The sequence below is a fragment of the Psittacula echo genome (assembly GCF_963264785.1).
Source record: "Psittacula echo genome assembly, chromosome: 4".
NCBI lineage: Eukaryota > Metazoa > Chordata > Aves > Psittaciformes > Psittacidae > Psittacula > Psittacula echo.
This window is the reverse complement of record NC_137738.1, coordinates 73,580,092-73,652,180: the sequence shown is the minus strand read 5'-3', so window position 1 is coordinate 73,652,180 and position 72,089 is coordinate 73,580,092. Positions and strand designations below refer to the sequence as shown.

The window sequence follows — 72,089 nt, the reverse complement described above, 5'->3', positions numbered from 1 at the left end:
CTTTCCTACTCAACTGGCATGTCACCTGGTTTGGGTGTTGGGAAGATCAAGCAATGGAGCAAGTGACTCCTTTCCCACTGGCCAACTCCTTTCATAAAGTGTTTTATAAATGATAGAAATAGAAATACAAATAGTCTTGTTCACCCACGCTTGGGAAGTGAAACGTCACTGCCTGCTTTTTCTTGCTCCACTTTTTTCCAAAGGAAGCCCAGGTTTCTCCTGTATTTTCTTCTACCCTTTCATTGGCTGTCCTGGTAACAGTGTCCTGTTCTCAGCTTCTCGTACCTGCTTGTCTTCAATTCACAGCCAGTGGCTGAGAAGGTAACTGGGTAGCTGCAGGCACAAGAGGTATCACCCTACTAACATTACTACAATAAATGATTTATCACCTTAGAGGAAAATAACTGCAAATAGAAAGTATCTTTCTCAGATACTTACAAAGGAAGATTGCATTAGCCCCGTCAGTTGTTAACTAATGTGACGAAGTGATGATCAGATGGCTGGAGCATCTCTGCTGTGGAGACAGGCTGAGAGAGTTGGGCTCGTTCAGCCTGGAGAAGAGGAGGCTCAGGGGAAACTTTAGAGAAGCTTCCACTGCCTAAAGGGGTATACAAGAAATCTGGAGAAGTACTTAAGTGACAGGACAAGGAGGAATGGCTTTAAACTGACAGAGGGAAATTGAGATTAGATATTAGGAAGGATGTCTTTACAGTGAGGGTGGTGAGGCACTGGCACAGGTTGCCCAGAGAAGCTGTGGCTGCTCCATCCCTGGCAGTGATCAAGGCCAGGTTCCAAGGGGCTTTGAGCAGCTTGATTTAGTGGAAGGGGTCACTGTCCATGGGAAGAGGTAGAGTAAACAGGCAGGACTGCACAGCAGCAATATGAGGTGTGGGAGGGCACAGGGAGGGGTGACAGAACTGGGACCCTTTGGAAATGATTAAGGTGTGATCTGGTACCCTGTTGCAGTTTCCCATTACAGCCTCATAAACAGATATATAAAACTGCAGCCTGGAAAAATCATAATGATATCACCCATTCTAAAAAAATAAATGTAACAAAAAAGTTAATACCACCTATTCTAAAAATAAAGAAATTTTGCATGAGGCTTTGAACGTCCTTTTTGCTGCTGAAAAGACATCTCTGTATTTAACAGGCATTTCTTAATACATTGGTAGTTAAGGTGAAATATTTGTTGACAGATACATAGTTAACTTGATTTTTTTGCCTTTACAGTGAATGATGATGAAACATGCATGCATTTGGATAGTGACAGAGTAGTGTTCGTCGTTTATGAGCTGGCTGGTAAACAATAATGTGGGACTGTTCACTACTAACCATCTGTTCTGGCAGATAATGGTGCAGTGCTGAGCACCGTCTTCTGAAGAACACAATGGTCTCTGCAGTCTTGAACATCAGTGTGGGCCTGGGAGTGCAAAATGCAGGAAGGGTCTCATTGGGTTAAGCAATCAGAAACTCTCCAAGTGCATCCGTAATCTGCTTACTAGTTAAGCTGGCTGGGAAGCAGGAGGCTGAGATCCTGCTGACCTTGCCCAGGGGTTCATCTCGGTCCACACAAATTTCAGAGGGTCTCAAAGCATGCAGAGGTGGCGTGTTGGCCCCACTCAAATTTCTAGCTACTGCATCAGTCAGAGATGTGTTGCTGTCTTGCCTGCATGAGCATTTAGATGTGATGATGATGATAATTTATGCTTAATTTGGAGAGTCTGACAAAATAAAAAAGGCAAATAACCATTGTAGGAATCAGAATACATGTGCATTTTGAAGCAGAACTAATAACACTAGATTCAGATAAAGAGCAGGGATTTCTTTTGCAAGGCGCTCACTGAATGTCCTGAAGCACAATGATTTCTATACACTACATTATATTTAGATTTTTAAAATTTACATAAAACTGAGTGTGAACCAATTGAGGAGGGTGGCTGGATGGAGAGAGAAAGAATTATGCTTCTATCTTCAAAATGCAGTGTGATACGATGCCTTTGCATACACGTTCATGTTGCCATTGTACAACCTTTTGTTTCCTTACTTTAAATATTTATTTATACCTCACACGTGGACGTTATAGTGGCCATTTACTTGGTGTAATATTAGGTCTTCCATACTTCCTTTTCCCTTCCAGGAGGAAGCCACATCCCATCGCAGAGATTTCTAAAGTTTGGTTTTGCTGGGAAAGACAAAGAAAGCATTAAGTACCTTGGCTGTTTCCATCAGCTTCCCAGGGACTGAGATGCAGCCAACCACCCTGTATTTCTCTGGATCCTCCTTCTCATCCTTCTTGAAGACAGGACTAACGTTTGTTTTCTTCCAGTCCTCAGGAACCTCTCCCTGTTGCCGTCATCTTCCAAAGATGGTCAAGATTGGCCTTGCAATAACATTGGCCAGTGCCCTCAGCACTTGTGGGTACACCACATCAGGTCCCATGGACTTGTGTACATCCAGTGTCTTTAAACATTTCCTAACCTCAAACTCCTTCACAGGAGGATGCTCCAGACTTTCCCACTGGCCTCAGAGACCTGTGATTCCTGAAGGCTGGTTTTGCCAGCAAAGCCTAAGGAAAGAAGGCATTGACCTTAGCTTTCTCCATGTCCTCTTTCACCAGGTCTCCTGTCTGATTCACAAGCAGCCCCACCTGTACCCCACCTTTCTTTTGCTGTGGGTACACTTGAAGCAGCCATTCACTTTATATCCCTCGCTGGATTCAGCTCTGTAAGGATTTGACTGACCACACCTCTTTCCATCTGTGCTGATTCCCACAGGGACCATCTGCATTTAACCTTAACAGAATCTTGCACATTTTTTTCTCAGTAATTCAGCATGATTTATTTGCTATAATCATTTAATGTTATTAATATGCTCCATATTGCATTTATTTTAAATTGGCACCACACTATGAACAGATATTTGGATGTGAGTATTTGAGACGATTCCTCATTCCTTGAGATGTTCCTGTAGCAGCAAGCTGTTACCGTGTTAAAGGCTCAATGCTCTGTTATCATCATTTATGTTTAATGTACATTTTATTTTCCTAGGATGAAAGGAAGGAACTAGAGGATAGCTGGAATTTTTTCTTTCACGTGCACTTTCTTTTTTTGGTGAAGTTGATCAAAATGGATTAGAATTTCTCCTCAGAAACATTTTCCAACTTGGACTGTTTTTTCTGGTTTTGAAGTGGTTTTGCCCCTGTAAATAAAGTGAAAAAAAAATAAAATCAAACATTCTTCCATTTGCATTTGTTACAATCTTCTTCAGGGAGCACAAATTATTACAGAGGTATGAACTTCACACTTGCAGGAGTTTGGTGGAACGAGTCCATCAGCCATGTCTGTTGCTCTGCGTTGCCCTGACCATGCAGAGTTGACCACCACACTTTTGAGGCTCTATTAGGGCATTGTGGAGTTTATTGCCATCTCCTGGTGTTTCCTACAAGATGTATTTCTTTTCACTGTGATGGTAGCTTGATAAATTCCCACCCCAAATGTCTTTGCCTGCTTGAGGCCACTTGTTCCTCTTCTTGGTTTCTCCATCCCCAGGCAATTGTGATTTTGGAGGTCAACTGCTTCTTCAGAGAGTGACAAAATAGCCACAAAGTCTATGATGTTTTAAAGGACTTTTGTTAAGTCTTTATGCTACCAAGTCTCTCAGTTTATCCTAAGGACAAAATATCACGCTTTTGTGAAATGAAGTCATACTCTATTTATCATCTAACACAGAAATGAGAAACCAGCATGGTGGGAAGTGAAAAAAAAAGGACAGATTTATGCATGTTAGGACCCAAGAACGCTTGAGTTTTTAAGCTGGATTTGGTAAAGTTTTGGGTAAGATTTATTCAGTGTTTTAGTGGCGTTCCAACTTCCTAATTTAAAAACATTGCTTCGTTGCTTTTTCTTAGTCTGTTCACCTTTGGAAAGAGACTTAATTGTTTGTGCCAGTAGCAAACTTTGACCCTTCCCTCCCTGCCAACTCACTCAGTCACCACTAAAAATCACAGCTTCTTGTAGGTCCCCTGTACATGCATCTAATAGGCAGATTCAGCATTTCTCAGTAGGCAGGTACAGTCATCTGTTATGATTCATGATGCTTAAATGAACCTCTGGCCATTCCAAACTTGTGTCCCTGACACCATCCCTACCCCCCTCCAACCTCTTCTACTAAAGAGCTGCTAGTCCTCCCTTTGTGAGAGTCTTTTAGACATTTAGTATTTGTATCCTCCTGCACTTGCCTTTATCTTCTGGTAGCCCTCTCAGACCTGTAGTCTTGCTGGGCCACTCCTCTCTTCGTCCTCTGGAGGATGATTCCCTCAAAGTCTCTTCTATTTTCCAAGTGCATTCATCAGTTATAATTGCAACTTTGAAATTTTAAATCCAGTTGTCATTTACAGCTTTGTCTATCTTCCATTTCTCACCCACTAACTTGAGAAGTTACTTCTCAGGCTGCGTCTATGCTTCTCTATTTGTCTAATCCATTTTGCGTGATTTTTAGTTGACTGCCACGGATAAAGCAGCATGAAAGTAAGCTGTGTGATTGAAAGGTACCTTTCATGAAAGCAGGGGATACAACCTGGTCTCAGCATTTCACTGTGAGTTCTGCTCTATTAGCATGTGTTATCACTGCTGGGAAGCAGTCAGATTGATTCTCCGGGTGCTCCTCTGAGGGTTTCTCATTGCTAACTCACAAAGAAATAGCAATGCTTTACTTGAAAGACAGCGCCCGTCTTGTAAAGTCTCTGATTTCTGAGGTAGCTAGAAAAGGAGGAAAATTTACTCCATAGTGCCTATTTCAACACCAATTTTTATTCCAAATACTACTATTTCAGCTGTTTTCCACTGACCAACACTATGAAGTGCAGCAAATCTGTGCCTCATTTCACTGTGATTTAGATGTGCTTTTTGAATTCCCAAGGTTCCTTTGTTTTTTGTTTTTTTTTTTTCCCTAGTGAGAGAAGCAAAAGAAAGATCAGAAAATTTTAGAGGAGTGCTGGCCTGGCCTCCTTTTCCCTGGAAGACTTGTAGCCAAACCTTGTTGTCCTTACCAGCACAGTGAAACCAAGTATTTTTTCACTTCAGTTACAATAATACAATTTCTTCAGTTCAAAGCCCAGACTATTTTCTCTTCATTTGGATAAACTCCATAACTAAACTCTAATTTTCAAATTGTAAAGAAGCAGAATTAATCGTAGTACATATAGGATCACCTTTGGAAAGCAGGGAAATAGCATGCACAAGTTTGCTTGATAAACATTAGCTTCCTGGCTTCTTATGTGAAGACTAGCAAATCAAGTGTTTGCTGCTCATCTAGGTAAGGAGGAGACAGAGGGTATGGCACCTTAGACAAGCAGCTGATGCATTGAGAGTGTGTGTTTTTCACATTCCCTTTAAATAACCACTGGAGATGATACCTGTGCCTCCATGCAGTATTGACCCAGGGATGTAATCTGGGGCAGGCCAGCACTGGAAGCACTTCCTGGTTTGTTTGCCAAAAAGCCAATATATCTCTGGCATTTCAGGTCCTTTTTAGTCAGCAGGGGAACCAGGCATGGGGAAGTGCAGTCTCCTCTGGCACCAGGACCTCTGCAGTGGGGTTCTGCAGAGGCTTGAAGCAGCTGGTGTGCTCTGAAATGCCTCTGGGCCAGGCTTGGTGGTGAAATGCCAAGAGAATTCCCCATCTGCTGAGGCAGTGGGTGTTCAGGAGCTTCTTCAGCCTCAGGCAGGAGCACGCCTGAGCTGCTGGTAAGAGTTACTAGCAGAAACAATGCTATAGATGTCGGTGTCCCAAAAGCAGGTGGCAGAGGTGTGTGCACAGGTGTCTGGGAAGCAAATATTTGCAGTGAAGCTCCATCTCCTGGAAGTTAGGCAGTGTTTGTGTGAGTCCTCGTACGGAACAAATTTAGCCAAACTGAAAAATAGTTTTTGTACCATACTCATTCATGCTCTGTTTAAAATTATATCCCTTACGTCTGTAGTTGCATGGTTGTGGGGAATAGGGGTTACAGGCTGCCTCAAGTGTTGGATGACATGGTTGCATGAAAAAAGCCCAACTAGTTGAACTATTTTTTTGTCTCCATAATGATGACCCCCTCCATAAAGTAGATTTAGGTAAACTTTGGGTTAGCAATTACAGATCAGATCCCTGACAAACTCCACTTTTGTCCCGTTTGTGGGAGGACAAGGATCCCTTTGTCATTCCATACCAGCACAGGGGGTTGATACAGCAGAGGGAGGTTCAGGCTCCTCCAGGGTCCTGTCGTCTCCTCGGGGATGTAGTGGCATCACCAAGTGCATCCTTGTGCTGCCTACAGAGCAGCATTGGGCTTGGGGACTCAGCATAATCCTGGTGGTGCAAGGGGAATGTGAGATGTCTTTCTAAAATGCAGGTAAGATGCCTGGTGTCAGGAGAGTTTCATTACAGCCTCCCACCTCTTCTGAGAGCCGATCAGGGAAAGGAGAGACCGTTCCAAAAGAGGAATAGGCATTTCTGTCTGCCATTTTTACTTATGTCCGTACCAGCCTGCCTTGCTTGTCTGCTGGGCTGTGCTGAGTCCTATGAATTAGTGGGGGACTTGGTGGCAAGCGCCCGTAAATGTTGTGTAGGCTAAGGATGGTGTCGCTGCTCACATACAGCTGTTAACAGCAGTGTTAAGGGCTGTTTTATTCTGACATGAATTTGGAATACTAGTTCTCTGTTCCTGAGCATTATTTGGAATTTAAATAATTTGTGTGAGCAATCTGGGTTTGGGTGATACTCATGGTTTCTGCCAAACTTTGTTCCCCACTTATGAGAATAATTAGTTAAGATGCCAAAACCAGCACATACGTTCATGAAAGGCAAAGTTAAACTGGAGCAGGGTCAGAAAAGGGCTGAGATTCTCTTTCCCCTCATCAGCTGCTTACTGCATGCCATTGGAGCAGCTTGGCTTGCTTTACATAACACAAATAAGGTAGAGAGGGGATGTATTTACTGCATTTGGGCACTGCAAGGACGGAACGGGATAAGCAGACAGGATGGAGCTACTTGAGCTATAGACACTATGGGCACAAGAACAAGTGATGTAAACTGGTCATGAGTAAACTTACACTGGGAAATGAAAGCTTTCTAACCACATGGGATATAAATTCTGCAGTAACTTCCAGCTGAATGCTGAAAGCCATCTGCTTTCAAAGCAGAATTTTAACAATATATGGAAAGGATGAGGTAAGGTAAGTAAGTACATGAACTGCTTTACATGCAATGACTTATGTGTTAGAATTTACTTTTCATGGGATAACTTGAATCATGACGTATGGAGCATGTTGCGTGGGGCATGGCAGCAGCTTCCAGTTGGACATGTTCTGTGTCAGTGGTCCCTAATGCATGGCAGTGTGCGCTCAGGTGGGAATATCCACCCTAGCCGGTGACGGGCGGATCAGGTATTTTCAGCATTGAACTGGGAAACCCAGGTTTTAAAACCACACTTTTGAATGCCAGGTGAGCACCTGCGTCTTCTGTTCGGCTCAGCCAAGAGGCTCTGAGAAAAGCTCTTGTGTCGGTAGGACCTTGCAGACAAGGCAGGTGGGGCAATGCCTCATTTGAAAATCCTCTCATGGATGAGGTGGGAGATAAATCCCTGTGCAGCTTAGTGGCGTCAGGCTGCTTGTGGCTCACACATGCTCCCCATTGGAAGGGAGGAGGAAGCAGGAGGAATGGAAGAGCACGGGCTGGGGACGGGCACAGGCTGTCGGGCACCTGCTGGTTACAGCAGCTGCTCAGCCCTACATTCAAACACTCATGAAGCCTTTGGCAGGGTGATAATTTTTATTGTTCCATACTTAAAGTTCCAGGTATTTCCAAGGCATTGCACCTGGAAAAGCTCTTCCTTACGCTTTCTGGCTACTCTTCCACTGACTACATTGGAAGAGTATCATCTCTGTGATAAAATAAGATGAGCATCCTCAACCAAAGTGGTGCTGGTGTTTGAGGACGGGAGCTGCAGGTCAGGTCTCTCACCTTGGAGCGGTGCAGTTCAAGCCCCTGGGGCTGTGGTCCATTACAGCATGAAAACGTAAGCACATGTATGGCTCTTGCAGTATGTTTTATTTTTCAGCCAGATAAGATGTAATCATATTTACTGTATGTGCTTTTAAAGGCCCTAATCCCTGCAGGAATAAAAAGAAAATATTTGGTAGATTAATGTAAACACTTCTTTATACAATCAGAGTTTTTATGTTTGAGCCAAAATATTTATGTTTTCCATCAATAGGAAAACACGTAACAGATACCTGCCCATTATTAATCATTTTTATGTTAAGAAAATCTTTCATTTATGGTTACCAACTACATATTCTATGATTAGGCCATTTTAAACCATGATGGATGGAAATTTTACCCCTGTTCTGCCAATGAGGCAATTTTTATACTCAGATGATATTTACATTATAAATAGCACAAGCTGACTGCATTCATACTAATAGAATCATTTGTTATTGCTCTCTCAGCATTCCTCATGAAAGCTGGCTTCATTGGATTTAAATCTGTTTGCCTGAGAAGGTATTTGTGTGCCATTAACATCCCTCCTCACCGGTGCTAGGGTGCCAGCGGGAAGGAACGTTTCCTCGTGTGCTAGCTCCATGTGGAAACAAATCAGTGTTCTTTCATGACTTAAATTAGACCATTCCCCCTCCTCCCCTTGCTGATTTGAAATGTGGTTTTCACATTAATCTTATGCATAAAGCTCGGAGGCATTTGTATTACAGTTCCTTGACCATTTATATATCCAAATTTCCATGGAAGGTAAATCAGGACATCTGGCTTGCTGCAGTCACAGCACTTCTCCTTCCTCGCTTCTTCATGCAAACAGTATTTCCTAGGGAGAGCTCCAAGTCTAATGAGATGCTACGGTAGTTAGACAAACGCTGCTGGGCGATAGTACAAAGTATGCTGCTAGCATGATTAACTCACCGCAAGCTCTCTTCATCACAGAAATATATTTTTATGCTAAAATACATTTCTACACTCAACCCCTTCAGCAAGCAAAAGACTAGTTACAGGATAAGGGCTGAAATTACCTTCTCTCGTATTAGTTTCCAATACTGCTTTTGGCTGTGTGAGCCCTGATGTGAGTAAGGATACAGAAAATCCCAGCACCAGACCTTGCTATGGACTTCCAGCGCCATCTGGCACCATCCTCTGGCTCATGGGGAGCAGGAGGTTGAGAGCTTCAGTTCAGCACACTTCATTTTACTTCTCCTTGGACAATAACATCTCTCTGTCACACACACAGAGCCACACGCACACAGAACTGCATTAAAAGCTCTCCAAGGAGGCGCGGTGGCCCCGCTGGGATGGTGCTGCAGCCCATGCCAGGCCCTTCGAGTGTGATCATCACCAGCCCCTGCCTGGCTTTTCCCACAGGGCCGCTGCCTGGTTGGGAGCGGGGGAAGCTTCGGGAGCAAGCTGCTCAACACTGTGTTTTCCTCACTGTCAAATGTGTGGCCCCAGGCCTCATTTACCGCACGCTAGCTAAACCCTGTTCTCAAATACTGATTTCCTAATACTTCTTTTTCCTGTGGCATTCATCACCCCATATTGTGACTGCTTCACAAACATTAATTAACACATCTTCACAACATGCCTGCAGCAGTGGAGAGGCACTGCTGGCCGTGCTTCCAGCCCTTCTGAGGCACAGTGTGACAAACACAAACTGCTGCCTGCCGAGGGCTGGCCCGAGGCGAGCTCACAGTGGGGCAGGAGGGGCGAGAAGGAAACTGTGGTAAGTTTTGCTCAAGTGTGTATGTAATCCCCCTCCCCTGCCTCACCCCAGCTCCTTAAGTAGTGAGGGATTGGCAAAATCCTTCCCCACCTAATGTCAGGAAGAGATGCCCTAGCTGGGCATTATTCTTTGTCTTTTCTGACATGTCAAGGCACTGGGCGAGGAACGCAGCTTCTGGAACGCGGGGATCAGCACGGCAGTGAAACCAATGGGGAGATCTCAGTCTTCCTTGTAATTCCATCAGCTTGCACCACAGCAACGAGTTAGATTATTGATTGGAGGAGATGGCGTCCCCATCATCTGGAACAAGACTCCAAGCAACTGAGCAAAAGCAAACCAATGGAAAGCTGAAATCCTAACTTCTTGTTTTCAAGTATCTTGCTTTTTTAACTAGGAGAGAAATAACTGTGAAATACCTGGTAGTCACAAAGGGACATGTTCAGACCATCTGCAACAGAGCCGTTGTTAAAGATAGGAATGACTGATGTAGACACTATTGCTGTATTCTACCCTTATGGTTGACAGAGGCTGCTGGGTTAGACATGAGTTAGGCCTAGGCATGAGCTGTGTGAATATGGCCCCTTTATCCCTGGACTGCAGAGACTGAGGCACGACAGCTCCAGGTTTTTGGAAATCTAAACAACTTAGTGCTTTCTGATGTGGAAGACACTAAAACTTAGCTTTGTCCCATAGCAGGCAGTTTGACTATGGCATGGTATTGTCAGAGACATGGAGTGAATTGCCGTCTCTCTGTGAAGAGAATATGTATGAGGAATAATGGGAAGGACACTTCAAATTGAAAACAGGAACCCTGAAATCAGCAGAACTTGATGCTATGTTACTGCTACAGAATGCTCTGCTTTCCAGAAACACATCCATATCCTCACTTTATGGGTCCTCTCACATTTGGAGTCCAGACACTTCGTTGCTTTGAATATTTAGTTTTATGTGCATAGATGCTCGGTGACAGACAGATTCTAATTAGACAGCATTATTTAGAAATGTAAGATTTCCCAAAAGATGGCATTTGAAGCGTCTTGCTATGGTAATTGGTGGTTTTGCTCATTCCTAGATTACAGACATCATAATTATTTCACATCATCTTCCTGATAGTTGGAAAAAATCTGTTTACTTATCTGGGGGGGGGGGAGGAAGGAGGCCAGCTGCTTATTTATATGTATTGGTTTGTTTTGAGAGAAAGAGACATAAAATAGCACAAAATGTCCCATTTCATTTTTTTCTGTCTTCTCTTAGGGTATGCATTAGCTGCCACTAGAGATAATCACAGCTTTGTCCCTTCCAGGTGTTTCAAAATTTCTCCTTTAATATAGTTTATATACAACCAGCATGCATTTCATAATCAATTACTTGACAAAATGTGTTTCAGAGTTGTTTTTTTCTGAACAAATATTGCCGTTTTTTGGACCCTGAATCAGACTTGCTGGCTTTTGCGATTACCTCACTACCCTGGTTTGTACGGCTACTAAAGTAAACTTGAAGAATTATGTTATGAAGCAGCATCTCTGATGTCTTTCCTGTTAATTTTTTAGCTCCATTACAGCAACCGTAACAAATACCCTTTAAGATGCTGTCTTTGTTCTCAATGTTCTCATGTATCGGAAGGAGCTGAGGTGAGTGGGCCATTATTCCACAGGATATTAGATTGCTTTGGGGGTAAGTTCTGAACAATGAAAAGTTCAAATAAATAAATCTCAGCCTACAAAATCCTCTCATCCTTCTACTGTGTTATTCTCCCCCAAAGCCTTAGCTTGCTTTCACGGTCACAGCTGCAGTACCAAGGTGCCTCCAAGGCAAGGGTTTGGAGTGGTTTTTTTGCAACTGCAGAACCTGTCTTCTGCTTTTGTGTCGCTTTACACAGTCTCTACCTGCTGTACCACTGCGCACAGCTCACCCAAAATCTCTGGGGCAAGGACCTTCTCTCTATTGTGTACAGTGTTTCTCATGAGTCTGGTATCGCTAAACACTAAGGGACCACGCATCACCATTAATGAAACGCCTATGCATGCAGTCATGATATGACAGAGGTTTTTGACGAGGCTATTGGAGGTTGCAAGTACTTCTTATAACAAATCCTTTGAGTTTAAGTAGAAATCCAGTACTTTGCTGAAATCCGTGATTTTTAACCTTATTGCCAACCTCCATCATCTGTCATTACAACTGTGCTTTACAGAAGCTTGTCTATCCAAATATTTCAGTTGTGGTTTCCTTGCCCATTTTATCACTACCCAGCAAACATAGCAAGCTTTATGAGCTTAAAAAGTAAGATTCCCAAAGACTCTTGGGACTAGAAATAGGTAACGCTGTCTCCTGTCATAAGACCTAAGGAACTGTTTCGAAATAGTTCCATTCCTTGACACTGTTTTAAGAGAGCTCCTGGAGGAGCTTGTTCCTGCAGCGGCATGTTTTGATGGCTGCAGTCTCCACTCAAGGTGCATGGGCATTCAAAAGAAAGAAACAGGCAAAGTATGGTACCCTACCATTACAAAAGGGTCTCCTGGTCTCCCTCATTTAATCTCTTAGCTCTAAAAATCAGTGCAACTTTCTGTGAAGATACTTCCTTATCCTGTGGTGGTCTTGTCTGGATGAAACATAAATAAGCAGAAGTACTGCAGCAATAGGAGGCTCTGTTGTGTAATCCATTAAAGAAGGTTTATTTAAGACCCAGACCAGCGTCACCTTATGGTCTGCGAAGGCAAAACTGAGGAGGTGATGTGAGTGCTGAGAGACAGGGCAGATGGGAGCCATCAAAGGGAACCTTTGTCAAATAACAGCCTGAAGGCAGTATAGCTGGTGTCTTCAGTAGGTCAGCTGCTAAGTTATGGATAATCATTGACCTAAAATGTGCTTTCAGTAAATCTTATCATCTATGTAGTTCAGGCTCAAGCAATTTAACCATAACCCACATCAATATCTGACTGAAGCAATCAACCCTGCCCAGACACACTGTACTAGGAAAGGATTTGGGATGACATGTTACTGAGTTAAGAGGCAGCATGTGAAAGGGAATTTAACATTCATTCAGAGCCAAATGTAATTTGTCCAAAATAGCACTGGTTTTAAGTTCTTAAGACTCCCTGGATGTCTAATACACATTAAATGCTTGATGATGAATTAAATATTCCAAGAACTTCCCTTTCGCATATTCATGTGGGTCTGAGGGGAGATAAAAAGCTGGATTTGATGTCATTGTTACGTAATTAGAGTTGTTTGGCCTTTTGTTAGCCAGTGCAACTGCTCCCTCGGACCTGTCCATGTGGTGTGATTTGTAATTCGGCACAGAACAGGTTTCCTTGGCTTCACGTAATTGCTCAAATTTCTATTTGTCAACTGTTGTAGATCACAAGCGCTTTCAGTTCTGCATAGACAGGCGAATGCTGCTATAAATAACCCACATCCTGCAATTCTTCCCTCAGGAGCTTATCCATGAACATTTCAGTGTACCAATTAATGAGACCAAGCTTCCCCCTCCTACTTGTCTTATTAAAATATTTAAAGAAATACCGGACAAATTCAGACCATCTACTAATTATTAGATGTGCTCTTCTCTGTAGTAGCTGACTCTTGCTCATCTTCATAAAAAAGGGAGAGGAAATCTCAGTAAATCAGAATTCTGCTGCTGTTTAAGTCAGGAATGCTCTCCTCCAGTGAAGGGGATAAGCTTTAACGTGCAGCAGATGGGTGTCAGATTGGATCAAATATTATGAAACAAGCAATGAAATAAGCAGCAAAACTATTATACCATGTAAATTCAAGAAGTATCTGTTGCAACTGGATTTACATCAACAACAAAAAAGTAACGGTATCTGCCAAAATGGTTCAAAGGTCTCTGAATCAAATGGAAAATGAGAAGTCCCAGTGTGAGGATTTAGGGGTCTTGGTATGAAATCTGTTAACCTCACGATTTGCATGTGATAAGCATGTCTGACCTTCAATAATAGGAGCGTAGGGTAGGCACCAGGCACTTCCCCTTTCAGCTGTTCATATGTGAATCACATAGATTCTTCTTGTCAAAGTCAATGGTCTTTTCATGTGCTCATTGTTTTTGATACCGGCTGCACTCTTAAACACAGGATTAAACTATATATTCCTAGAAGTGGTATAAAATTTATGAGCGTGCAGAATGAACTGCATCTAAATGGACCACTCTGAGGCTAATGGTTAATAAAGAGAAACCTATCCTGATGATTTAGGAATCCTAATTTTCATATATACAGACATGAAATCAATAGGCAAAGATGTGTGCTATGCTCAGCACATGTGAGCAGGTATGTTTAGAAAGGCATGAATACAGAGCAAGAAATAGTGACTTCTGCAACAACTATGGCTCCCACAGATGTATACTTGTATACTAACTTTAAACTCACTTTAAATGTATGTGCCTCTGCAGCCTCTATAACCTTCAACTTCTTGAAACTCTTGTGAACGACTGTCCCTTTGTGGAGCTGTGAAATACCATTAGTGACATATTGGAATTGGGGAAGAGAAAGGCTGAGGACTGAATTCACAAAGGCATGCTGCAGCTGAAACACAACTGCTGTCCATGTCAGCAGCACCATGTCATGTCCCAGCTTATGCACCAAGTCTCTGACAAAGCTCAGAAACAACCAGGAGCCTCCTCAAGCCAAAAGCACTTCCTTGGCGGAACAGAAACTGCTTGGCGAGCCGTCCTCTGCTACACTTACAAGCAGAGAGTATGGCTTTGCCCCAGCCCAGGAAACCCAATTGTGAAGATGGGCTGCGGCCGCGGGTGGGCTCTGGCTCCTTTGCACCGGCCAAGTGGAAAGAAGTGAGGCTGGAAAAACAAGTGCTACAGGAAGCCAGAAGCAGACTTCCTCACTGGAAAGTTTTTCCTGTATTTCAAAAATACATATTTTCAGTACCTCTAGTAAGAAAATTAATGGGAACATTAAAAAAGCTTTCATTCCTACAATTTTGCTCTGATTTTTTCCTGCTAAGAAAGGAAAGTGGTGTGTGGAAAGAAATGTTGACAGCAAGTGTTTCTGATGGAGTCAGTGTGACCATCACCTGCAGAAGCAAGATGCAGCTGCTAGATCACAACAGATCAGCTATCAAGAGAAACCTCTCATAAGACAGTATTGACTGAGAGGGGAAAGTTTAAAGCTCTGCTGATAAATGCTGAGTGGGAATAAGACAAGCTGCTTGGACAGGATATCCCCGTGGAAGAGTGGGCATGAAATGACAGTGGCTTCTCTTCAGCTCTGTGGCTTCTCATCTCCCTGCAAAGATGTCCCCTTTGCAGTGATTCCTGGAGTCCACAAGGCAGGAGAAGTTGGCGTGAGGACCACGAGCAATGTGGCTTTTAATGCCAGCAAGCTGAACATGAAAGTGAGAGTATTAGTGGCTCTACCAGATTTGGGAGTTTGAGGTGTGAACCCCTACCCTGTTACTGAGGCTGATGCATCACTAAGCCTTTGCCGCCCACTGGCTGGCCAAGCTGCCCTGCAACACCAAAGGCTGCCCTGGATGGGAACACGGGCTTCCCACACAGCACACCCACCAAAATGGAGGAGAGGGAGAGGAAAAGTGAAGGGAGAAAGGAGGGTGAGAAGAGAAGGCCAAGAGAGGTTCACTGGGAAGAGGTGCAGGGCATGCAACAGGGTAATACAGACAGGAATGAGCAGGCAGAGTGATTGAGACATGCACATGTGATGTGCACGCTACAGCTCCCTTCCTTCCAGGTCAGGAGAGGTTGCTCTGATTAATGATGTGGCCAGCGTGTGGGAGAGGTGCTAAAGAACCTACTCCTTAATCCACGAGCAAGGAACAAATAGTTTCTGATGGAAAACAATATTGAAATTTTCGATTTTTGCAGAAAAAAATAACATTCATTCATCAAACAAATGGCATGCTCAGGAACTGAGCAGTGTGGGAGAGCAAACTAATTGCGGGAGTTGTCTATTCCCCCTACATCTTTCAGCATTTCAAAGTGTACATAATACCCAGCTCTATTATTTCCTGGCCCTTTAAGTTGGAATTGAAATGCAATTAAAATAACACTTGAGAGAGCCATACATTTTAATTAATGGTCTGCATTGCTGAGAATTTGGAAAACAAAGAGAGCATTGCCCACTTGCAATGAGTAAATCAAGACAGATGCATTCTTCAGCATCCATACATCAATATGACGACATAATCTAGTAGAGCAAGAAACCCATCTCTGCTGTAATATCACTCGTTTTGCTTCAGAAATTTAGCCCAACGGGTGCATATGATGAGTTGAGTGCAAGCTAAACAGCCTCAGATTTAAAAAATAAGACAAAATATATCTGAGGGGATGCAGTTCTCCTGCAGGGCTCCAAACCCAGAAGCAGCCCCCATGAGACTCAGCCTGCTAAACTCCTCTCTCTGCCGTGCTGCTTCTCCTTTTGGTTTCTAGCTCCCAGATCTCTTGTCCTGACCTGCCAGTTGGTGGCTCAGATGCGGCAATCACAGGGGTGAACGCCCAAGCTGTGTGAGCTCCATTATGTAAAGGCTGGGGTTTGCTCCAGCTCAACAACCTTGTGGGAGCCTGGACCATTGTGTGCTCTCCCCAACAAGCACAAACACTGCTGGGAAGTATCCTGGCTAATCCCTGCTACTCTCAGTGACACTGCTCCCATAGACAGCTTGGACGAAACATCCGTCTTTTAGAGGGCACCTGGGTTATACAGGGTGTGTATATGTATATACACACACATACATACGTATGTATATAATATATACATATATATGCACATATACATATGTACACATATTTATGCACATATATATGTATACACATATATACACACATATATATATCTTTTTATATACATAAATGTATCCTGTCGCGGAATGGACTCAGTCGGAGATCAATGTGATCAGACAAAGCCATTTATTATAGAAAACTAACTCATATTATATACTATTTCTTAAAGTTGTTTGCGCTAACTTGGCACATTGTGATTGGATACATATCTGTGAGGCCCTTAACAACTAACATATAATTGGTTAAGCACCGGTGTGAGAACCTGACCGTCAAAGACTTCCAACAGTCCTCAATTTAGCAACTCAGTAAATTCCAGCTGCTTCTTATCTTGCTGGGATTCTCACTCCCAGTGCCTCGCTCCCATCCTCCTTCACCTTTTGTTATTCCTTGGTTCATGTCGTACTCCACGTAGGCACTTGCTGATCTGGGCACATGGCCGTTCTTTGCCAGAAAATCATCCACATCTCCCCCTTTTTCTTTTTACACAAGCCAAACGTGCTTTGTAGCATTCATAACCATGCATTGAATACATTGAAAAATACACAGAACACCGTCTGCCCTCAACACACACACACACACACACACATGCATAGGATCCCACAAGCAAACTCCATACAGTTACAATATTTGAAACAGAAACCCCAGACAATCATAACTCCCACTACACAGTCCCTCATACGGAGTGTGGCGTAAGGACCCCGTGAAGACAATCAAGAAACCAGCTCCAAGCAGCATCATTGCAGTGTGAGGTGGCAGGCTCAACTTTAGCGGGCGTCCCCGCAGAGGCTCTGCCTTCCCACATCGCACGAGCCTTGGGCTTTTACACTGACCAAAATGCACACTCATTCCGATGCAGGTGGCCAGCCTACATCGGAAGAAGTGGTCAGCAATATCCATAAAGGTCTTCAAGGGTTGATAAAAACATGGATATACTTATATTTGCCATCCTCTAGTACATGTGGATCACAGAAAGACTATCAAATGAGTTGCATATGGGGTTCCAAGTCCACAGTCCGCCACGGTACTCATATAACGTGTTCAAAAGGCTATAAGGGTTAAGACTTGCCCATTTACTTAAAGGGACTCCTAATAATGGTAGATTAAATTGCTCTACATTTCCACACACCTAACAGTTTTTCACTTGCGTATAATCAACTAACTTTTCTAACAGATCTACATAAGCATTAGCCTTAAAAGTAGTATAGCTATCTGTAACATAAATATGAATATTGAAAGGAAGAAGGTTCTATTTACACTCATGACTATGTCTATCTTCATGCTTCTAAGCAAATTGCTTAGCACACTTTCGCTTAGTCCCCTCCCAATGCTCAGGAGGAATCTGCCATTTGTATGACACCAGTAAGGGCTTTGAACATTCAAATTGAATAATGCATATCTGTTTCTTCTTTACTCAGCTGAGTCCCCATTTTAATCCTTTTCCGAACACTCGGCTGCTCACCTGAATTCCACTGTAGTGTCTTCCGGGCTCAAAGGCTCCGCTCTGTTTCAAGGCTTTTGCCTCCCGTGCTCAAAGGCTCTGTAGCGTTCCGGTCCTGCCGGATCCCGGTCCTGCTGGATGAATCCCGGTCCTGGCGGATCGACTTCCCCGCAGCACCGCGTTCCTCGTTTTCAATGTGAAAAAGTCTGTTCGGGCACCATTTGTCATGGAATGGACTCAGTCGGAGATCAATGTGATCAGACAAAGCCATTTATTATAGAAAACTCTTTATATACTATTTCTTAAAGTTGTTTTCACTAACTTGGCCCATTGTGATTGGATACATATCTGTGAGGCCCTTAACAACTAACATATAATTGGTTAAGCACCGGTGTGAGAACCTGACCTTCAAAGTTTTCCAACAGTCCTCAATTTAGCAACTCAGTAAATTCCAGCTCCTTCTTATCTTGCTGGGATTCTCACTCCCAGTGTCTCGCTCCCATCCTCCTTCACCTTTTGTTGTTCCTTGGTTCATGTCGTACTCCACGTAGGCACTTGCTGATCTGGGCACATGGCTGTTCTTTGCCAGAAAATCATCCACAGTATCCTCTTCTTTTTTCCCTTCTTGGGAATACTCAGGCAGAAAGTTGCCAGTGTTGATCGTCGACTCTTCCTGTGCCACTGCTTCTTCAGTTGGCTCACACCATGTCACTTTGAACAATCCACCCCAATCAACCCATTTAGCACATACATCTACAGTGAAGTGTCAGAGGGCTGTGAGCAAACATAAGCGTCCCTCTGCCTGGTCTGCAGGTCTTGACTAGGCAGGAGATAGAGGCCTACATGTCCAGATCAAAGAAGTCTTTGGCACATGTGTGTGCAGAAGGAGAGTCACAAGTGCATTGGTTGGGGAGGTTGGGAGAAAGAAAAAGCAGGGCTTTTGAAGCCTGGCTTCTATCAGTGCTGCCTTTTCATTAAATATGGTTGGAATATATTTCTCAAATGGAACATATTTGTATATTTACTATTTTTTCTCAGTATTTTATAGCTTTTTTTAAATGCACTGCCAAGTTTTCTAGCAACTGGCAGTTACAGTAACATGCACCCAGTTCAGAGTGCATGATTTATCCCTGAGATCAGAAGAAGGTGGGTGGCCTTAATCCACACCTGTGTTTGCACTGGGGAAGCAGCAAAGCCAAAATACTTCATCTTCTGGGAAGTCTGCTTGAGCATGCAGAACTCCTGACAGCATCTTAGGAGAAACTGGAATATCTACCATATTGTCACTCAGACCTGTGAAACAAAGGCCAAACAGGCCCCTTACCAGCCCCATTGAGATTTCTGGGGTATTAAAAAGCTGGGATGGGGGAAGATGCACAAGAAAGGTTACTAGATGCTGAAGCAAAGGGACCTAATTAAAGGCCCGGAGAAGTGCACTGAAGCGAAGGCTGGGAAATTGGATCAAACAAAAAGACAGTGTGTAATTATTAAAACAACTAATACGCTGTTTTATAAGCCATGATGAGCTACATATTGAAGGTTATGCTGTATTCTGAACTTTGATTGACTCACACAGTAGTGTCTTCATTGCTAACATTCATAGCAAGACAAAACAGACACAGCCAGTCTGAGCCCCCACATCTACGCGCGATCGTTGACGCCAAGGAGAAAATTGCCTTCTCTAATGATCAAAGATTGAAGGTGAACTTGAATTTTCAAGAACCTGAGGCAAAGTTTGAATAAGAATTCATAGCGAAAATGGCATGAGCCTGTGGCTCGAGTATCCAAGAGGACGCACTGAAAGTAAAGGAGGACATCTCCCCTGCTTTTGTCATCTGTCCATACTGCCATGGGCACTCAGACCTGACCATTTTCCACATCAAAGCACCACCATCCCACTGGCCACCTTTTCGCTGCTTTTGTCCTGCCTGTTCTGCAGGTGAAAATCGTGAAAACCAGCCAGCAGTGTAACTGGTACAGAAATGGCAAGTTCATCCAGCGGGGGTGCTAGAGAAATGGGAAAATTGCATTATCCCGAACTAAAAGTAGGCAAAACCCATTCACTTACCCTTGACAATACCTTTGCTTTGTCCCTGAGTTTTGAATCCAGTCTGCAGGTATATTTAAGCAGAGCATTTGCAATGGCACATAATTGGAAACAAGTTAAATACAGGGAAAAAAAGAATTCCCTGGGAAGCTACTGGAGTATCTTCACTTTTAGCCTTTAAAATCTTTCCTTAAAAGCTACCTTGTGTTTTATGGCAGCAGTCTTTGCACTGTTCATGCATCCATGGTCATAATCATTCTGGTTATTTTTGTCACCGTTATCTCCAGCCCTCTCAGAACCTCTCCCCATTGATATATTCCTCAAGTGAGGCTTTGACAGAGATGTAGCACATGAAGTGGGAACAGGTAAAGCTGTAAGTATGCCTGTGAAGGAAACAGAACGCACACCCAGAGCTACTCCTAGTTATTACCTGGGGTTTGCTACCCCAAAATTAGAAGAGTAAGCTTATTTTCAGGAATTCGTCCCTCTTTTTTTGTCTGTAAAGCAGCTTGAATGCCTAACATTTAGAGATAAGCTTTCAGAGGAAAAAACAGGACAAACCCCCCTGAGTTCTCAAGATTCAAGAGCTGGTCTGAAATAGAAAGGCATAGCTACACCCACTTGTGGCTATAAAGCACCATGGACTGAATCCAGCCTCAGGTAATCTCAGTGACACTGACTGATTTCTGGAGGGAGAGGACAGATATCCTAAGCATGCCCTCTTCACACACCTCCCTTACAGATGTACTGTCTCCTGGCAGAGCCAGGGCACTGAGCTGGGTGGCCTCTGGTCTTGCCTAGGATCTCCTCTGGTGTATCAGTCCCTATGTTGCTCTAACAACCCCCAGATTTTCTTCTTGTTGCCTCCAGAAGTGGCACCTACCTGTTGCACCCTCGTTTCTGTTTGTGTCAGTCTTGCCTTCCCATTTGCTCATTGCTAGGAAGGATTTCAGAGGTCCAGGCAAGCCTCCTGCAGCCCACCAGGACTTTTTGCTTGGTGCCCATGACCCATGGCCACAGGCAGATGTGATTCAGCACTTCTTCAGCACACCGCAGGCTAATGGCAAAGCAGCGGAGGCTCGGGCTGCCCATAGGAAACTGGGACATGCAGGGAAAGAAGAAAAAAGAACTCCAGGATGGTTAAAACGACACCCTGCAGGACTGCCCACTGCTGCCGCAGAGGGTCCGAACTACGTTGGTAACACCTGAGGTTTCCCTGTAGGGCAGCTCAGGGCTGAACAGGTTAACTGAGAAAAACCACATTAGAGCTTTCTTTACCCACGGCGCCGATGGGCAGCGCTGCGCTGTAACAGACGGAACCCGGCACACGGAGGGGGGGGGGGGGGTAATCCTGGGGTATTTTGAAGCAATCGTGCCCCCTGCTGATTTAATTATGTTTTCTTCGCCGCGGCTCTAAGCCTGGCGAGAGCATTCACACACACTGATTAGCGTTCAAGGTCAATAACTCAGAGGTCCTGCTGGAGAGAGAGTAAAAATCTTCTCTTCCAACGCTGAAATAAGATGCTTATTATTGAATTTTTAAAGCAGAAGGCAAAAGATGAACGGCATTTCCTCACAGGGCCAGCCTTTCTGAGACCATGCCTAGCATTTTACAGGCCCTTCATAGCAGTTAATGGGGAAATAAAAGCTTGGAATAATAATGTGAACAGAAATTTGCGACCAAGGGATTTGCCGGGTTTATAAAGCCTCTGTGGATGTCTTGACTTCTCTGCATGGTAAAATGGTCTCATTTTCTAGGCAGCCTGCAAAGGACAGTCATCGGCTGCCCATTTAAAATGATCACGAGTGATTAGTACAACAAAAACAGATTGCTGTGGAATAGCAATCACTGTTGTTTTATGAGGTGGTGGTTTACAGCCCAGTATCCCACATCAGCTCTCTCAGTGGCCAGCAGTATAGCAAAATGCACATTTTTCTTTCCAGAACACCTCAGCTATGCAGATCAGCTAGCACAGAGATCACCCCAGACCAAAAGCAGGAAGAAAAGGAAGGAAATCCAGCACTGTGCTGTCTCAGGGTGCCAACTGATGTCCCAGCCAGACCTACACTCCAGTCACACAGAGGGGCCACACACGGGCTCATGGTCCTCACTCCACTCCCTGGGAAAGGGCCACCAAACTCCCATTTCCCACTGTCCCATTTCCACCTGGTGGTTTGGGCTTGCTGGAGCTGTGGTGCAGACGCGTTCCTACTGGATTTAAGCTAGTTCAACATTTCTTATCCCCTAAAATCTTCCTTGCTGTGCTTTCTGGAGCTGTTCTGTGCCCTGCTATTGTTGGTGCAATCACCAGTGACATCTTCTCTCGGCTTTCCTCTCGCAGGCTGCAAACCTGCCTTCACTAGAAGGTCATTGAGTACCCTCTAGTGGATGTTTTTGGAACAGAGCTCAGCTCTTTACTGGTCTCCGGAGACAGCAGCAGCTCTGGAAAGCCTTGTGTTTATTGTTAATATACACAGGGGATGGATTACAGTAAGTACAGCACATGCTAACAGTTGCAAACTCCTAAAGAGTTCCCTCTCTTTAGTTAAGTCAAAATGAAGGGCAAACAAGATTAAAAATCAATACTTCAGAGAGAAACTGCCTGAGTTTTTCCAAGTAGTAGATGTGCACAAGGGCAAAATGTACCTACAACGAAAACTCAACCTGCCAATAGCATTCATTTTCAGGTTTTGGAATAGCCTGAGATGGCATTGGGCCTACAAATTACAGCATCCAAGGACAGGCTGGAAATCATGGCAGGGAGCTCCTGGGTGGAGCAAGACTGTATCTCCTTGATTTGCCTCCTTATCCTTTTTTTCTTAGCTTTATTAATCATCTGACTTTGGTTTTGTTTTAAATCAGCTAATGCATTTGCTTTTTGCTTCCTGTGAACTGTATGTGGCGGGTTGGTCTTCATAAACAGCCAAACTGGCCCCCACACATTGCCTCCTCAGAAAATAGTGTGAGAAAGGTCCTGTGTCAAGGTGAGGACAGGAGCTCACTTGCCAGTTATCATCACAGGCAAAACAGACTTAACTGAAAAAGATCCTGATTTGTTGTCAAATACATTCAGGTGGTGAGAAACAAAGAGAAACATTAAAATGATACCTTTCTTCTCCTTCTTTTTCCAGTTCCAGCTTTGTTCCCAACTCCTCTATCTTCTCCTGCTCCCAGGCTGCACAATGGGATGGGGAATGGAAGCTGGGATCTGTCCATAACAGCCACTCCTTCTTCCTCATGTTTTTTCCCTGCTCCTTCATGGAGTCCTCCATGGGCTGCAGTCCTTGGAAAAGGTAAACCTGCTCTGGTGTGGGTCCTCAACAGCGTGGTGGATATCTGCTCCAGCTCCTGGAGTATCTCCTTGTCCAGATCCTTCCTTTCCCTCCTCTGACTTTGGTGTCTCCTCTGCTGTTTCTCTTTTTATCTGTTCTCGCTGCCTCTCCAGCATTATTGGCCCTTTCTGATACAACAATAACATTTTCACTAACATGTTGTATGGCACCCAAACGAAAGATTCACAGAAAACCAAGTATCTGCCTACACAGAGTGCAGACAATTAGCCTTCATGCAGAAATAAAACCCAAGCCATGTCTTTCTCCTCTTCATCACAGCGAGCAGCATTAGTTTCGGTTCCTGTCATCTATCAGTCCAATCCCTCTGTCAGCAGTCTCATCAGTTCGCCTTGGGTTGATGTCAAACTAAATGTCATACAATTACCATGCTCATCTTTATGCCTTTTTAACAGTGGCTTAACGCTAATACTCTGTAAGGCTTCAGGAATTTCACTGGTACACCAGGATGCATTCAAGATGAAGATGAGCGGGCCAATAATCTCCTAGGCTGATCTTCCAGGCCTCCTGAGTGTGTAGCAAGGTTAAAGCCTGTTTATGTCTAATGCAGATTTTTAATGTCCTCACTTACAACTTAGCAGCAAAAATATCACTTCTCTTCTTTGGCTTGAATATACCATCCTGCTTCTTTCTAAACTCATAACTGAAACATACTATATGTCTTTACCACTTCTCCCCTATAGCAGGGAGCTGCTGCAGCTGCTGTCTGCTGTTTTTCAGGGACACCCATCAGCCTTTGCCCTTTGCATTTTGCACGTCTCACCTCTCTCTATGAGCACAAGCTCCATGCTGGTCTGCTGGATATGCCATAAAAAACAGAGCACCTCTGTCAGGTTAAAAGGCTTCTGCACCTGTCCCGGTGGTATGTTGTAAGATTACCTCCTTTTTCAGTGTTGTCTTTTCAATGGCGCTTTTGGCCATGCTCCTGGACCTGGACCTCACACACTGTTCTTATTCCAAATGTCAGCCACTGTTCAAGGCTCGATTTCCGAAACCACCCTGATAGGCGGAGTTTTGGGGTTTTTGCTGGGAATCACCATTATTTACAGCAAGTAGCTGTCTGTCTGTTTGTCACAGTGTAAGAGAAAACCAGACTCCCTCTATACACATGTAGGTAAAAGATGGGCCAGCTGAGCCTTGGACCCTCTCTCTAACCTCTTAGCTCAGATTCTCCATAGCCTACCCTCTCCGCTATAGCTGCTGAAACACCTCCAGCCACCCTCTGCCCTGTCCCTTGTCAAGGTTTCTAAAGGGTGAGCGTTTGGTGAAGACATATATTCAGTAATGGGCAGGGGTTATCTGAGGAGCTTCTCAGTGGTTGGGAATTGGTCCTGACCTGAGCAGGGGATTGGACCAGGAAGTCCCCAGAGAGACCTCCCAGGCTAAATTGTTCTATAATTCTATGTAAAACCATGGTATATCACACAGTAAGATAGGTGAAAGCATTAAAAAGAGGCAAGGGCGAGCTACAGGATGAGATACACGGTACAACTCAACTACATTATTGAAAAAAAGGTGTTTTTTTAAAAAAAAATATAAAAAAATCCTGAAGTAAAAACTGCAGGAAGCGTGTAACCATTTCTTAAGTTTTACACTCCCTAATCCAATGATTTTCTAATTGCTTTGAAGCTTCTCCATTGATGCCAGGCTACGGTGGTACTGCTGAGGGAGGCACCCAGCACCTGATGATGTACGTTTTCCTTGCTGGCTCCTCTGTTATAAAGAAGCTGTGCTCTCTGCTGAAAGAGACAGTGATAGCACTGCTGTTTTGCAAGTGGTGAATCATCTCGGTTTACTAATCATGCATTCAAAGTCTGTATCATATCTGGATGTGGTTTAGCCAGGGCTCTGAGACACGTACCAGACAGTGCAGGACCGCAGGAAGAACATCAGCAAATGCTAAAAGTGGTTTTATAATGAATTGCCCGCTGTGGCACACACAGCCTTGGCTTTTCAAACACACTCTGTGAGTATGCATCTGCCACACAGAAGGCTTGCGTGGCCTCTCTAGAGTTAGCTAGTCTATGGGTTTGGCCTTTAGAGTTTAGTGGTGGATAAGAAAGGAGTTTTCCCCTTTTCCCTTACTTACTAGGCTTCAGAGAGTTTCCTATGGCACTGGAAAACAGAGCTAATTGGGTTTCCCTGGCAAAGTTTTGGTAGCAGGGGGACTACCGGGGTCCTTCTGTGAGAAGGTGCCACCAGAAGCTGCCCCATGAAAGAGCCCATTCCAGTCAGCTCTGAGACAGACGTGCTGCTGGGCATGGTGTGATGGTGGTGACCACGGGTGATGGTGGTGGCGCCTCTGGGATAACATATTTAAGAAGGGGGAAAAAAACCCATGTGAGACTGCAGCTGAAGAGGGGAGTGAAAATATGTGAGAGAAACAGCTCTGCAGACACCCAGGTCAGTGCAGAAGGAGGCTAGCAGCTGCTCCAGGCACCAGAGCAGAGATTCCCCTGCAGCCCATGGTGCAGACCATGGTGAGGCAGGCTGTCCCCTGCAGCCCATGGAGGTCCATGGTGAAGCAGATATCCACCTGCAGCCCATGGAGGACCCCATGCAAGAGCAGGGGGATGTGCCCAAAGGAGGCTGCGACCCCATGGGAAGCCCACGCTGGAGCAGGTTTGCTGCAGGACTTGTGGCCCCAGGGGGGACCCACGCTAGAGCAGTGTGTTCCTGAAAGACTGCACCCTGTAGGAAGGACTCACACTTGAGAAGTTCATGCAGACCATCTCCCATGGGAGGGACACCATGCTGAAGCAGGGAAAGAGAGTGAGGAAAAGGTTGCTTCAGAAGCAATCTCTGATGAACTGACAGCGACCGCCATTCCCTGTTCCCCTGCACCACTTACTGGAGAGGAGGTAGAGAAAATTGGGAGTGAAGGTGAGCCTGGGAAGAAGGAGGGTGTATGTGTTTTAAGATTCGGTTTTATTTCTCATTATCCTACTTTGGTGTTAACTGGCAATAAATTAATTCCCCTGAGTGGTGTCTCTTTTGCCCGTGATGTTAAGTGGCGAATGGTCTTTGCCTGCCTTTATCTGGACCCATGAGACTTCTGTTATATTTTCTTTGCCCTTGTCCGGTTGGTGGGGGGGGTGTTTGGTGGGTGCCTGGTGTCCGGCCAAGGTCAACCCACCACAGAAAGTGCTCAAGCACTGAAGAGGCAGCGGTTTTACTGAGTAAACAGAAGTGGGGTTTTCTGCATGATTTCAAACACAAGCAACAAGCACATACAGCAAAAAGTAATTTGGCTTAGCCAGCACTTCAAAGGGCATGAGCAACCTCAGTGTGACACCTCTTGCTTTCTCCTTTGCAAAAGGCCACGCAAGTGATTCGTGTGCTTGTCTACTGATGTTCCCAGTGTCTTAAACCACACCACTCTTTGTCTTGGACCCAAAATGTTCATATGGCTTTTAAAAGGCTTTTTCTCTCTTGTGTGTGTTCTGAGAGCCTTCTGTTGAAAGAGAGGCGTTCCCAGCCTGCGCCCTGACAGACATGGCTGGCAGTGGGAAGTTGCTCTCCTCCCCTGCCTTACTCACCGCGCTCATGCCTCATGCTTTCCCCCGCGATTGCTCCCGCACAGGGATGGAGGTGTCCTCCCTCCCCACGGGCGAGTTGAGGCACCAAGCCACCGAGAACTCTTCCGGCTCCCCCCAGCAAGGGCTGCTTTGCCCTTTCCTGATTAGGCTGCAGAGTTATGATGCTGACTTAAACAGAAAGCCAGGATGTGCGGGCACCTCCTCCCCCTGCTTTACTACTGGGCACGGAAAGGAAGCACCATGCTTCCCTACCCTCCCTACCCTTTTTCCCTGCTGGATCCACTGCACCAGCCCAGCCACCTGCCATTTCGAAGAGCCTTTAAAACCTTTCCTAAACGGCATCACAATTTATTTTTCTATTAGCACAGGCGGCAGTGATTAGTTTTTAAGTGGAACACGGAGCGCTGCATTCCTGCGAGGGGAGCTCTAGGGCACTGGGAGGCCAGGTGGGCAGCACTCCCCATAGTGAGGGCCTGTGCAGCCACGCTTTCCCAATGCCTCTGTTGACTGATCCACTTGGCAGAGCAGCTCTTCTGGTTACATTTTGCTGCTCAATCCTTTTATCTTCGTTTTCAGAAGTGACAACTTTTCTGTTTGTGCCTCCATTGCATCACCACCCACTTCTACAGCTGCCCTGCATTTTTTTTCCCTAACTACCCGTAATTAATCAGCTCAGGTTTGCAATGAAATAAGACGCCCATTTAATAGACTGAGTCACAGGTAGAGCCAAGCAAAACGAGCTGATGGGAAGGATGGCAGGGAGATAACGCAAGGCTGTCAGCAGGTGAGGGGCAGGCCTGCCTTGCACAGCCAGCACTCTTGAGAGGCAGCCTGCACAACACCAAGACTGAACCTTCTCATGTTTCCTTGTTGCTTGGTGAAGTTTTGGCATGTTTTCCTGCCTTAGCCAGCAATTCTGTGATGGGAGCCAGATTGGTCAATCCTTTCCATAAGCAATAGGCACAAGGGGAGGGTTAGGCTGGGAACCGGGAAACAACAGGAGTAGAGCAGAGAGGTGACTGCCACCAGCATGGGGACACTCAGCCTCGGTATGAGGGGAAGGGGTCAGACCTCACTGCAGGGATGAGCCTTTCAGGAGGGAATCATCCTCGAACTGTTGCGTTTCAAACATGGTGCTGATTTCTAGTTACAGCATTGGTTTTTTTTTTGCTGTTGGCTAGGGTACAGTCACATCATTAGTCTTTTTAAGAAGATGATAAAATACGCATGTAATACCCCCTGTAAAACCAGCTGATCACTGGCACTGTGCTCTGGAGACACAAGACCAAGCAGTTCTAGGATATAAAAATCTCCCTCTTGTGGCTCAAAGGTAGTCAAAGCTAATGCAGAGTTGGTCTTCTGCAGCTGACAAGGACTTTAGGGCTTGTGTACAAACAGCTAAACCAATGAATCTGGGACTGCTCATGAGTAACAGCAGAAAGATGTTGGGGGCTTTACAATTTACTTTGTGAGAGCTGCAGAAAAATCCAGCAGCGACTGATCAGTTTTATTTTAACCTTAGAAATACAGAACACAGCCTGTGTAGACTCAGCATAAGTTAAAATGCGTGCACTTTCGAAATGGAAGTGAAAAGCACAATATCCTAATTTCAGTAACAGGGGTGTCTGGGTGGGTAGATCTAGACACATGTAGCAAAAGTATACACTTTCTGATCATGTGGTTAACACAACTGTTGTTGTGTTATAAGCCTTTTATGCAAATCACTTTAGCTCCATTTCAAGCAATTATGAATATTTCCACATCACTGCTTTTCAGCTGTTAGAAAACACTTATTTAGATTTTTTTTTAATGATGTAAGTGAATTACATCCCAAATGAAAAGGATTTTATTATTAATGATAAGATACTGGGATTTACATTCAGCAAAACTCCTACGTAGTGCTGCGCAAACGAATTTGGTCTCTTATTCCAGACCAGAAATGATGAAAGCTGTGACAGTACAAGTCATGCCTTGCAGGATATTCATTGCACGAGAAGATTCAGGGTGCTCTGGGGATGGGCAGGAGAGCAAAAGCTCTGCCAGTTCCTGGTGTTTCTTCTTAGTGTTTCTCAGTGCCATGGTGCTCAGGGGAGGACGCAGTGGCAGGGGACCTCACTTCCAGCCCCTCAAGTATGACAAGTCCTGCATAGAGCTTACAGATGCAGCAGCAGCAGCCTTGTGTTAGTGTGCTGTGGCTGTGGAAATAACAGGATCAAAGGAGAGAGTCATCCCTACCCAAGTCCTTGCAAGTCTTGTTTCAGGTTATTTACCAAGTATTCCAACCGCTTTGTAAATGTCTTCTTTTTTAATTGTAAAAAACTCTCAACAAAGAGTGAGCACTAGCACAAATTACGTACCCCACTTTTTCTTTTGGAATAAATCATCTCCTTACTTTATAGCACTGCCAGAAGGGATAACGCTATTGTTAAGGCATGACACCACACTGCAGAAGAGACTTGTTCAGTCCTCTCTCATCCTTGCCTGTAGCCACTGGAAAACATACAAACCTCCTGCAGTTAAACTGCACAGTAGCCATTCCAGGTAAACCATAGCCCTTGTCTTGTGGTCTCCTTTCCATGTTAAGGTAAAAAAATACCCCTAAGCTGAATAGCTGAGAGTGGCCTTTTACTGATGTTGAGAAGCTCCTGAAAGAGCAGCTTTTGTTTTTGGTGGCAGCTGGACACCAGAAAAGCCATTTTAAGATTGCCCATCAGTTAAATTTTTAAAGCCAGGGAGGTGGAGCTGCAGGAACGCCCTAACTACTGATGCCAAAACATTATTTAGCTCTTCCTTAGAAAACTTCAGCAGTTAGGAACGGCTCCAAGGTTTCCCAAAGAAACACTGCAGTGAAATGTGTCATCCAGCTGCCTGTGCCCTCAACACCACTCACCTGTATCCATCCCCATGTAGCATAACCTGATAACAGTTCATAGATTGCATGAAACCTGCTAAATCCAAGTGCCCCCTAGAAAACATTGTGCAAGTGGAGGCAGTTTCCAGCTACGGGAGTTTTCACCATCCCCACTAAATCACAGAAATTCAGCACCTGTTATTTTCATTTTCTTATTTAAATTGCTGCTCAGTCAATCCAGTAAATCCCCAGAGGTAAGCCAGTCCCAAGAAACTGGAATGGCCAGCGATAATAATGTTGTGATTTTAACAGGGAGTCAGGACCAACAATTACTATGGTTCCTAATTCTTTCCCCTTTCACAGCATGCCAGGGTTATCCCGCTGGGTGCTTATGGATTCTTCCTTGCTAACAAAAAATGCTGATTCTGCTCCCGAATTTCCAGCTTCAGGAATTGAAATCTGGCCCAAACGTTAAACCTGCATTATAACAGCTGAAAAAAAGAAATCAAGAAATAGAATTGGCTCACCCCCCATCTCAGTTTGAGTGTACCATTAATCTTTTTTCCAAAGCATTCTTCACAAACCCGAAAGGCTATTTAATCTAAGTAACAAAAAGAAACAGATTTCAGCTGGGGCTTTAAAATCTGATACTGATTTTCTTAAAATAAATAGCATTAGTAAGCAGTAATGAGGATATTTCTGAACTTGGTTGCTTCTGCTACTAAAATAGCAGAGGGTGCAAAAAGAACAGTGAGTAATAATCTCAGTGAGCACCCTACAGGGATTTTTCTTCACTCTATTCCTCAATGCTGCAGAAAGAGATGACAAAGTTGTGTTGAATGCAATAACTTAAAAAAAAAATAAAATAAATATATTTATTTAAATCAAGCATTTAGGACACAAAAAAAGCTGTGGTTTTGTTTTTTTTTTCCAAATTCCTGCTTCCTAATCCTAGCTTTTGCAGCTAACAATGGCACATATCTCTATATATTGGCCTAGCTGCAGAGCTGGAAAAAAAGCTGTTGATGGTATCTACTTTCTGACAACAAGTGTTTGTTGATAAATTTATAGTTCAGATCAGAATACACTGCTCAGCTGTTGATAACAATGCTGATAGCTAACCTTGGTGTCTAGCATTATGCTTACAAAGGGAGTTTTGCTCAGTGAAGGAGGTACTGTACAGCATTCTGTGCCTGTTTGAACAAACAAAAAAGAACCATGTTGCCTCAAGATGTTATGCTGCCAAAACGGCTACACCAAAACATAAGTTGAGAACAGAGCCCGAAATCAGTTTTCTGGCTAAGATGTGGTATTTTCAGCATCCTTGCAATTCAAAAGTAAGCAAACCACTAATGTTTTGTGCATCTGTTTGTATCACAGCATATGTTCCTAACTCCCATGAAAAATACACTGCCACCTCTCCTAGTGTTTAACTAAAGCAATTAAACCTTCATTATAAAGTTAAAAAAAAAAAAAGTTTTGGTACTTTATTTTTTCTATTATTCTCTGAATAGCTTTATGTGCAATGTGAGGTCTAGATGGTACACAGGAGCTTTTATAAATTCTGTTAACACCGTGGAGTGTCCTTACCTACTGAAAACTCTTACTGAAATAAGGGAAACTTCACCTAGAGAACACCAAAAAGCATTAAAAAGTCAGGATAAGGACTTTTACTCAAGAAAAATATTTGTACCTGAATTTGAAATAACCCCCCCCAGAAGTCAGATTTAAATGAAAATCTGCAGGTTTTTTTATTAAACTCTGATCACAGAAGAGCTCAGTATAAAATCTCTAACAAAGTGACTTCATAGCACAGTAACATCTCTATCTCTTGCAGCCATAAGCTCTGCTTATGAGTGTATAATATGCCTCCATATCATAGGATACAAAACTAGAGTTTGTCCCTGTAGCCCTGTATTTGTTAAGCAGGAAGACAAAATGTACTAAAAGCTGTTCCTTCTTCTAGCTGATTGTATCCTGAACACCCAGTCTCGTAGAGCTGCTTTGAGACCATTATAAGCCAAATACAGTTACTATCCAGCCTGCTCAGACTGTGCGGCTGTCAGCATTTGACTGTAAAAGAAGGCACTTCAAACGCCCCACTGACAAAGCACAGCAGTAAATTACTTCCTGAACACACATAGCAATCTTCATCCAAGGAGCCACACTAGCAGAGCAGATAGGCATGCAGAGGGGTTAGAGCGAGCTAAGGGGGAAAAAAAGGAAGTTCTCAGTAAAAGAACAGCTACTATATAAAGCCCCATTTTCTGAATAAATCCTGTAAGTTAGGGTTCCTCCAACCCCTCACCCTTTAACTAGAGTATTTCATATTTCCAGCACATTTGGTTTATGCCAAGCAACTAAGAAGAACTGAAAAGCATGCTAAGCTCTCTCCAAGTACTGAATCCAGAGCCATATTTTCTTCAAACTCTGCGCCTTAGGCTGTCAGCAGAAAATATTACAACACCCCCTGCCAAGTCTGGTGTTCTGAGAGTAAGCAGAACTGCAGAAACATTTTCCTTTTTGACCCAAGCACTTCTCCCACTTCTTCTGCCAAATGTGTGGAAACCAGGTCAGATACCAAGTAACAGGTGAGAATCTGCTGTACAGCAAGGAATGGGCTGGATGGACCCAGGCTGCTGTGCCCTAAGCCCAGGACTGGCATTTGAGGCAAAGCCAGTGTACCAAGTGATGCCACGGACTTGAAATCCTTGACTGTACAACAGAGTCCGTTTGAACACTTTACTCGCAACTACTACAGGATCTTTGTGTGAAGTAAACCTCACTCTGGAATAATTTAGTAAGCAAGCACCTGACCTGAAGACACTTTTACAAAAAAGAAAAAAAGAAACAAAGCAGTAAGAGGAGCTTTGCAAAATGGAGTTTTTAGCAGTTATATAGCAATTTTCATCTTCACAGAGCTCTGCTACGTAAGAAGTTCCACAGAAGCTCTGGAGAAGATTATTAATCAGATAATAGAGAGTAAATATTAATTATTTGGGTCCTGCCAATGCAGGACTATGATGCTTGTCATTACTTCCAGTACAAGCATTTGCGGTTAGATAAACAGCTCTCTAATGTAATTTAAGACAAAGCAATTCTTATGTACTTCAGAATGTACTTATGCACAAGTACACTACTTGCATACTGTTACAGCATCTATAAATAATAAATACACAGCAGTAAGTTATAGTCATTTAACTCCTGCAACATCTAGAGGCAAGGGCAAAAACTAGAGGAACACATACTCCATGTTCTCTAGCTTTTTGCCCAATTACTTCTTTTATTTCTTTAGTTCTCTCTGATAAACACACTCCACAAGATACCAGCATAAAGGTGGTTTTCTCACTAAAGAAGTTGAGATGATACCACTGCAAGAATAACAGTCCTCAATCTACAGATAGGGACAGACAACATTTATCTTTGAATCTTTTCAAGAACCAAAAATTTCTTCTCATTTAACAGACTAAAACCTACCTGACATGGATTTGACAGATAGCAGTTACACTGCACGAGTTCAGATCAATTGCGACATATTGAATCAAAATGCAAAGAGCTTTTTTTCCCCCTTCAAAGTGGCACCGACTGCCTGGTGCTCTGGCAGGAACTGCCAGCACTGTTTCAGTACTATCAGACCAGCATGCACTTATCAGGCCCTGGACAACTGGCACCACAATGACCACAGGAGCCATAATCTTGCCCATTGATAGATATCTTTCTTATTAAATCAAACACAAAGTCACTGATTGGTCACTGCATCAAACAATCCATAGAAAAATGTGTGTGCATTCATTAGGCTACCTAGAAGCCTCAAGCATAAAAAGACACCAAAAGGCACTAGTCCCTAGAAAGTACTGCCATCAAAACAGTCTTCAAGTACACGCTTCAACTGCACCTAAGACTAAAGCCTACATTCACCCACTCTTATATGGTAACTCCAGTGCTTTGAGCTGAGCAAACAAACAGGCAATAAAAGCCTTTCCTCAACTGCAATTTCCTGTATTTTAACAAGTAGGTAATACAATAAAGAAAACTGAAGATGAAAAACAGGATCCAGTCTTATTCTACCCAATCACCAGATGAATCTAACTTGATCACAGAATGGTTGGGGTTGGAAGGGACCTTCAAAGCTCATCTAGTCTCAACCTCCCTGCCATGGGCAGGGACATCTTCCACTAGATCAGGTTGCTCAAAGCCTCATCTAAACAGACCTTTTTGGAAGTATGATGTTTGTATAAATATTTAAGAAAGTTGCTGGTCACCACCCTCTCTAGCCCTCACAATTTCTATCCTTGTGCTTGATAGCCTTTGTATTATTGACAGGAGACACATTTGCTCTGGTTATGTCCCTGTCACATGTGCTTATTTTTAATTACTGATGTGGAATAAATATTATGGAAAAGATGGCTGGACAGCATGCCTACCACCAGTTAACCATCCGAGGGACAAACCATGCTCTGAACACTTAGTGCATTTTCTGACTTCAGGGAGGGTGTAAGCAACAGATTGAAGCAACAGCTGTAAATTATGCAAGAGATAATTGACCACACCATACTTTGCTATGAGGGCAGACTTGATTCTCTACTCCTTGACATCCGGTGTAGCTACTTGCACTTAGGTGCTAGGAGTGTAACATGGGTGCAACTCAATATTATAAGGCTGATTACAGAGATCATACTTGGCGGACTAGCTATGAAGAAACTTACTGTACACAGCAACATGTTACTGTGAATTACACCTACTGCCTAAAGTGCTCCAGATTCTTGGGGATGAGAGACATCACCTTAACACAACATGACGTCCAGCAAGAGCTAATTGTATTCCTAGCTGTTAGCACCAATTTATGGCCTTGACTACAGCACGCAGAGGCTCTTGCCACAATCTTTCCAAAAGAGAAGACTGACTGAGAAGGTTTCTTAGCTGAAAGTATAACATTCAGGCATTACATTCATTTTTCGCTTTGCTGATCCTTCCCTCCCTCTCCCACATATCCAAGGCGCAAGCCATACTAGGAGAGAAGCAAAAGCCAGCTCCATCCGACATTTTCAGGATATTCCAGCCTTAATATTGCATTTGGACCAAATCTGATGCCAATACATGCTCTATACAGAAAGAATATATTCCAGGCGACTTGTTTTTTTAAGTGGACATCCTATTTTCAGTCAATTCCCTATTGGTGACTTCAAATCCACTGGATTACCATTCTGGGGCAATAAGCAAAATTAGAAAGTTCCCATGACCTTAAAATGGGAGAATGTGCCACAAAAACCTCCCCCTCCCAAACTTTAGGGCTACATAACAGATTACATCAACACAACCTGCTCAACACTGTAAAATCAGTAAACATCCTGAAGCAAGACGGGACACAAAAGACATTCTATAGGATGTATAAAACCAAACTCAAAACAGCATGAAAAAAAGTAACCTTTATTTTTATTGTTTACAAAAGCATGAACACCTTACGCAAAAGCAGCATCCTGAACCATACATTTCCCTCATCCCCCTGGGATATTGGCAGAGAGCAGGTATTTTCTCTGTTCTTTAGGGTTAAACATACTCTGCTGAGGTAAACGGGAACCACCCCACTGATTTCCATGGAGCTCCAACTGCTTATGCTAGCAAAAAGGCTGCCTTATCAGACTGCAAAGCAATGAGATGTCAAATGGGTGGCTTGTTTTAGGTGCAAAGTTGGGTTAGCCTGTGCTTCTAGCCAAGATAAATAGACTACCCAGATACTTAACAAGCTCCCTGTTTTCTTTAGTTTTAACAGAAAAAACCTCATTTTAAATGCCTGTTTAAACATTATGACACTCATCCCCTACTAACTTCATGCAAGGTTTAATTCTATGCACCATGAACAATTTTACTCAAGTTTTCAAGTGATAGCAAGTGTGTTCATAGTCTATATCAGGAATGAGACCTTTCAGCATAATAGCTATTTACTCCTTTCTTACCTGCCTCCCCAGCAGATGGAGGCCAAGTGCTTACTCTGAAGAATCATGCCCTAAGGTTAATCTGAAAAGAAAAATGTGCACCTTTTTTTATTTTGCCTTCATCCTTTTCTCCTGATTTAGAGCTGGAAGTAGTTAATGGTCATGTGATCAAATAGGCCATGCCTTTGAACCTACAGAGAAACAAGTGCTTTGGTCAGAGAATTTGATTGCAATGACTACAAAGACTTACCTGGAGCATGTTTAGTCATACTGTTTCCTAAAATGATCACTACCATAAAACAGCCTAATTCCTCAGATCCTTTGAGTTACCTCAGAATTTACAACTGATGCCTCAAAGTATTTATTACACTGTGAGAAATGGCTTTGGTTTGTTTGCTACCCTATGTCTAAAATGACTGACAGATACTATTTATGTCTGCATGACTGATATTTGATCTATGGATCAATGAAAACTGCTTCATTTTACTGGTCTAGCTGTAGGAACTGTTCTATCAGCTCCCGCCAACTTCACATTAAATAATTTACTGCACATATTGAAAAAAAATCTGCTAAGAATCCATATATTATATACACGCACAACGGATGTGTACACATATGTATACACATATATATAATTTGTATTTATTTTACACTTACAAAGTGCTAGAAGAACCGAACAACTCTCAGTGCTAGAGATGAGGCTAAATGAAATGCTACTACTTATATGGCATCAAATAATTACGAGACTTTGGTGAAAGAGCTTCAGAACTGTTAGCAAAAAATTATCTTTCATTGGCAAAGAGAGAAAAGTTCCAAATGGTTTGAATTTCAGTTTTAAATCAACTGGAATGATTTTAGAAAGCAAAACAAAAAAGCCCATGCAAAGTAGATTTTTTGATTTAAATTTCAGCTCTGTGTAGAGCAAACATTTATACTCATATTCTATTATTTTCATGGCAAAATCCTGAGGTGCCTTGGACTCACTGATGGCTTTGATGAATCTGGCAGCATCTCTCACATGCATCATTCCCTCAAATTTTGAAAAATAAAAAACCTTTACAAGTTCAGCCCTGCATTCTGAGTCTGGCTGCATAGTCAGAAACAGAAATATTGCACTCAAGACCATGCCTACAAAAAAGCATATTTAATAAGGCCATAATATTCAAGCTCAAAAAGGGAGTTAGGTCATGTGAGCAATCAAATATATCAGAAATAGACCTAGAAAAGCTATATTGCAGAGATGGATTCAAACCAGCAGTGTCCCAGCAATTTAACAACTGATTTTTTTTCCATGAAATGCCAATCTCTACAACTGGTTTTCCCCACAGGGCCAGACAACATGATGTATATGTAACACAGTGTGTCGTTTCATTTTTTCTTGAGAGTTACCAAGTGCCCCAGAGTTTCAGGGTAGGATTCTATCCAAGTTCTGCCAATAAGGTTCAAGCTGTTATCAACTTTAAGTAGTTTCCATGCATGATGAGGGGAGAGAAGATTTGACTTAGTTGTTTAAATATCTGCCAACATGCAAGATATGATTCTTACTTTACGAAGTGCAGCAAAGACGTAATTGAACCTGTACTGGAATACTTCTCAGTGTGCTCTTTCAGAGCTAGATCACTTTAAGAGTATCAATTTATCTGATCTGGCTTACGGAAAGAAAGACAGAGTAAACAATCAATTTAACACAATACAAGGAATGATACAGATTTACAAGTTAGCTGTCCACATCCCACGATAAATAGGAAGAAGCAACCCTTTGATTAGTGGGGTAAGCTACCTTGAATTTACAGTATGGTAAGAGTATTCATACCAGCCATTACCTTGGAGTAGCAGGTGTGCTGTACATCTGCTAGCTTGCTTTGTAGTTATTTGCTCCTTTAGCCATTCCAAAGTTACCCAAGTCAAACAGCATTTTGGCTTGGTTAAGGGTAGTGGCATTTGTCCAGGAAGGAAGGGCAGATCACCATCCCTCTTCCCCATGCCACAGTACATAAATAGAGGCTTATACAAATGCAGAAAGCATCAGTACAAAGGCTGGAAGAATCACAAGATAGAGTAGGTAGGAGACTTAATGGTCACATGCACTACAGTTCAGCAGAGGCATTTTTTTCCCAATCCTATATTCTGCCATAAAATCCACAGTAGTGGTGATTATGAATTAATGGTGATTATGAATTAATTACTTTTCAGCTGAATCAACTCCAGCATTAGGAATTATTTCTGAATACAACAGAGTATATCCAAATTTTTTTTTCTGGGACCTGGTTTTTGTGTTTAAGCAGAGTTTGTATAGAGACAAGAGACAAACCTGAGACAGATGATGTGACCTGTTTGCATATCGTAAACAGAGAAACAGGTAATCAAGATGCAAAAACTATTAAACTTGTCACACACTGTACGCCTACAGCCCCATATACTTTTTTCCTGCAACAACAGTGTCACTTGATGGATGCAAGTTTGTCACTATGAATGTGTTCTTGACTAGAGAGAATTGGAAAGAATGTATTTAGACAGCAGCAACGCAGCTCTTGGAGTGAGGAGCAAGGAATGCTGGAGTTCAGGATACGTTTATCAATTCCACCCCTGTCTTACGCTCATTACATACTGAGCAGCTAGAAACACATCTCTCAGAAAACATTATTTACAAGAATAACTCTTTCCGTATTTTCTTCACAAAGGGAACAGTAAGAAGTCCATTAATGTATCATGTAAGATGAAAAGCCATCTGAAAGATTTCTACTTATTTTAGCAGTTTTGACTAAAAAATGATTAGCAGAATTACATTGCCAATTAGGTTGAAAAGAGCTGGGAAAATTTTGGGAATAGTTTCAGAAGCCCATCTCTGACATTCACATTAAAATGGTGGATAGAATTCTTGGATAGAATCCTTGTCTGCAAAAATCTAAACAAATACAGTTTTGATGAGTATCACGCAGTAGTAGCATCTTCAACATTTTGTTTGCTGCTATTTAGGACTTTTTAACCAGATTCTCTCTCCCAAGTGACTGTCTTGTAGTTAGCATGACTACACATACACACAGCACTTCTAAAAGGAATTACATATTGTTGTTTTCTCTCCACCACAGTATTATCTTACCATTTTCAGTATCAGTCAGCACCACAGGTTTCAGCAGGTCACAGACAACGAGCAGCAGGTCTACTTTCACTGCTTACTTCAAACGATGTATTGGTTCAAATTTGTACATTCTTAAAATGTTTTCTTCACTTAGCTATACTAAAAGTACCACTACATAATTAAAGTTTACATTGAAGAGAGTTCTTGACGACTTGACCAATACCGCCAAAAATCCCTTTTACCGCCACAGGAAGCCATATTTTCTCCAGAATTAGTGTTAACTGATATTTATATGAGAGGACTCCATATTTCAGAAACCAGTTATTTAATGCTCAATATTCTTTCCAGCAGATGAAGAGGTAGGTATATTTCCACACAAGAAAAAAAATAAAATAAACACAACCAAAAAAAACCCCAAAAAAACAAACAAAAAGAAAACCAAAACAAAAACAACAAACCAAACTGTAACAGACACTCAATTAAATCAAGTAATGTCTGAAAAGTCAAACACTGTTCTGACAGTACATAAAACATAACGTGTCTGAAGATACTCTTGAAGGAGGACAAGAAAAGTTGCGCATTCTGGTTAGATAATACGTAATAATTTGAAATTTAATACATCATGATTTGAAATTCAATAATTTTCTGGAAAGAAAACACAAGTATCCAAATGCTACTTCCTTCCCCTTCCCTCCCCAAAGAAATGTGGGTGCCAATAAAACTGCCTGTATCAATGGTAGTATTAACTTCTGGACTGCTAAACATGGAATCAACTGCAATTCTTCCTTACATTCACCAACACCAGCAGTCTACAAGTTTACAGAGACCATATGCATGGTAATGACATGATTACAATAGAAATTCAACTTTAGTGTTGTTCTTAAAGCAATTTTCATAAATAATGAAAATATCTGTGTTCTAGCTCTTCAGTAACCTAAGGTTAATTGGTACAGATAGTGTTTTTCTTTCTTTTATAAGCCAAACTGGAAGTTCCTCACTGCCAACAATGGTTAAGGCCTGGATCAAGTTATTCTCCTTTTGCTTTTCCTTTTTTCTGCTTTTTTCCATTTTCCACCACTGCATTATTTTCTGGTTTGCTTACTCCATTCGCAACAGCACCATTTGCTATTTTGCCATTCTTAACGGGTTCCTTGGGCATCTTATATGTCCGATAGTAGAAGTTACCAAACAGGAAAATGAAGGTGACAGCATAGAAAATTACACCCCAGTGCATCCACTTAGGGAAAGGACAATCAATATAAATAGACAAGGCTGTGTGGCCAATAGTCACATGGAACTGCACCTAGAAGACAGAAAATATAGAATCAGAAAGGTTTATCTATATTTTGTAGGTCTGACTGTACCAATACATACTGATGCATTAAGTTATGAACACTGCTAAACTGGGAGGCAGAAGGGAAGCTGTATTTTGCTGACACATCACGCACACACACATATGCTTGACCAGGCACATCAAATTTATTGTAGTACCTGGCATCAGTTTTCAATAATAGGAAAACGAGAAGACATTAAGAGATCTGGATTTTCTCTACCTTTTGAACAATTTTTTTGCAATTCAGTAGAAACAATCAGTAGAGTAATATTAAACTTCACTTATACAACTCTATGCTGCATATTTTTTTAGAAATTAAATAAATAATTCCACCTCCTGGAAGTATTCTAACTTGAGCTGTATTAGACAGCAAGAAACTTTTGGAAGAAGCAGCATCTGCTCCAAAGCTCTGCAAATTGAAGTCCGCTCAGAGGCAATACCTTCTAACATAACGGGAAAAGTTTTACTTACCAATTGCAATATGGTCAAGTATCGTTTCCACCACAGGTATTTTTGAAATTTAGGGCCACAGGCAGCTAATCCATAATACATGTACATAATGACATGAATAAATGCATTCATCTGAGCTCCAAAAAAAGCTGTCCAGAAACAGAAGGGAAGATTATAATGTAATTTTGGGGAAAGAAAAAAAAGTTGTCTTTTCTTGTATTATTGATGTGATAGTAAAAGTTATAAAGCACAGGACATGCTAGGATTCCATCTTCGAAATATTCAGAAGTATAGTATAGACCTGACTGCCAGCATGTGCCGAGACAAACAGCTGTTCATGCAATTAGTGTATCACACCTTTCCTGCAACTACGTATACAAAAGCTTTTAATAAGATTTTTGTTGAACAGATATAAATCATACAGATTCTATATTAGTTATTGTAGCATAGCTGAATTTTTTTGCTAGAGAATTATTAAAAGCTGTATTTGACAATGTAAAGTATAAAGTATCAGGTTCTGAACTTTAATCTTTTAAACTAAACTTAAATGCACAAGGTCCACTTCTCAGCAAGAAGCCAAGAAACTCATGTGGAAGTCTGATTAAATAGGCAAAAAAAAACCCAAACAAAAAAAAAACAAAAAAAAAACAAAAAAAAACAAACCACATGAAGCAGAACTTCACTTGTGGTTCTAAGACATCTAAGGGCATTGCCAAGTGAGTTTGGCTGAAGTGCTCATCTTTGGTTTCCTTATTTATGACTTAAAATATCCAGCATGCTTAAATACGTAAATATGTAACTTTTTCCCAGAATTATCCATGCTGGAAATGAAGATGACAGTTCTCATTCACATTAAGATCTCTTTACTCTGTCCAGATTAGCAGCCATTTAACAGAAACAAATTACATCTTGTTAAACTATTCTTACACTGCCAGAGAGGCTCAAAAAGGCTCTATCATATAAGATTAGGGCAATACAGACAATAGCTGCTGACATCAAACAGCTCAGATGCCCATGTGGTCTAGCCCCAGTTAGTTATAATAGGGTCTAGTTTATAATAGATCTGTCTATGTAAGCAACATGTAAACAACTAGAACACAGAACATAGATTTATCCACGTTTGTGCAACAGCACTATATAAATGCAGAAGAGCAACAGCTGCTTTTCCCTTTGCAGGGGCTAGAAGCTAAGAGGTAGTGTTAAGAACAACAAAACTTGAATTAATTTGGAAACAGTTGCAACTGTTGTATTGAAAGCTGATGATATTTAGCATGAAATGCCTGAAAAAGCAACAAGGGAGAGAGATAGAGGGAATTTCTAAGACTATAAGTAAGCATCCAGTCTCCAATAAACACTTTATGGGTGTAGTAGTCAATAAAGATCATGAAACATCTGGCATCCTGCATATTACTTTGGAAAAATTCAAAGTTAGTCACAGATGCTCATTTTAAATATTTCTTCTTTTGCATATAAGCAATCACTCAGTACAATTTAGCAATAGTAAATGAAAACATAACCCCCCCCATGCAGTAAGTATTAGTATGTTTTGGAGAAAAAAAAGACTAGACCCAAAACTAAGCAAACCCCAAAATATTAGTTTGGTGTGATGTTCATTACATGTTATTTTCCGTGTCTTAAGCCTATGAAGTACATTACAAACTCAGGCCCAGGTATTTTTCCTGAACTCTCAGCTCTTCAGAGCTTATAATTTGAGAGAGATAAGGCAAAACAACCAGAACAAGGGTACAATGCAGGCACAGAAGGATGTGACAAATATAATGCAATAAAATTCTTCAATGGCCGCTTTAGAAAGGAAGCAAGGAAATGAGAAAGGTTGATAATTATAGACTTGTGTCATTATGTTTTAAAAGTTGACAGATTGATTGGTTCACCTTCAAGGGAAGGTTTCAGAATTTTATACATGCCTCTTTATAAGAAAGCAAGCAAACTCCAAACTCATATACAATGCCAAAATAAAATCTCCATTAACTTCATTATATTTGCACATAGATAGTGGCCCAAAATTAGATTCTGCAGTTCTCTGTATCTGCAAATCTCAAGTTAGACAAGACACGTTCATCCTTCTGTTTCACACAGAACAAGGATAATTCAGAAGACAGAACTTCAGGCTTGCAATTGATGCCCATGAGGGAAAAAAAAAACAAACCAAAAACCAAACCAAACCAAAATACTGCATTTCATTAGATTATTGCTTTGTTATCTTTCCCTCCCCCATGTTTCTCACAGAGGAAGACTACACACTGAAGCCATTGCACTGCTTTAGTAGTATTTAGTTGGTTTTGTATATTATAACGTTAAGTCTATAAGAACTTAGTAATTCAACCCTGTGTCCAGTCAAAAGGGCATGGAAGAAGGGAACTCACCTTGTCCACCTGCAACCCACTTAATACCAATCCACCACAAGGTGAACATGGTAAAATGGTGATAGACATGAAGGAAACTAATTTGGTTAAATTTCTTCCTCAGGATGAAGAATACTGTATCCAAATATTCGATTCCTTTAGAGACATAATACCACCATAAAGCAGCAGCTATCTGCAATGAGAAAAAGACAACACAGAAGTTTTAGTGATTCCAAGCTGAACGGAATAAAGTTCTCTCACCTATCGACTGCAAGAGAAGGACACCTCTTCGTTCCCCAAATCCTGGTAAAGGTTGAGGTGGAGTCAACAAACATCTGACAGTATGAGAACAACAAAAACAATACTCCATTCCCCTGGTCTGGACATGGAAGTATCATGCTGAACCTACTGCTCACAAATCACAACTGTAAAAAAGAGCTAACATAATTAAAAACTTCGTCATCTCTGAACAGTTTACCAGTTAAAGAGAGAACGTGTGCCTTAATCGTCTATCCTAAACTTTGTGGGGGAAGACAACCACAGGGCTTTCCCTACTAATGAGGCCACACTTTGATGTGGTCAGAACAACGAGGCAGAAACATTATGATAAAATGAAGCTGCAAAGGTTGAAACCTTGTACAAAATTCTTTCAGTACCACAGGCATATGGGTAAGAAGATACCAAATCACTTACAAGCTAGGTATGATATAGATTTCACATCCCTTAGAGCAATATTCCCCCTCAGCTGCTTCTGGCCTGCTCAGTAATACCCTCTGGAAGCAACATTTCCCAGTGGCTCTATGTCACTTGGGGAGTAGGACAACTGAGACCATAAGATCCAGCAAGCTGCAGAGGTATAATGCATCTACCTAACAGGGTAATGCTACACACCCAAAATTCTTTACCTAATCCACCCATCACAGCGAATCTTGCCCAAGATGCAACATAAACATGCTTCCTGCTGAAATCAGGATATTGTTGTACCAGGTAAAGCTCAGAAGCTCCGCATAGCAATTTGTTAATACTATGATATGGGGGTATGGTGATGGTAGGGACTCCCTTCCAGATCCCAAAGCATAACTAGTAGTGTAGTTCCTGGCATAATAAGTCATCTAGCTTGTTATACAAGGGTGGGACCAGAACATATCCCACATGACTCATACAGAGAATGAAAGACAAAAAAGGACAAGGACAGCAGGCAATGTCATAACACACTTATTTGTAAGAAGTTTACCTGGTCTTTCAGGACTCGTCTGATAGCAAATCAGACTTCCTTACCTTAACATGGTGTGAAATAACCTTGCCACCCCCTCAGTATCCAGGGGAGACAGTACCTTCCCTTCTCAAATAACAAACATACTGTTAGGCAAGTGAGAGAAAGGGGAATTGAGAGAACAAGCAGTATAGAGCTACAGCCCTGCATGGTGTTTTCCTTCACCTTTCCAAACTAGTGAGAAATGAATGCGTCTCACCTCAGAGTAAGTTTGTCACAGCCATATCTGAACTGGTGAATGTTTTAAGATAGATTACAGCAGAAGCAAAAAAGCAGCATGGGAGCAGAACACCGCAGATCTGCAGTGCAGATTCTGCAGTTTCCCAAAGGGACTGCACAACTTACTGTTGCCAAACTGCAGAGTTTTATGTATCCATTAATGAACACTCTTCTCACTCTCTGGATATGATTTACCCTACTTCAGGTTTCAGGAAGAAGAGGCAGATTTTGACATTTTTTTACACAAAGATACTAATTATGTGTCAAAATTGGAGAGAGGCTTAATGAGGGAAAAGTGACTCCCACAGATCTTGGAGTTCCCAAGACACAGGCAATCTGCAAAGACAGTATATATAATGTTGCTCAATATCCAGTGCAGTTCTGTCTCTGGGACAGGTAGTCAGGTATTTAATAACACCCACATCAAGACTTTGTCTCACACCCATGGATTAGCATAACAGCCCAGCATCTTTTACAGATTGTTGCTAAAGCTGCATCTCTTAAATTAAGATAAGTATCTTTTCCTCTGATGAGTTAACAATAAACACTTTGGACTGTATCCATTAAAAGACAAGCCAGTGCTACAGTACCAAAGCTCTTTGGAGGTCCTTCCTTCTGAGAAACTTTTAAAGAATCAATAGGTCATTTACAAGAAAATTTCCATGAAATCTCTTATAAAGCTGATGTGCATCTTGTTAAAGTGGAACAATGAGCCAAACAGCCAATAAGCAAATAGCCAACTTATTGTACAACATATAGCAAAAATGTAAGTGGAGAAAAATCCAACAAAATCCCTTATGTTTTATGCCCAAGCTGCCACAGGTTCACCGTATCACAGAATCATAGAATGGTTAGGGTTGGAAAGGACCTTAAGATCATTTAGTTTCAACCCCCCTGCCATGTGCAGGGATGCTTCACCCCAGACCATGTCACCCAAGGCTTTGTCCAACCTGGCCTTGAACACTGTCAGGGATTTACCACTTCAGCCTGTTCCAGTGCCTCACCATCCTCACAGTAAAGAACTTGTTCCTTATTTCTAGCCTGAACTTCCCCTGTTTAAGTTTGAACTCATTACCCCTTCTCATATCGCTACAGTATGTTCCTGGACAAGTAATTTCATACGTTTCCTCCTCTTTTGAATTCTACCTGCTTTTCACAGAATGCAATTATAGCCCATGGATTAAAATCAGCTGAACTTTTGATTAAAATGCTTCCCATTGCTTAAAAACAGTCTACATCCGTTTGCAGGATTATATCCATTGATTTTTGTGTTTCTGTACATTTTTTTGCCTAACAGCTCTTTTGCTGTCTTCCCGTAATCCAGTGTTACTGTCATTTATTCTCAAACTTGATAGGTTTTGTGCACTGATGATCTATTTCAGTATTCCCAATGACTTATGCAGATGTTTTGATCATTAGCTTATAGATGCTGAAAAAAATGAAAGAGATGTTAGGTCATTTGCCTGAGGTCATGCATGCATCACTGGCAGACAGCAGAAATAAAACAGAAAATACACCAATATGTAAAATATGTCAGGAGCAGATGTTACTATTAAACTTCTTCTGCAAAGTATCAGAAGTTAGGACCTAACCTGTAGCCCTTCTTTGAACAAAGCATGAAAGAAAAAGATTTAGCTTAAAAGAAAGTATACATTGAAAGGTGTATTCCTGAAATGAATAACGCTAGTCACAAACATACCTTTTCTGGCAATTTTCATAGCCACCAATCTAAGTCTGTTAAAACACCAGATGGCACAGAAAGATTACATTACAGCCTAAGATTAAAGAGGTCAATAAGAGGTCCAATTCCATGACCTCCCCCTGCTGCAGGGTTTTTGAACAGAAGGTTGTTTTAAGATGGGACTCCATTCCTGCATCCTCCTTCCTCATTTCAGGTTGGAAGGGGTTTGAAGGGACAGGTACTACTTAGGAGCTAACTGTTACATGAAAACTAAGTGGCTTTTAAAAAGAACTCTTTTCCATGCTTCAATTAAAAATTTTGCTTACAGGACCATGAAGTCTGCTTTGTTAAGTCAAAGTCCCTTTTCACAGGAGTAAATTATTATTTATTTCATAAAAAAGGAACTACTCATGCCCCATACAAACACAAACAATGCAGATTACAATCACAATACAGAAGGCAACCATAGCTCAGCTTTATGATTGCAATCAGCACACTTAAAAGCAGGAACTAATTCATACAGTTCCAGATTCCTAATTCTCAGTTCTCCAGAAACACTAGATGAACCTTGATCTGGGAAACAAGGACACACAAACATGAGCAGAGGGGAAAAGTAACTACTCACAGACCCTAACACGCTTTAAGTTAGACAGAGTCAGGAAATTGTTCATTCCAAACGCTGGAATTTCCAAAGGAGTATTACAAAGCATTTTAAAATTGCTTTTGCAGGTTTATATTACAAAAACGATGGTAAAGGAATCTTGAGCAGGTTTGGGGCTTTTTTTCAGTCCTACAATACCAAAACTCAAGAACATACCTCCTAAACACAGGGCATGATACACTGTAACATACCAGAAATGTATCCCATACTCTTCAGTCAGACAAGGTACACTTATGTAGAGTGTTGTTTTCTACTTGAAACTTATTTACCTAACTTGGGAATCTATTCCAAAGAACTACCAGGATATATGAAATAGTATGCATATGATATAGGTATATATGACATAGTATGTATAATATACTATGCAGTTGCTGCAACATCTTGAGAGAATTCAATTTTCTCTGCTTCCTCAATTCTCTCAGATGCAAACTGAACATGTTACAACTTAAAACTTTATAAACATAGTTTATGCAGATCCACAAATTCGCAAAAAACTGAAAGAAGTCAGGAAGTCTGAAGAGTAGACATTGCTAGAGCAACCTTTCTCTCCTGGACATACCACATGCGATAAATACACTGTGCAGGTCATTTTTACTTTATTTCATTGTATAACAGTGCTTTGTTTGTCATAATGAACAAAACAGGAGATAATTATTTTGAGCAGGTCTGAACCCTTCACAGCATCCCACAAACAAGTGCACCTAAAAGTGAGTCTGTGAATTTTTGCATATTAAATGTTAATACATCTTATGCTTCATTAACATAAAAATTCCTTCAATATACACTACACCAGTCCTCAGTGTCATCCAGCTGACTACAAAGACATTTAATTTTGCTCATCTATTGAAAAGAAAAAAAAAACACCCTCTTGAGGGTTACACTTGGATAGATTTTGTTTTTAAACAAAATTATTAACAGAAGTATTTTAATGAAAGAAATAGTGAGTGCACAGTATTGGTGAAGGTGAAAGACAGCTGACTACCGTAAGGCAAAAAAAAATCTAGACATAGTTTTTCTGCAATATCTGACATTATACATAACGTGTATGAATCTAATCTATTCTTCTCACCACCACCCCTGCCATATGCATAAGTTTTGAGTAATACTACCCATGAACACCATTTTGAAATGTGCTATAAATATTAAATGTATTTAGACTATAAGATACTTTCACTGCATTTTCAAGAACATGTTCTAATCTGTAGGTGAAACTTGCAAGAACAGCTGAGAGATTCTCAAGTGTCAGCTCTGTCAAAAGATAAGGCTTAGTACATGAGCTAACCAACAGCGTTGTGGAAATTATCAAGCACCTGCACTTTGATTTTAATTTGAATGCTTTCCAAAAGCCACACATTTGAAATCCAAGCTTCTACAATGAACATACTGATAATACACTTGCCAGAAGCCAGCAAAACCTCAGGAAGCCAAACATGGGTAAAGGAGACAAAAAGTTGCCTCAACAGTATAAGTGAAGTGCAACCACATTACACGCTGACAAATCTTACTTGCTTTGATCAAGCTAGAACACCACACCTTTACTGCGGTTAGCCTGGTTTTAAAGTAAACTTCAACATGATCTAGGAACCAGGGTATGTATACAAAGTTTATCCTGGATTGTACAACTGCAGATGAAGCCAAGGATGGTATCTTTAAGACCATCCTTGCTTCCAGCAGTCAGATGAAAGTTAATGCAGATACACTTAATGCGTTTTGCTTATACCTGCTATGTGCAATGTAGTCACACCTGAGGTGGCCTGTGAGAATATAATGAGATACAGTCATGGGCTGACAGCAGAACTCCAGAAGGACTATTTTCAGACAAGACTTAAACCATCATGTAGTGCTATACATTACACACATTCATATACAAATACAAAAAAGATATACTCACCCTAACTTCATAAACATTATCTGAATAATCCACAGTCTGGCAGACATAGCTGTATCCTCGAGCTCTTGACGACAAAAACAGCTGAAAACATTAAAGTCATACATGAGAGGAAAGATGCTACATAAAACACTCATAACAATTATCAGCAAATTTCTTGCTACATCAAACTTACTTGAACAGAAAATATCCTTCTCGGTCCTGAGAACACTACTGAAGTTCTAACAATCTGTTTTTAGACAGTGCCTATTTTTTTCTTGTAAATTAAAAAGAAAGTACTCACTTTTCCCTGCATGTTATCTGCTCAGAGCCCTGTACAAATTTGTAGGAATTCCAGTATGACCTTAACCTATTCAAACCTGAGTATTCTTTCTGATAGCTCTAGCTTCACAGACATAAAATATCTTAATATTTTCACTATGAATGACAGAACCACTATTCCTGTGATGGATTTGAGACAAGTGTCTCCAAGAGACAAGGATTAGATAATTTGGATTTACTATTCTTATGGTTTTTATATATATATATATAAATACATATATAATAATATATATAATAATAAATAATATATATATATATATAAAAACAGTATACCAGTCAAAACCCAGAAAAAAACCTAAGCCTGAACAGCCAGTGCTGAGCACCCATAAAATATATTGAGAGAAACTGAATGAAGAAAAGGTTCCAATTTCGTGCCAACAGAAATGACCTAAAGCGCATGAAGTGCTCCTGTAGGGCCACTCCAAACAAAGTGCATTGCAATAACCTGAACAGGAGAAGATAAGCTTGATATTTGAGCAAGGTCCCATTGGAAAGAACAGCACTTGCCTAGAACTGTACAGGTAATACTTCTAATCTTGACATTCACAAATGTTATGATCCAAGACTCTTTAAAGACACACAATCCCACCTTGTCAAGGATTTAAAGACAGAAGTGGAGTAGACATAACCTGTAAATTGTGAGCTGTGAAAGTAAAAAAGGGTAATAAAAAAAAAAAAAAATCTTCAAAATAAACATAGGTCAGCATCGACTATTCTTACTGCTAACCTGACTTCCTTCTTATTTAGATTGAACTTGAGTTTACTTCAGTATCTCATCTTGTAGATAGCAGTAGGGGTGCAGTAGGGAACCTTTTCTTCATTCAGATGCAGAGACAAGTGTTATCCAGATCAACACACAAAACCTTGGGAAACGCTGGACTTGTATGTTTGTTAAACTAGAAAAGTGAAAGAATGGTCCAAAGAAATGACCCCAAGGAAGACATTGAACTACTTCTGCATCATTTGAGCCCATCTGCAAACTGCTGTAACACTACTACCTTGCAGTGTGGTCAGACATAGGGACATGTGTGGGACTAGAGGAGAGCAGGAAACAGTTCAGTCCACACTGTTACAGAAACTAACCAATCTCTACTGTCAACTACTGGGTAATTTGACCAAGGTTAAATTGGCAAAAGGCAGTAAATTGACTTCACTAGAATGCTTCAAAGTAAAACAAGAAATTCAAGATTTTGTGGCAAAATAGGGGCTACACATCTGGGACTTCTGCATGTTCTAAGCAGGATTTGCTTCTAATTTTAATCTGAATTTGAGTCCAACATACGGGAGTCTTGGACTAGACAACCTAGCAGTGTTTTATGGACTTTTTTAACATAAATCATTACAGATGAACAATATAGCTTACCTTCAGGATACTTATTTGAATAACATTTAAAGGCATTTCACATTCAAATTCTCTTCTCAGCAATAGCTGGAAACTTTACAGTAATTCACAAAATACAAACTGCATATCATTTAACTCATGTGAATTACAACAGTGGCACACTGGTATTGTAAACCTCATGTCGACTGAAGCAGAAGATGCCTGGTTAAAGGGAACAGCTGAAACTCGAACACCTTCTTCCTATCAGTCTTTAAGATCAGGAAAAGACACTTCCTGTAAGTGTTGTGTCCATAGCCTTAACATCCATGTAACAACCACCTACCATTTTAAATAGCAGGAAACTAGAACCTGTCTGTGTTTAAAATGATAAGCTTTCAGCCTATCGGCAGCAAACATCTATTTGCAATCCCATTCATTTTTATGTTAATTCAGAGATTTGGAAATGCCACACAAACTGAAGTGTTAAGCTATAAGCAACACAGGTTTGAAAATTAACTGATCTTAAGTCTGGTATAATTCAGCTTCTGGATAAAACAAACCAAATTAAAAAATGATGTGAAAAGTACAGCCATGACAAAAACACTGCAGAGTTCATTTCAGAGGAGTTTCAGTTTTAACCTGTGAAGATGACTGGATTTCATCCATTCCCACAACTATCCTTGGGTGTCAGCATTAGATTCTGTTGTTCCTGTAGTATTTTATTACTTAGTTGAGCAGTGCAAGGAAACAATTTAGACAAAATGACGACTGAGGTGGGATGGCTAATATTCTACTGATCCATGTCTTAAAAAAAGGCTGAAATCAATTAATTATTTTATTATAGAAGCTCTGGGGAAAGGTCAATATGCAGATCATCATAGTTTGCCACACTTTCCTGGCAAAAGTATAGAACAGACCAGCCAGAAAGAAAGAGCTTTGCAACGCTGTAATTTTAACTGCTCTATTCATTTGGTTACTTCTGGAAACAAATTCATGATCTGAGGTCTTTCAGGAAGAAGAATCATAATCCACATAAGCAAAGTCACGGCAGCATATACTACTCCTTAGCATCAGCTATATTTTGGGGAGCTATCCTTGAATAATGATTACCAACCTGTTAAGTAAGCCCACTTAGCTACTGCTAAAGAGCTGATCCACTGCACCGTTACTAGTTATTTCCTCTGTACAGAAAACTTATCAAATGAAAAATGCAGCAACACTGGAATTTATTAAAACAATGTTGCAAAACAAATGAGAAGACTGGATTATTTTACTTTTAAAGATATACTTTGTTTTTATTCTTATTCTAAAACATAACTTACAGATGAGATATTACTTTTCCTCACTACAACGGATGTCTGATTTTCTAAAATTTATCAACACACTGAAGGCACCAACAAACAGCTCAATTTCTAACAAGATACATTCTGACACCCTTTAGGATTATTAAAAAGTTGAAAGAAAAAAAAAAATCAGTTGCAAGCATTAAACCTCTATGGGTTTTAGTTAATCTGTCCAGTATTTACACTAACATAAACCTAAAAAGATCTTGGAATAGCTAGAACACAAATTTTCACTCATTTAGTGCATCTATTCTCAAAAACATGTACCTAGCGACAGAAGTACTCACATCAAAGGCAAACTCAGCTTTATAGAAATCTGTGCAAAACATTCCCTGTCAAGAATGATAAATATGCAAGATTATTTTCATATTGCAATCCGTAGACACCCTCAGACTTAAACAGGAATTCCCTCCTGTGAAAGGGTATACACACCTCTTTGAAAATGAAGAAGTTGAGTAGAACCATTCCAAAGTTGTAAACAACCAACAGGAAACGTAACTGGAAGGGCTCTCTTGTCTTCATCCATTTGGGGCCCAGCCAGACAGTGAGGAGATAAATAGTGCTTATAGTCAGTGTTGGAAATGGAGACTGCATCAAGGGCCAGTCATCAACACGTTTGTCTGGGGGGGTGAAGCAAAGAGAAGGAGTCAAAAAGGGCTGAACAAAACATATTTCACCATCATTTTATGCATCGCATTTGTTAAGTTCAATTTGTTAAATTCTCTCCTGGAACAGCTGCATGAGACAGTAGAAAAACAATACACTCATTCTTTCTAGGAAGGTTAAAGAAAATAATTAAAAAACCCCCAACAAAACAAAACACAACACAATATTACATTAGCTTACACAGAGGTTCATAATGTCATGCAAATTCTGTTGCCCAGTTCTACAATCCAAAACAACAAAGCAAACAGAATCACATGAGCCCAAATACAAACCAACCCACTAATTCCCTAAAACCCGATTTTGCTTATGATGAACAGTGACTACAGCGGTAATGCAACCAAATATTCACCACCACTGCAAATGGAAGATACACAAACTTGGCAAATCTGATACAATTAATACCTTTTATTAGTTTAAAATTCTGCACTAGAAAGCCTTCTATTAATTTTATACAGATTGTATGATGCTAACCAAGCACCTTAGCTGTATGATGTAGGTCAGCCTCATGTTTCAGACAGAATACTAACAATGTTACTGGAACACAACTAAGAGTTTAAAGGGATGGTTCTAGTTAGAGTAATCTGTGGTGCCATATGGGACACAAAGATTTTTACCTCCAGTCTCCTGTCACTCACAGGATCCAGAGTTACACATATTCTAGGGCTCAGAATATGCTGTATTAAGTTCTGGATCTGTACCAAAAAAAAAACCAACCCCAAATAGACCACTTTCATCCTAATGAATCAGTGACATCTAAGATTAGAAGATGTCTCTGCTACAGAATCACAGAATCCCGAGGGTTGGAAGGGACCTCAAAAGATCATCTAGTCCAACCCCCCTGCAAGAGCAGGGTAACCTAGAGTACATCACACAGGAACTTGTCCAGCCAGGCCTTGAATATCTCCAATGTAGGAGACTCCACAACCCCCCTGGGCAACCTGTTCCAGAGCTCTGTCACTCTCACAGTAAAGAAGGTTTTCCTGATGTTCACATGGAACATCCTATGCTCCAGTTTACACCCATTACCCCTTGTCCTATCACTGGACATCACTGAGGAAAGCCTAGCTCCATCATCCTGACACTCACCCTTTACATATTTGTAAACATTGATGAGGTCACCCCTCAGTCTCCTCTTCTCCAAGCTAAAGAGACCCAGCTCCCTCAGCCTCTCCTCATAAGGGAGATGCTCCACTCCCTTAATCATCTTAGTTGCCCTGCGCTGGACTCTTTCAAGCAATTCCCTGTCCTTCTTGAACTGAGGGGCCCAGAACTGGACACAATATTCCAGATGCGGCCTCACCAAGGCAGAGTAGAGGGGGAGGAGAACCTCTCTTGACCTACTAACCACCCCCTTTCTAATGCACCCTAGGATACCATTGAATAGGGAAGGGAGAGACTATAGTGACACCTCCTTACTCAGTGTTTCCTCCCCCCCCTCCATATGAAGGTTAATGTATAGTTATAGTAAGAGACAAAAAGGTAACTAATCTATAACTATCAATACTTAAGATATGGCACAGCTGTACGATACTAACAGGATTATTTTCCAGATGCTTAGGCCAGTTGGAGTTAAGATGGAAATTGCACCACAGGGCTCATTGGGAACCTCAGACATCTAGAACACCTGCTTCAGTCACTTGTGGGCAAATTCAAAATAGCAGTGCAGTTGCACAAAGACTTACCTAGAGGAAAAATTTCTTTTGGAGAACTATAACCCAAATACAGTGAAAAAAACCCTCTAGCATAAATTAATTCCTGTTCCCAGATGCACTAACAGGTTAGAAAGCCCTTTTCATCTACAAAATAAGTAACTCTGTTGCAATGAGGAAAGTACAAAACAGTACTGCCATTACTCCTCCTCCACTTCTTTCTCGTTTCCTTAGCTGCCCTTAAGATCACAAATTAGAACCTCATTTTAGAAGCAGATTTCATGAGACTCTCTATTTCTAATGAACAGCACATATCACAATATACAGAAAGATATACAGTGTGCAAGGCACTAACTCTTGCTCAGATACTTGATCTGCACACTGCAAAGCAAGGTGCTAGGAGGCCTAAAAAGAACTGGAAAAGGAGAAAGAGAAATCAGCCTAGCTGCTTCCATTACGGCTATTAATATCAGAAGAGGGAAGTCATCCTAATGCATGGAAACCTCCACAAAGGCTTGCACAGCCAGGATGACAGGAGTCACCCCTGCGACCACAGCCACCAGCAGAAACCAAGGGTGAGATAGGGCAAGAAGTAGAGAGAAGCAGCAAAAAAAGTCAGATAGATCGGCTGTAGAAACACAGGCATTGAAACAGAACTGAAGAAAGAGAGAGAAGACAGCTAACTCTTACTTTTCAACAAGTTCTTGGAACAAACACTTCTATTACAATTTAACATACTGTCTGTAAAACATGAGAACATTCACTTTATGCTACAGTACAGCGTCTTGGGATGTAAAGGAACAGCCCAATTTTCCAGACATCACAGAATACTACTATGGAAGCTGACATCACACTGCTGAACTGCACTGTTATCTTCCTTACATTTTAGTTCCTGGTTGCTTTTAGCTCTACCAATCTGAATTTGAAAATAATACACCACTTAGGAGACAAGAGAACTGGAGAACCTCATCATCCACCTGTAACAAAGTAATGGGTAAAGACTCACCTACACTAAGCAAACAGAATGGTGTCACTTCAGACACTGTAGTGTGCAAAGAGTTAAGAGTATGTGAGGCAAGAGATCCACTTACTTCCCAAACACTCTTGCACTAAACAATATAAAGAGGCAAGGCCATGTAAGAGAATCTACCTTCTATTTTCTAACCCAGCATTTTATGGTATCCTGAATGCTAAAGTGACAATATGAAAAATATGAAAAGGGAAGACGATTAGAATTTTGCCCAGTAGCTGAATGTTACCACTCACTGCTGAAAGTAGGAAGCTATGACCTATTCCAGATTTCTTTTTGTGGCAGAAGACAAAGATTTCTAGGGGGAAGAACAAAAATTCACTAGCGGGTGAAAGAAAAGACAAACGGACAACTTTCATGAAAGCCCAGCTGCAAGTGGGCTTTGCTCACACTTCATCAGAACTGTAAACAATTAATTCATCTACTTTCCACAAATACTACAAATAGAAGAACTGGGGAAAACCAAGAGATGTATTTAATTGACTCTGACAACAAGATAAGAGCATCTGAGCAGCTGCCATTGCACTTCTATACCTGTATCATGGTTTCAGTGAGCCACCACATCTCAGAGACAAATCTTAAAGTATTTGCAAGAAAAACATAGCTTACTGATACAGACCACATAACACTGCCCAGGGAAATTATCTGTCTGGGACTTGGAGGACCTGACCCCTCCTAGGGCAATTAATTACACTTTGAACTCAGAATGCCTGTATGAGAGGGAATGTAGTAGGCAATTCAGTTCTGGAGTACATCCTGGCCAAAAGCATATCAATAGTCAAAAAGTTTATTCTAATTCCTACTGTGCTAAAAACAACACATTGCATTTATTGTAAGGGCATTTAGGAGACTCTACACATGATTACTTTTTACTAATAGTGTGGCACCAGAAAACATGCCGCTATTCATCCCAAAATTCGCTAGATTTAGAAACTTGTTCATCACAAGATTTCACCTGGATAATGCAAAGTAACTTACTCAGTTCCAAATCAGTGTCATTCACTATTTTTACTGCACAGAAAGCATTACAAAACCAATTTAATTTCAGCTTACCAGGTAAGCCTGCTTGTCCATGGTCTACACAGAAAACACAGTTAAATGCAGACCCTTGTTCCAAACTTTTTTTCAGATACCCTCTTTCAAAGCAAGACAAATTCACTCTCAAGTCATCTGCTTAAGTGACAAACCTCCCAGGCTACTCCAATACCCTCATCCCTGCCATTCCCAACCCTGTTCTAGCAAAAACAGCGTAATTTTGTGTTCTCTTTACTAGCTGGAGCTGATGAACACAAATGATTTCTACAAATTATAGAAAACTGTGATAGCTTAAGGGGACATATGAGTGTATCAAATCCTGCAGTACTTTGCATGCAATAGGTACATTATTACCTGAAAGGTGGAATAAGCTTGAAATAAAATGGCCAGATCCCCAAATTAAAAAATCCCTCCAACTGCTTTGAAGCAAAATGACCAGTGCCTTTACCTGATTAGAATTGACAGAGACTGAATCTTTCAGGAGATTAATGTGTTTGTCTTTCAAATCCTAAGACCCAGATTCTAATTCAACCCCAAAGAAAATGTCTGTTGTGATAGCACAAACTGCAGTACAGTGTCTTCTTTTTTGAAAAGGTGGGAGAAGTTTCACAACAAACATTTGAGGTTGCAGTCAATAGTAAATGTGAATCTAGAGTAGAATAAGGCATCTGCTAACATGCTCCTACTAGAAAATTACTGTTATGTAAGGGAAGAATATGAAATAGTTATATACACAAGGTTTTCCTGTCATTTTGTGTATATACATTTCAAAGTTTCACATTGCAAAGACAGGAAAGAGAAAAACACCTATATTATATATATATATATAAATGATAAATAATTTTAATGCCCTGAAGCACCTACCCTTGCAGGACTTAATTCTTCACGTGGGGCATTTAACAGGAAACACATGAACTCCTCAGATTTCTTCTTCCAAAGAAAGAAGAGCAGGACCAGTGAAAAGGACTGAATATCCTATCTGGTAATGTCCAAAGAGGGCATAATTAACCTACACTGAAATACGGAAGGCAAATGAAGATAAATTTTGGTAAGTAAGGCTGCACTGATGGTATGTTTCACAGAAGTTTATTGTGTTTTTTAACTATAGATCACCATGTATTAACATGCAAATACTTCTGTTTAATGTGGTTCAGCATTTTCTTTCCAGTAGAGAGAATCTGAGATGTTACATTTCCTATGTATTACTGAGCCTATGATTTTTTTTTTTAATTTCCTCAAGTACAAACTTTAAAAATAAGCAAACAGATGCATAGCACAGTTGTTGCTACATTCATCAGAAGAAATCCTCAAACAGTATAATAGTGATGATCTCTGCTTTTAAGATTAGTTTTAAAGAAAAAATTACATAACTAAAATATATGACCTGTGAAATTACCTGCATTTCAGATCAAGATCAGATTCAAAATCAATACTTAGTCTTTATTTTTACTTTAACAAGGTATGTATTCCTTGGCTATAAGGTCGTTACTCACTAATTTATCTGGAGAGTCTTTCAAAGTTATTAATAGCTATTGATACTATTCTCAGCGCAAAGACACTTACAGTGCCAATCCAGCACATCCATCTGTCCAATTACATTTCTAAAGACACTGCAGAAATGATGGTGACTGTTTAAAAGTGGTTGTTAATAGTGAGAGCTCTCTGCAGATCACACTGTTTATTTTAAAAAGAAGTGCTCTCAAAGCCTCATCTCAACTTAAAGATTTTTTTAAGTGAGAGAAATTTTAATTCCAAAATATAAGGAAGGCAAACCAGTGCTATCTAACTGGAAGACTGTTTTATGAACCTGTCCTGGGTTCAGCTGTAACAGTTATTTTTCTCCTTCGTAGTAGCTGGTGCAGTCCATGACAAAACTACACTAGTTTAATTGTCTAAGAATCTCCTACATCTTGTTAGCTCCACTAGCACTATAATGGAAGGATATTATAATATGAAAACATGTATCATAGAAGAAAATGTGTGAGAAACAACATCACACACTTTAAATGTTTAGAAAGCTTCATATCAGATTCTTTTGCAGTATTTTAGTGCCTCTCCCTGCCCTTTCTCTTTCTGCTTACCGGTTAATATTCTATACAACATACTTCTCTTTCTGCATTTTTATCAGAAATATTGGCTCAGTCCTGCAAATATTTACAGGTGCATAAGATCCACTGTAGCTATACCACCATTGCAGACTGGCTCAGTTGAAAGCAAATGCGAATAAGCATCTCCATTAGACCCTAGGCTTTAAAACTAAATAAAACAATGCATGAGAATTTGCTACCAGTTTGTAGATTCCAAGAAAAAGCTCAGTCACTGACTAACTGAACCTTTAGAACATACAAATAGAACAAAAGCAGAAGCTATAAACCAGTACACAACTAGTTGCATGGGCTGCACAACTTGCAGCTGAAGATTTTGAGAAGTACCATAGCAGAGTCAAAATTGAAAAGCCATACATCTTTGGATTGAATACCTACAGATTTTTAAGTTTTCTATTCACTTATTACAATTTTGCTAGGGCAGTTTATATGGCCCCAAATGAATGATACTTTTAAATGTCTCCAATATTTGAATTAACTTGTTTGCTCTGATGTTTCATTGCACTTTGAGTATTCTTGCACATATTGCACTCTAATCCTCAATTATCACAGTTTACCAAGTTTATGAGAAATCTTACAATAGAGGACTGAAGCTACAGCATGAGCTAAAATAATAGGCCTATAACCTCACTTCCGTTTCAATCAGAAGTCTATCTCCTCCTAGGAGGGACTGTGCAGGCAGATTGCTGCAGGAAAGCAAAAGGATTGGTACACAAGGAATGTCCAGTTTATGCTTCTTTCTCACCTTTATCTCTTCTATCATACTTGGCAATGTCTGCAGTCTGTGGGTATTTCTAAGAAGTCTGACAGGGTCAAAGATTCCCATACCTAACTGGGGAACATTGCAATAATCTACAAAACAAAGGCCATGGAACTTCCCTTAACCAGTTCTAGCTAAGAGATCTTCCTTACAAGAATTACTCATTTTACTATAGGACACATCTTTTCAGATGCAGAAAATCCAGCAGAATACGTAACAGCTTACTGTAAAGTGTTACCTAGACCCACTGGATAAATTTGCTCCCTAAATCAAGGAATAAGGATTAAACTTTAATCAATTTGTGATAATTTTCTCTGCTAGACTGAAGACCTATCTTTTATCCTTATTCTTTCTCTAGATATTCTACAAACAGTTAAATTAGCCTTGAACTTGTTTGACAAGGAAAATTAACTATACCAATCAAGTACCTGACAATTTCCCTCACAGAAAATTCTGTATTACCACAATGATGTCATATCATCAGTGGTAGTTACTGATTGGCAAGATCAGAAAGAGGCGTGAATGTTATGGGTAATGCTAAGGATGACATGCACATGATGCTATATACGCACAAAAGTTTCCAAAATCTAGCACAGAAAAGCACAAAAGCTGGTCTGATCTAAGCATTTTCTTTTTTTTTTTTTTTTTTTTTTTTTTTTTAATACAGAACAGCACAAGGAAAACACATTTACTTTGACCTTCAGCAATGAATGGAAATATCTGAGTTAAGTATTTTGTCAATCCTCAAATTAAAGCTGATCCTTGGCCTTAACTAGCCAAAACCAAACTAGTTTGTTTGGATCAATAACAGGAGACATCAAAATTTTATGACAAAGCATTGTCATTTTAACAAGTTATGAAACACCAAGATAAGATGCAATATTTAGTCTCGAGCACAGTGAATAATGAAAGCATATACTCTGAAAAACAGAACTAACCCTACAGATTTTAAAAGTTTGCAGATGAAACTGAACAGATCCTGCTGCACTCAGAAATGAGATGCCAGCTCCAAGGAACTACAGACAAGACTAACAGGTACTGCCTATAACCAACTGTGGCTTTGTTTTAAATGTCAGGGCTTTGTAATTAGCTGTTTATTGACTAAACAACATATGCAACATAAAATCAAAATACCACACAGCTAAGAACATCCCCTACAGCTAATAAACACCTGTGTAAAATGCATGTGTTTCATAAACTCCCATTAAAGTAACGGGAATGCCTAATCCCAATTTGCCGCTAAGAGGTCTGATTTATTTTAACTAGTATTCCTGTTATTCTAACTAGCATTCCAGTCTTCCTGGGACTCCCATCATTCAGTCATTGATACTATATTGTCTTTGTGCCTGTACACAGCAATTCAATTCAGGATACACTTGTTTCAAGACAAGGATAATAATGAAATTATTACGAAGTTCAGGAGCCATTTCAATTCACCACCTAGTCTCAGGATTTTCAAGTCTAAGAGACCACCTCATTCAAGTTATTTTTTATTTACTTCCTCTGTTGATCATAATTATTTGTGAGGACAATGCAAACACTCTGCTTCACGGAACAGTAAAAGTATAATCCTCACTGAAGCTTACAAAAGATTTGCAAGGTAATATGCCCTTCAGGCTCGTAGCATTCTTCCATTTGTCAGATCTTACTTTTCCAAGCAGCACAGAAGTAAGATGAATTCCCAGTCCAATGAAACCTACCTGCCTTTGCTTAAATGTTACAAGTTATGGAGTAAACAGGTAAGCAGAACAGATAAACAAGCAAAAAAAACCTCAAAAGCCATGGGATGCACTTCTATGAACCAGCTGCAGTAATATGTGATCCAGCCCATGCCTTCGTATTTCTTTAGAAAGAAAAGTGCTCCATAAAATACACTTCAACAAACTTTCTCCTATAGTGTTTTCTTTATTGAAACTTTTGTTCAAACTTTTGTGGTCTTAGCCAAAACTGTATCTGTAAGCTCAGACTGGAGGCATCATTACTTCCCCAAAAAGCAGAGGGTTTTGGTATGACGAAAATAATTGTAGGGGTATCAGTAAGCAGTAATGCAAACACAGGACTTATGCACATTCAACGTCGCAACAACAGATTAGATTACTGGCCCATCTAGTACCATTCAGGGTTTTATAATGCTGAAGCAGGTGACCACAAAATAAATCTTCTCAAAGCTAACATTCTTGAAAAATGTGGAGGATTATTAATAAGTTTAATAAGGCAAGGCCTTATTCTCTGTAGAGATGTGTTACACACTCAGCATACATGGGACAGCAAGTTCAGCACAGATATATGTCTTCTAATGTGCTAACACAGCTGAAGGATACGAATGCCTAACTACATAGCAAGTGTAAACCACTTATATTGCTGTTCTCCTAACAGGATGATTTGGGGTTGCAGATGAACATTTAGAGACTCCTAGATGAGCGATTAAACAAGTATGAAAACCAGCAATGAAAACTGAAATCCACCTAAAAATAATATACCAGAAAGTTACTTCAGAACATCTGCACGGAGCTGCACAGAAATCTCTGATAACTACCTGTTTTTTTCTGATTGTACCAGCATGAGGATGCTGCTCATCAATTTGGTTTTACAGAAAGATGAAGTGGGATTTCTGTTACTTCTGTTTCGAGTGAAAACTACAAAAGGAGTTATTGAAATATATTTGTTCCTATGTAAAGTTCAGAGGCAGAAGTAAAATTTACTGTTGTAAGGTACATTAGGTCTTCTTGTAGCTTAACACAAGTACATCAGACAAAGCCTCCACAGAAAAATAACCACCACAAAACATTTAGAACTTAATTCCTCAATGTGCCTTCAACATCATAACAAATGGCAAATCTGGTGGGGTAGGGAGTATGACAAAAAACAAACACAACAACAAAAAAAAACAAAAACAAACAAACAAACAAACAAACAAAAAAAAAGACTACTTTTGAAATGTTGATTTTCAAAACATGAACTGAATGAGAAAATGTTCTTTGCCCCCAAAGATGACCAGAATAATCAGTGCCTGAATCTTTCACTCACTAGGCATACAGAAGCAAAATCATCAGTTTGGCAGCTAGATAATGCCATACCCTAATGAATGCTACAATTACATCTCTTCACTTCTACAGTCGTGTTACCTTTCATGGTAACATATGGCTCCTATACCTACGCTTCTCCAATGGTTTCTGCATTCTCACTCTTGAGCAAAAACTCATGGATCACTGAAAACAAGTTAGACAGAACAGGAGAAAAACTAGCCTAAATATGAAAACACTTTGGGGTACTCCATAAGTAAGTATTTCTATCGGGCACATCTGTTCTTGGTAAACCACTAAATACTAAATGCAAACCCAGACAATATTAAGTCTCATACTTACAGCCCAGCTAGTCAATTAAGCACCTCTATTTCCTTTTTTTTTTCTTCCCCATTTACAGTATCTTAAACCATTTAAAAACAAGGTGTTACAAAGATGCTCTAAGGGTAGAAGGACCTAAAATTTTGTCTTAACACAAAAAGTGAAAGAAATGGGTTACAAATTCCCTTCTTCCAGCAACACTGTGAGCATTCAGAAAGCAATAAAACAATCTCTCATACTTGCTATAACTAGGAGAGGGAACAAGGAGATGGTAAGTAAAAACACCATGGACAAGCACGCAATCTGAAACATAACTACAAGAGCAGGAAGAAGACACTTTTGAGATACTGCACAAAGTGATAAGAGGAATAAGAAAGTGGAAATAAAACAACTAGTCAGAAGTCCACGATTATGCTGAAACTGAGGAATACACGTGGAAGATGAATAGATGGAGTGAAACTAGGGAAGAATCTCATGGTACAAGCAGATACAATGCCACAGAGAGAGAGAACACTCCGGGGCAGGAGTTAATGATCAAACCACTGAAATTATTCAAGTACATGAAGAAAGGATTTGAGTTGCAGGCACATAAGCGAGTTAACCTGACACAACCAAGAGCAGTTAATGCCCACAGACGTGCCATTATCTTTCATCAAATGCAAACCAGATTTATGTAACTTATTCCCCCTCACCTTCCATGAGACAAAGGCAAACTAGCTCACGCTTATCTTGAGATCCAAGCACACACAATGGAAGTTAATACAATATTGCATTCAATTCATCTCTAGGCTTGCCTTGGAGCTACTTACTGCTTTACCTACAGTCTAGGGTGCAGTCCTGAAAATCCTCACAGAGCTGACACCTAAGTCTCAGCAGATCTTGATTTCAGAGCTGCCTTAATTTATGTCCTTAAAATGCCACAAGACCTTGAAGTCCATACACTCAGAAGCACTTGAGTCTTTACAACACTGAGCACAGTTGTCCTCACCTGCCACCTAAGCAAGACCCAGAAGCCATGTATCCCACATCTACATCTTCCTAAAGCAAGGGTCAGTCAAGATAGTCCTTCACACAGGAGTTCCTTATGAAATGGAATGGTAGCTTCAAGCTTGTTTTCGAATACAGCCTGAGAAAGCAAAGTCCTGTCATATAACAGTTTGCTATCAGAGTAGCCCTACTTCATGGACCTGATCTGCCCCTAAAAGCCCACTGTCCCAACTTCTGTGCTCCAGCCACACTCCACTCACACCAACACTCTTCAAAAAAGCCAAAATTCTCATTCTTTTTATGACAAATTATTTTTAGCTAAACAAACTCTTATTTACCTCCACTTTTTCAGGACATTCATGTTTAGCCCCATTTGCCTTACCTCAAAAACTCTTCAGTACACACAGCCTTCCCCCCAACTCCCAGTCCTGCATCCTAGCAAATTCTTCCTCCAAAAGTTCTCTCACAGTTGAAGCCTTTTCATTCACTCACCTTTTATTTAAGTGCTCCCTTAATCCTTTCCTTGTGAATAGAGTAACTCCAAAAACCTGCCTGGACTGGCAAAGGAAAAAGCAGAGTCAAGCCTCACGCACTCCTCATGGCTCCTGATCTCGAAGACTTTAAAAGGAACTACATTCGATGTTTCCTAAATCTTCCTCTACCGACCATCCTTATGAAACCTTTGATAACCTTTCCTGGTTGCACAAGAGAGTAAGCAGGAAATGAATTGAATGCAACCTCTTCTTGTCTTCCATAGCTATAACCACAGCCCTGCTACATGTCTCTTCACCCCAAGCACAGCATAAATACAGAATGACTACCACGATCAACTTCTACTCATGTTTCTCCAACTAGAGATCTAAGAACAACTGCTAAACCACTGTGCTCAATTTACCATAATCAGTGCAGTCCCCAGGAAGAATGCTTCTGCTTCATGCCACAACTATTTCAACTGCTCAAGAATCCTTCACCTTTTGTTGTAGTATGTGGCTCCAAGACCACATGCTGATTTGCACCTCACTAATGGCATGCAGCCTGAGCTGAGAAACATGATCTGCAAGAACTCTACTACAGTAATTTTAAACATCTATTAATTTGGCCGCCTGCAGTAGGTAGTAGAGTAATGCAATCAGCTTGGTTAAATTCTGTATAAAGTAGTTTTGCAACCTTGCTCCATGGAATCTACCTTAAGAATATTAGTAATATCTTACTTTCTCCAAAGATTTCAGGATGTGCTATCTACACAGCCTTAAAAAGAATTTTCAGAAGTTATGTTCTTGCCATGTTGTCCAAACATTTCCTTTTGCTTCTGGAACATGCTGATTAGTGTTCACATAGAAGTTCATATCACATTCTTGCTGGTGCTCTTTGAAGACTTTCCATGATGAGAGTTGCACGTGATCACCTACAACTCCATCATTTTAGAAAAGAGTCATCCATCCACAACTCGGCTCCTCGACGGTAGCATTGGCTTTGCTTCAGACTTCTCCCTCAGACTTGAGTTGAAGCCTGATGATCAAAAAAAAATCTCTAAGTAGACATTTCTACTTCAGTACTGTACTTTCCAGACAACGTCTCCACTGCCAAAGGTGCTTGGTATCTGTTCTGATTATGTCTTTTGAGTTCCACAGTCTGATAAAAATCTTCTGGTGATGAAATGTGGGTAGAATTTCCCTTAAACACTCAGCAAACTGTCTTCAATACCAAAAGCTGCTTTTTCTTCACTAACAAAGTCCTTTCCTCCACTAGCAGGCAGTTAAGGGGGATGCTTAATGAAATAAGTGAAGTTGGATGCTCGTAGTGCTCTATGTGGTTGAGCATAGACCCATAATCTAGCCTTTAACATTCTTCCGTAATAAGTTTCTCCAAGTGCTGCTTCTACCTCAGGTTTTCTGCCACAAGACAGCCTAACCCAGTTACACTAGCTTCCCTGTTTTCTGGTGTGTTTCTTCCTGTCTAATCCTCGTGCTTTACCCAGATGTGGTCAGATCAAACCAGATCAAAACCAATTTTCTTCTCGAGGGACCAGTTTATCTGCAAGACAGGCATCATGCCAAATCATCAAGTCTGATGTTCAGCCAGCCCTCCGGAAACTTAGGAACACATTCTGATTTGTTTCTGTGAAACAGACTTCATGAACCTTTGTCTCACCTTTCGTTCTCTCTTCCCATCGTCACCCTCAGAAGAACTTTCATCTGGATTCTATTTGCCTCCAGCTTTGGCACAAATCCTCAAATACAAGGTAGTACTTGCACTCAGACTGTTCTGCTAACCACCCCAACGAACTTTCTTCAAGGATAAAAATTTAGGATCCTTTGACCACATTTTGTTTCTTCTTCCCTCCTTTGTTTTCCCATGCAGAAATCACATGTCTGCTTCTATTACTGTTTCCTGGACTGAAAAAGAAACTGAACCTAAATTTCTTAACCATTCTTAACTTAGTCTCAAGATCTTCTGGGCAAAAACTTTTATGGCAATTTGAGTTCTCATGGAAGCTGCTCCACTGATTCACTTTTAAAGAGAGCAGACGTAAGTTTCCCCTCTTCCCCATCCTCATTGCCTTATACTTCTGACCCAACTGATAAAAGCTATGACTGACATGGCTCCTGAAAAAAATGCTACTTCGAAGACTATTCTACCACTAAAGTGAAAGTTTGCATCTTTCTCCTCTCTCCTTTCCTCCTGATGGAAAAAGTCTGTAATCTTATTAACTGCAACAGCTGCAAATAGTTGCTGTTCCAAAGCAGTCCCACATGGCTGGGGATGGCCCTGCTTCCTTTTAACTTGGAGGTCCAAGAACACCTATTCTCACCCGAAGTCTGTAAAGCCTTTGTTTTTTTTAGCTAAATACATTCAAATTAACTAGTTCCTCTACAATAACTCTTTTCAATACAGCATTTCACAAACCTTTCCTTTTAAAGCCACAGCCTCCTAGTCCCCCTCCTCAATTGCAAATGTCTCTTCACCCCCATGTTTTGCGATTTCCACATTCTTCTTTCCTGGATTGTATCCTGAGTTATTCATCTTAATAGTTCCCCTGGACTCAGCCTGGAACCTCCCTTTAAGTCACTTGTTCAGTCATCTAATCATGCCCTTAATCCTTTCTGGCAGATCTAACCCAAATCAGCTATGCAAGCTCAGAGAAAGAAGGAAGCACTGCCTTACCTATTACACGTAAGTGGTCCCATGCCCTTACAGAAATAATGGCATGGAATTCCTTGATCATGTTTTCTCATAGGAACTGTTCCATCGACCACCTTTTGTTCTCCTGATGACCACTAAGACCATATTTTTGTCCTTCTGTCTCTCCATGAAATGTATGGATTCCTAAATGCTTTCCTTCAGCCTTTTCAGGTGAATATATGGTTACAATGGATATCAGGCTTTCATGAAAGGGGTAGTCAAAAAAAGGTAGTCAAGGAAGGAGAGGAAAAAAAAAAGTAATTTTTCAACAAATTAACATGTAAAATATTAAGCTAAGGCTGAAAATATATTTGATAATACATATGTGGAAAAAGTAACGGAATACTGTTATTATACCCAAACTCAAAAGTTAAAAAAATAAAACGACAAAAAAAATCAGCTTTAGATAGCATGCTTAATGATACAAAAATTGCGTTATCATTAAAAAAAAATAAACGACCCAGTTAGGCTCATCAGATACTCAAGTCTTTTGGGGTTCTTTTTGGTCTCAGAAATGGTTGGTTGCTATTTAAACAGCATACAGCAGGGGAGGAAAAAGACTGAATCTTTACAGAACCAAAATAAAGCATCACAAGACTCAGTGGGACGTTCTGGCACAGTTCTACACAAGTTTCATCATAGGAGCACAGAGTAGCAATAGAAAACACCTACCAGCAGGACCATTCTGCTGAATACAGAGAACAGGGCTAAAGACAGACATGGGTGTCCAATAAAAAATTGAAGGGAGAACTGGAGAGAATGAGTAAATTTGGGTTTATATGAATGAGAAGGTTTTGTGTAGAGCTGTAGTGGGAATAAAGTTTCTTCACATTTTATTGTGTAATTTTGCTGTGTAGTAGTGTTTCAGTATGATTTATTGTGTAATGCTATTGCATGGCATCATTTGTTGAGCAACTTTGCTGCGTGGTATAGTTTTTTATTTAATGATATTGAACATTAGGCAATGGTCTTGCACACCATAATTTGTGTTTTCTGTTGAGCAATATCACTGCCATAGTTCTTGACACAAAGCTGAATTGCATGAGTTCAGGATTTTAACATATATTCACTCAGAGATGGCAAACAGACTATTTTTTTCTGAATGAAGACACATGCAGAAATGCAGTAAACTGAGCAGGTATTTAAGCAGAACTTAGAACTTAAGATATGATTTCATTAAATAGCAACACAGCACTGCCTCAGAAATCTACCTTGTAACTTTTGTGTGATGTTTTCCATATCTGTACTTGACTGTAACAACTACAGGAGGACCTTGGTTTACATACTACTGGGTATAAATACGGACAGTAACATGCTTTTGATGCAACCTAAGTTCTACCCAAAACTATTCTTGCAGGAACCTACTGAAATGCAGAACCTGAACAAGAAACTCTCCACGTCTTATGCAAAACGCAACTGATAACACAGGATTCCACTGTAATGAAGTGAACAGTAACACTACTGAACTTAGAGCAAAAGTTCAAAATTATGCATAAGTATATTAGTAAAAGACTTGAGCATATTTTAGATGCCATCATAGTATCATCCTACTATTGTGTAACATTCTCCAAAGAAGCAGGATGAAGAAATAAGTTTGTTCTATATGTAGTACTAATGCAACTTACTTATCTTTACATTCCTTACATAAACTTGTCTTTTCATCCCTCTTTTTCTTCTCTAATCATTTTTGCCTACAACAAATGCTGTCTATATACAAACTTAAATAACACGTTTGAAGTTCTGGACATATATCAGAACTTGAAGTCTTTTTCCAGACAAATCAAGTGATACATAAGGATATCAACTCTTTACACACACCTACTTTTATATCCATCTGAAAATGCTACTGACTGGCTACAACAGCATCTTTTCATGCATTACCTGTCAGTCTATGACCAATCGTATGTTGCAAGAGGCAGAGAAAGAGAGCAAACACTGGTAGATTACATTGCAGTGCTGCTGCAAGCATTTTATTTCACCTCGTATCCTGGCAGGTTTGAAATACAGAAGAAAAAAAATACGCACACAGGCTTATTTTTCATAATATGGCAAAAACTAGAAGATAAGCTGGGAAGGCAAATTGTGGAGAAAAGTGAACTCCATCTATACCATAAGATTAATTTATTATCTGACAGATGGCAGAAGGGAGGGGGGTGGAAAAGACTGCCAATGCAGTGAGATTCCTGCGTCTATCGAAGGCCCTACATTCTCACTTATCATACTACCACGAAATATGTTCACAGTTACATTCACTCCGGAGTTCTGCTCCATGTACTTCTAGGTTTAAATCAAAAGAGCCTACACCTCATCACTGTGTGGGCAACTGAAATCCTAAGAACACATCCAGAGAAGCGATTCTTCTGTCAGTTGCTCGCGGCTACTCACAACAGTGACTATGAAAGCTGCGACTCTACCCCACTTGTTTCGTTTGACTAGGGAGAGAGCCATTCATGCTGACCAACACTGTCAGAGCCACTGGTCATCACACAGCATCGTAGCAAGTTAGCATCTCATTTGCTGTCCCAGCGCTGAGAGCTGCTTTTTCACATTTCTCCATATTTCAAGACATTCCTTCAGCATCTTCCACACAGCAGCCGTGGGGTGCCAATACATAAACGGAGCATATTGAAAAAGGAAAACAGCAGAACCGACCCAACCACACTTAATATAAAAGAAAGGCGTCTGCATTCACGGTAACAACCATTTCCTCATTTAGTTTGCTGAGCTCCACGCGATGCTGTCACAGGACTCCCACCTGCCACAGAAGCCAAAGGCTGTCTGAGCTCCAGCGGGAATTATCAGAGGGCCTCGCTCACCCCCGACATGGGACTCCCGTATGAGCACCCCAAGGCACGCTGCAAAGAGGGAAAACCGAGGAGCGACGGCTCCGGGAAGCCCATTTCGCCATGTCCAGCCCGCAGGCGCCCGGGGGGACACCCTCACCTTGTCATGAAGAGATGCCCCGAGCACCCCGGGCCGTTACAAAGGATTAAGGAGATAAAACACACAAAGCACCAGAGCACACCCACAAGGACGAGAAGCTGGTGCGGAGAGGCCCGGCCGCCCGCCGCAGCCCCGGACCGGGGCCCTCCTGCCGCCTCAGCCCCCCTCGGAGCGCGCCGCGTCTCCCGGGAGACGGAGCCATTTTGAACCGCAGCGCCTCAGTGACAGCAGGGTGGGGGGCGCCAGGCACGGCGATGTTGATGATGGCGGGGCCGCACTGGCGCGTTACCTCTGATGCTCCAGGTCCAGCGGTAGAATTCGAGGGTGTCGTTCACCACGCTGGACACCAGGCCCATGGCGCGGGGGGGCTCGGCGGCGGCGGCACCCATGGTGAGCAGCAGCAGCAGCGGCGGAGCCGGCAGACCTGTCATCGGCGCGTGCGTCCGTGCCTCTGCGCCGGGGCTGCTGCTGCTGCTACCCTTCTACAGCCGGGGATGTGATTTAAATCTCTATCTCTCGGTATCTTCTCTCCAGACTCCGCCTCGCTCCCGTCACCTGCTCCCGCGCCCCGCGGGCAGGGAGGAGGGCGCGGAGGCGGGGAAGGGAGAGATGGAGGGAGGGAAGGACAGGCGGGAGGCAGAGGCCGCGGTGCCGCAGCACCGTGCGCGGTGCGGTGCGCTCGCGTCACGTTACCGCCCCCTCGCTGCCCGCCGGCGGCTGCCCGCCGGGTGCGCGTGGTCGCGCGCAGGCGCAGTGCGGGAGGGCGAGAGGAGCAGGTGCGGGGCGGGTTGAGGGGCTGACTGGGGGAGTTTTTCCCTCCTTCAGTGGGCGGCTGGGGCGGGAAAGAGGTGTTTATTGTTCTCTTTTCATTTTGTTTTAAAGGAGATCTATTTTTACCAGACGGGGGATAAACATTTCAGTCATCTTTTATTTCCTTTATTCCTTTTCTCAGCAGCTTGTATTTTATTTCTTCTCTGCTCCGCTTGTCACTCCCTCCTTGGTGGACCGGCCAAGGCATCGGCGTAAGTAGCGCTCACTTTAACTCAAGCGGTCGTGGTGAGGTGTCGGGCCTTCAGCTGACTGCCCTGCTAAAATTGCTTCCCCTCCCAGCGCTGATAAAACCCGCAATGGCAACGGGATCTCGCACTCTCCCAACCCCACCAGAAACGGATGGTGATGTATCCTTCACCAGCAACTTGCCCAGCCTCCTCCATGTGCCACCAAAGTGTCTTTCGCACACTGTCCACTCCAGCTCCTGGGCTAAAGCCTTTATGGTCACTTCATGATGCAGGGAGGTTTGTCTGCCCAGGCTGTTGCTGGGGGCTGCAGGAGAAGTAGGTTCTGTGGCAATGGCTAGCAGGGCCTTTGGTGCAGTCCTGGCTCAACCATTCTGCACTCTTTGTTTCAACCCCAGTAAACCCTCTGCCTGGTGTGGGTGCACCAGCTGCTCCTCACACCCTTTCCCTCTTATCTCCTCCTGCCAGCCTGTCTCTCACTCTCACTGTCCATGATCCACATAGTGTGGATGGCTGCATGACACCCTTGGGACCAGTTTCCCCACTGAGGGACAGGAGGGGAGCTGCTCCACCTGGATGTAGGCTTTCCTCCTGCAGACAGCAGATCAGACAGTACCTACCTTTCCCTCCCCCAGTGCACCAGCACTTGTGTCAGTTGTTGTCACTTGGTCTTGGTGATCACAGCTCCTGGGTATCGCCCTCCACTCAGCTCCTGGACCGTCCTGGCTGCTGCGATCCCAGCCCTATGAACATGAGAGGCATGCTGGCCATTGATAGTTACTCTATGGTGAGCAGAGATGCTGTGTCTGGTGCTTGGAAGCTAGCAGGTGTTTTGGAGGAAGGATCACCTGCACTGGGAAAAGGAAGAGGAGCTATGTCAATCTCTGGAGGCCTGAATGGACAGGAAAGTCCAACTTATCCCAGTGCTACCTGAAAGTCAGAGCTGAAGCAAGGTTACCCCAGGCTGATGTGTGGACAGCTGCTACTCTCACAAGAGAAGAATCAGTCAGAACTCTGCATGAATTATAGATTTGAATTACATTTTATTTCGATGGCACTGATCATGGCAGGAGATCTGGTGAGAGCTCTGAAACAATCTGTCACTGGGTATGGCAAGGCAAACACCAACCTCCTTCCCAAGGTTTGCAGGCAGACAGCACATTGTTACCTGTGGTTCCTGTGCCTCCTTCAGATGAAACCACTACAACATATTGTTGGGCAGTTAGAAACTTGCCATGTGGTTGTCATTTCTAAAGCACAGCTTCAGAACTTCAACATTATAACTTAAATCAAAAGGAAACCAGAAGAATGAGCCATAATCCTCAAACTAGTGTATGTCTGTTTTCCATAGCCACCTATTTGAAACAGAATGGGGTCCTGAATGAGTCAGCGTGACAAAGGATCTCACTACCCTGCCATCCCTGAAGTCAAGCAAGATGTGGAATAAGCAAAGTATTGTAAACCCAATGAGTAAAGAGCCACGGTCTACCAAAGAGCAAAAGGAACAAGACATATTAGCAATATTAATACATATTTGTAATAATTATTTATATTATAGCCTAGATATGCTTACTACTTTATTAAATTTATTATTCATTTATTCTATGGAATTCCTTTTGCACAACTGACATCAACACTTATTGTCTATAAAATGTATGTATGAGCAGGTTTACTGTTTCATCTATTTCAGATTAGATAACTTTTCTTGATTGCCATTAATTCCTTTATATTGGCAATATGATTGTACA

The 72,089-nt window shown here is 41.4% G+C and overlaps 1 protein-coding gene across 1 annotated transcript; it reads right to left on the bottom strand.

Annotated features, from left to right (window-relative positions):
* Positions 1-38,722: 38,722 nt before the first annotated feature.
* On the bottom strand, positions 38,723-69,714 carry ELOVL4 (ELOVL fatty acid elongase 4; the record flags this gene model as incomplete). Its single annotated transcript, XM_080614831.1, has 6 exons — positions 38,723-40,073; positions 40,575-40,702; positions 42,938-43,109; positions 48,642-48,722; positions 52,056-52,243; positions 69,615-69,714. 6 exons carry the CDS (start codon positions 69,712-69,714, stop codon positions 39,798-39,800), a joined length of 945 nt encoding a protein of 314 aa, XP_080470957.1. The 3' UTR covers positions 38,723-39,797.
* Between the last annotated feature and the right edge of the window lie 2,375 nt (positions 69,715-72,089).